The sequence below is a fragment of the Panthera onca genome, chromosome C2, assembly GCF_046562875.1.
Source record: "Panthera onca isolate mPanOnc1 chromosome C2, mPanOnc1 haplotype 2, whole genome shotgun sequence".
In the NCBI taxonomy this organism is placed as follows: domain Eukaryota; kingdom Metazoa; phylum Chordata; class Mammalia; order Carnivora; family Felidae; genus Panthera; species Panthera onca.
In genome coordinates, this window is record NC_138347.1 from 122,581,222 (window position 1) to 122,651,663 (window position 70,442).

General features: G+C 38.3%; 2 protein-coding genes across 2 annotated transcripts; one reads left to right on the top strand and one right to left on the bottom strand.

Moving 5' to 3' along the window:
• Positions 1 to 4,963: 4,963 nt before the first annotated feature.
• On the bottom strand, positions 4,964 to 44,665 carry SLC25A36 (solute carrier family 25 member 36). Its single transcript, XM_060638796.3, has 7 exons — positions 44,386 to 44,665; positions 30,238 to 30,402; positions 26,494 to 26,571; positions 22,892 to 22,992; positions 15,080 to 15,146; positions 11,908 to 12,197; positions 4,964 to 9,122 (listed from the first exon to the last, which is right to left on the bottom strand). The coding sequence occupies exons 1-7, from the start codon at positions 44,424 to 44,426 to the stop codon at positions 8,929 to 8,931; spliced, it is 936 nt and encodes a 311-aa protein (XP_060494779.1). The 5' UTR covers positions 44,427 to 44,665; the 3' UTR covers positions 4,964 to 8,928.
• Positions 44,439 to 48,067, top strand: LOC144612834 (uncharacterized). The gene is made up of 3 exons (XM_078432577.2): positions 44,439 to 44,449; positions 44,522 to 44,789; positions 47,666 to 48,067. The coding sequence occupies exons 1-3, from the start codon at positions 44,439 to 44,441 to the stop codon at positions 47,702 to 47,704; spliced, it is 318 nt and encodes a 105-aa protein (XP_078288703.1). The 3' UTR covers positions 47,705 to 48,067.
• Positions 48,068 to 70,442: the final 22,375 nt, after the last annotated feature.

A 70,442-nucleotide genomic window follows, 5' to 3' on the forward strand; every position in this document is an offset into this window, starting at 1 on the left:
GAATCTTTCTTTTTGGGAGTAGGCTGTTTTCGCTTTTAAGGGTTGTCACCTATGGTGTGGCTTCCTCGTGTGCTTATTATTGACTGGGTACTGCTCACAGTCCTTGAAATTATTGATATGCTTTCAACATGACCAGGAATGAGTGCTTTTTCCAGAAAAGAATGGTCTTTGCTTTTACCACGCACTTGGGATCCTGTGTGTCTGGAACCACCTTAGTGAGTGATCTTAGGGTCCCCTCCCCACTCTAGCAATGCAAAGTTGGACTTTAATTCTGCTCAGGGGTATTTGGTCTCAGGGATTGGCTTTTTTTTTTTTTTTACTTCTGTGTTCTGCTTAGCACCAAGGAAACTTTGTCTAGTCCCTTGTAGATGGAAGAACACAAATATACTACTGGGGCCCCAACTTAAATGGGGAGGGTTCTATCAGACTCCTCAACTTAAGTGGGGCCTGGCCACGTATGCCTGTCTTACTTCTAGGTCTTCAGTGGCTTGGAGTAGTGCTCTTAACTTTCCAGGTTCTTCGCATGTCCTGGATTTGGGCCTGCTCGTTCTTCATTATTATGTTCACTCTCAGATTTTTATATTTTTATATATATTTTATTTATATATTTTATAAATTTTTATATTATATTAATATTTATATATATATTATATATATTAATATATATTATATATTATAATATATATTAATAAATATTATATAATATTTATAAATATATTAAGATTTTTATATTTTTCCAGCCTTTTAATTGCACTCATTAGGTGCACTGGCCCTAAAACCTAGCCCACTGCAGGTAGCAGAAATAAAAATCTTCACTTTGCTTTGATGTTCTTCCTATCACTACATTTAGAGGCATGTTTTAATCCAAATTAGGATGCATTGGGATTCATGGAGCCATGGATTCATTTATCAACTCTGGGAAGGTTCCAATTATTTTTAAAGTATTGCCTCCTCTCTATTCTCATTTACTGAATATAATGATGTTATTTTAGACATTGTCATTCCATGCATTATCTCCTAACAGATCTTTCATAGCCCTTTTTATCTGTTTCTGGTCTTCTAGATAACTTAGATCTTCAAGTTTAAATCACTTCAGTTACATCTATTTTTTACTTACCCATTGAGTTCTTGATTTCAGGGCCTATAGTTTTCATTTTTACGGTTGACTATTAAAGTCTGTTTATTCCTTATTTCATATTGTATGTTTGTCTCTGTAATTACAGCTACTACCTACTCTGCACTTTGCCTCTAAGTCCTTGATGGTGTGAATCTGTTGCTTCTGTAATCACTCCCAGTGGCAAGTCTTATGTGTTTGGTAATAATTAAGCAATGCTCTGGGAATCTGTACGCCTAGCTTTCCAAGATTCTGCTTCTACTGGTACCCAGGGGACTACCCCCCCATCCTGGAAGCACCACAGCCTGCTGACTCCTTTGGGCCTGGACTCCAGATAGAATTGCTCCTGGAGATCAAAGCCCCAGCACCAGTATCCACCCTGATGAATCCAAATTTAGTTCTAATTGTTTGGCTTGGGGCTTGGGATGGGGAAGGAAAAGGGGAAAGTCCTTGAGGAACCCTTCTATTTTTTGTGAGCAATGCCTCAAAAAGCATGTTGAGATCTAAGTGTCATGGAGGTGCATAGCTCAGAGGTCCTGCTTACTTGATACCAAAATCAGATACTTTTAAAACCTCCATTTTACTTCTTAAAACATTAAGCACCCTTATTTTATGAACTGTATTTTGGTAATTCCATTACCTCAAGTCTTCATGGGTTTCATTCTGTAGCATTCAAATTAACTTTTCCTTAAGCATTTTTTTTACTTTAAATTCTTTAAAAGCATGTTTAAAGTGAACAAATCTTAAATTTACAGCTAACGTATCTTCACAGTACGTACAAACCTGCTTAACTCTACCCAGATGAACAAGTAGGATTTTTCCATTTCTCCAGTAAGTTCCACCAGGCACTTGTTAAGTCAACAGTTCTGTACTGCCATGTCTGCTAATTTGACTTCTATCATGCGGACTACTCTTGCCTGTTAACCTTCATATAAATGGAATACATTTATGTATGTATTCCATATACATATGTATGTCTGTGCCAGACTTCTTTCATCTAACATGTTTTTGATATGCATTCACGTTATTGCATGTAGCAGTAATTCCTACTTTGGTTTTTGTTTCACAATGATTCCACTGCACGAATTTACAATGGACTTTCCCTTGATGTCCACGTTGAGAAATAAAACAGCTATGAACTTGTAGAGATTTTCATTTCTCTTGGAAACTCCCTTCTCCCTTTCCCAACAGTAATAATTCTGCATTATAGAGTAGCAATAAAGTTTCTTAAAAACTGCATCTTTCCAGGGCTGCCTGGGTGGCTCAGTTAAGTGTCTGACTTTGGCTCAGGTCATGATTTCACGGTTTGAGCCTCACCGTCAGTACAGAGCCTACTTTGGATCCTCTGTCCCCCGTCACTTCCCTGCTCTCAAAAAAATAAACATTGAAAAAAAAAAACACTTTCATCTTTCCAAAGTAGCTATACCATTTTACATTCTTAACAGCAATGTAGCAGTTCATTTCTTCATTTTTGGTGTTGTTTCTACTTGTTCCTGTACTGGGTATATTGTAGTGTTATCTCCTTTGTGGTTCTAATTTGTTTTACTAACCATGTTAAACATCTTTACATAGGTTTTTTAAAAAAAATGTTTAGGTTATATGTGTTTATGAGTATATCCTGTCTATTGTAAATATTTTCTTGTAGTATGGGGCTGCATTTTTACCTTTGATGTTTTTTGTTTTTGTTTTAAACTTTGAGGGTTTAATGGTTAGTGCTTTTTGTGGACTCTAACCGCCCCCCCCCCCCACCCCGCCAAGGTTGCAAAGATACTGCATTTTTTTCAAGGTTTGCAATGTTAATTTTTGCCTTTAGACCCACAGCCACCTTTTATGCATGGTGAGGTAATGGCTCTTTTCATACTAATATCCAGTTGGTCTAGCACACTTATGGGGGGGGGTGAGAAACAACAAATATACGCATATAAAACAGGAAAATTTGGATCAAATAACCTAAGCCACTAAAACACCGCACAGTAAGTTCATACAATGGAGATCAATCTTACTGGATAACCTTGAAAGGGAAGATTCAGAAACAGCAACTGAAAGTGGGCCTTTATCCTTGACGGAAGACTCGAGGAATTGAGCTTTGGAAGTGTGGGGGACTGAGACACAGAAAACAGGTGTCTAGCACTAAATTTCACTGAGCTGGATGTGATAAGCTCCTCTGAATGAGACTAGGTTTAGAATCCTAGATCTACCACTAGTTTCAAAATCTCAAGACAGTTACTTTTTGTTATCAGTTCCCAAGAGGGAATCAGAGAAAGTGGGTTATTTCTCCTGATGGGCTACTAGAACACCTTGATCTTTGTTTCAACAAGAAATGCCCCTCCCAAAACCAGCCTGTCAAATTGCTATTGTTCCAAAGTTTGGTTTCAATACTGTTTTCTCCAGGCAACCTTTCCAGATCTTTCTAAAAGAATTAATTGCCATTAACACTTCCAGAGAACATAGGACATATCCTAACACCCAAGGAACCTAGTGTCTGACTTGCTGTTGTTACACAAATGCTTTGGGGAAAAAAAAAATCCAATGGTTCCAGTAGCCTCAGGATGTAATCTATGTAGATCAGCTTCAAGAACAGTAAACTGTAAATAGTAGCTCTTATTATCCCCCAGTAGGTTTCATTCTAAGCCAATCCCCGTAGGTCTTTCCTCTAAATGAAGGGTTGTTTTGCTAATCACCTCTGTGTCATCCCAAATACTACTGAAGACTCTAGTGTAGTAAATAAACATAGAACTAAGACTCAGAACAACACCGAGTAAAAAAAAAAAAAACCCATTGTGACTGATTTCCCCCTAATTACCACTTGTGTATTCACTCAATCTCCAGGCTGTTGGAAAACTTCACGAAATCACTGTATAAAGAGCACACTCTATGAACTTAAAATTACTGAATTGATTCCACATATTAAGGTAGTCAGCTGGTTTGTGCAATGCAAGAAAATCAGGAAAATAAAGGAAACCATTTAACTACATCTTGCTTTCTTGCCTGAGTTTATCGGTTGTATGAAGGTCATACCTGAACCTCAAGAAATCACACACTCACAAATTCCTTCCTCTACCACAACTCCTGCTATTCACTAATAAATGAATAAATAAAACTTGGGACACTATTAAAATATGGTCATACCAACCTCAACTAGTATTTTCCCAATGTCTTCACCTCATCCACTATTTCAGTCTTCAGTGGAAAGCAGTCAAAAGGTTTGAGTTTTATGTTTGAGAAAAGGAACAAAACAAATTTGTCCGGATTTCCTTCCTCACTTACAAAACTAGGTGATGTCTGATGGTTGCTATTAATTCGTGAAAACTTAAATAAAACAAATGGACACAATGTAAAACGGGTAGTTACTATTAACATTTATATCTGTGTCATGTGCTGCAACTTGTCATACATGGATTCATTTGGTTATTATAACAAGTTTCCAGCTTTTTAATTTTTTCTTAGCTTTCTGAAAGGCTGAAACCAAAACTAACAAAAATTCATGATGTTAAAAGAAATCATTATAACCCAAGGAGTTATCAATCAAATAACTTAGTCGGTCTCCAACTTCTCAGATATATTTTGCAAACTGGATGTTTTGATACATAAAAAAGTATGGTACCTAAAGATCAATAAACCTGTGGAAAATATGGCAGAACAGAAATACCTTACTGAATTACAAGGGAATTCGATTATTTGACCTTTTGTTTCCTCTAGAGACATCACTATATGTCTAGCAGATGGGGGCCTAACACCTTGAAAATGGCAATGCACTTTTGTTCTTCACATAGTCCTAAGAAAGTATGATAACATTCTCACCATAATATTAGAATACATTATAGGAAAAAACCCCCATATTTTCATAAGGATGTTTTAATTTTTTAATTTAACAATTCAAATAAAATTCAGCTAGTTAACATAAATAGAATAAATGCACATAATTTACAGCCATGTACACAAAATGCAAGAATAACAAACCTCACGTAAACGGTCAAAAGATACCAACTCCTTTGAAGCTGATTATTTAGCTATGACTAATAGATCATAATTGTTCACATATGAGGGGTACACATTCAAATGTTTTTTAATGTAAAAACTGAAACCAGAATTCTCAGTTTCTAAAAGGGATAGCCTAAAAAGCAGTGTTTAGATTAACAAGAAGTGTAAGGGGATGATGGAGAAGAGACTTGAATGGGCAGAATGCACATTGTATTAAACACCTTCATATAATTAAAACTCCTTCTAATTTAATTCATTTAGAAATACCTTTATTCTTAGGAATGTTAAAGTCATGATCAGTAGACAGAAAGGCTCATCTATTATATTTATTAAGCCAAAAGGGGTCCCTACAGTACTAAAGTCCCGGCAGAAGAGCATGTAAACAACAAAAGACAGGCATGAACAATGCTGAAGAGTAAGGGGATAGATTGATTTCTAGCACTTACATCCTTCAAGTTCAAATTGGTATTTTAGGGATTTCAAACAATCTAAAAACGCTGACATGTTTATACTCCAGTAAAAGAGTAAACACTCATCATTTTTAACAACCTGGTCCTAATACAATAATGCTAGTCCGCAACGGGCATTAGGTTTTAAGAGACAAAAGCTTGGATGAATTAATCTAACAATATTCTATCCTAGTTTCAAAGTTGTAAATAAATTACTTGTGGGCCCAATCTAGGAAGGTTGGTTCCACAAAGTTACATACGTAATGAAAATTAAGACAAAGCTTTGGTGATACAGTATTTGTTTCTTCCTCGATTTAAAAGCACTGTACTATACCCCAGTCACAGGGTTGGTAGTTCTCAGATTTGGACTTTGAGATTTAGCAAACTGTCTATGTGCTACAGGTACCAAAGTTCTATCTGCTGCTCTATGAGCATATCTTTCAGTATCTACTTCTTTAACGTGAATAAGTTCAATTCAATTTTCTGAGAAGACTGCATAATAAAAGTACAGACCAGTCTGAAGAGTGCTGCCTATCTCTATGCAAGAAATAAAAAGTCATCTGATAGAAAATAGATGAAAACAACAGTTAAAAAAAAACAAACAATCCTTTAAGTATGCATTTTTTTAAACATTTGCATCAATTAAAAAATCTCCAAAGAAATGTTTCAGAGACAAATTTTATACACAACTTTTATATATAGTCTTTTTTTAAAAATTATCTCTATCACACATAAAGTAAACTATAGCAGATTGTGCTTTGGGAAAAAAAAAAAAAGCTTCATTGCTCCTTTCCAGTTGTTGTACAAAGAAACAAAATCTAAGACTCTAAGATCTGGGGCGCCTGGGTGGCTCAGTCGGTTGAGCGTCCGACTTTGGCTCAGGTCATGATCTCACGGTTCGTGGGTTCAAGCCCCGTGTTGGGCTCTGTGTTGACAGCTGGGAGCCTGGAGCCTGCCTCAGATTCTGTGTCTTCCTCTCTCTCTGCTCCTCCCCTGCTCACAGTCTGTAAATCTCTCTCTCAAAAAATAAATAAAAACATTAAAAAAAAAAAAAAAAAAGAGTAAAAAAGACTCTTAACATCTTTTCTTCCAGTACATAGAGAATACTCTATAGCAGAATATAATGCACTAAAGGTCAACATAAGTTTTACTTGCTAAATACAAACCAGAATAGAATACATGTTCATCCTTGAAGGACACTTATTATGAATTTGCTACAGCTAAATAATAAGATGTTCCTTAGCTGCTGGTTTTCAGATCATTCTTATCTGTGGTGTACTGAGATCATTAAGATTAGGGAGAATGTCTGTCCTACATTCAGCACAACTAATGTTTATGCATCTTCACAAGGCAAATGGCACTGTATTAGGCAGTATAAGTGGCACCTGAAAAGGCAAACACTCTAGATTGAGACTTTCTCTACAGATTTAAGTTAGAACCCCCTATTATTGGGTTGCTTTTTTTTTTTTTTTTTTGGCATGTTTCTCACAATAAATGTCAAAGCTAAAAGTCACCATAAAAGGTATGAATAATCCCAAAGGTAATGAAACTGAAATTGCCTTTGGTCTCCAAAGAGATTGGAATATTTTTAAATTCCAATCAAAGCACCTCAAAAACATCCAGTTACTGTTGATTATAATGAGTTAAGAAGGTGAGGAATTTAAGAGGGCACTGTGTTTCATTGGTGACAACAGAGTAAGCTTGCAATGACGTGCTACAATTTTCTATATTAGGGGCACTAGAGCGTACATAGAATATGTAAAACATTTATGTTATTAAAGATCTCCAAAACACTGTATCTAAAACCCAGAAAAATGTTTTGTTGAACACTGTTTCTGCCTAATACATGACCAATGTTTAAAAAAAAATAATCCTAAAGTGGAATTCTCTGTTACTCTCACCCCACCACCACCCCCCAAAAAAAGGCCACAAAGTGCATTCACAAAGAGTCATTCTTAAGATAAAGCCATTGCACAAAATGTACAGTTCATCTATACTGAAATGAGTACCACACTGGAGTTTAATTGTAGATGTTTTATACACCAGTATAGCAACATCCATTAGCAAAGTCTCTTAACAGAATTATAGCAAACATCTTCATAAAGGCCATACATATAATACATTTAAGTATTAAGAGGTACAGGTGAACTCAACAGCAAAATGTAAAAGCTATATCCTGTTAGCACACTGAATCTGAATTAACTTGAATCTTTCTATGATTTACCATTCAAGAAATTAGGATAGCATACATTTCTTGTCAAAAGCAGTTTGTTCATTTACAAAATTGTAAGTCAATTAGGATCACCACCTGTTCGATCAGATGGCAAAGGGCCCCTCTTCGATGTTTATACTGCCCCAGATATTTATAATGCCACCTTAAAAAAAAAAACCTATTACAGCAAAGCTGAAAATTACCATTTTCTCTACAAAATAAATGCAATTTATATTGATCATCTGGAAATAATTCAAAGGTTCAAATTCCTAATGGAGAAAGATTCAGAAGTGGTAAATTTTTTCCACTTTAAGAAAATAATACCTAGGTATGATAGATGATAACTTAAGTCCATAACTAATAAACCACTGAAAAGACAACTGAAGTCATTCACGTATCATAAAGATAGAAAAGATCGGAGGACATGCTCAAGTTATTGAAATGGCCAAGAATCAACATTTTACTGGTTTCTTCTGTCCCAAACTATTACCACTGAGTTTGATATGTTAACGAACAATTTAAGTGTCCACATTATGCTAAACATCATGTTCCTGTTAGCAGTGGAAACCAAAACATTTTAAAGCTAAAAATACGCAAGATATTTAGATACTATTTCATTAGCTGTCAAAACTAGTGATGAATAATGCAAAATAATTAACTTTAAAATATTCCAGATCCTCTCAAGGAAATGTGAAAACAATACTAAGGATCTCACTTATTGTTATTTTACAATTTTACAGAAATTACACAGAAGCCAGAGGTAAGACATTTATGACTGTCAATACTATCTTTGGATAGTTACAATATTTATATAATTATGGATGGCTTTATTAGAAGACTGAAAAAGTGCTCATGGAATAAACACTATATTGTGCCATAAATCAACAAAATGCAACTATGTCCCATGGACATGGTAGAGAAAATGGCAATTTGGAGGAAGTAGTGCTTCTAAAGGCTTTTTCTTGGGCAGCCTAGGTTTTTTTCACATTACTGAAAAGACCAAGTAATGCGGTTATTATGATTACTTTAATTCCTACAACCAAACTTTCCTTTAGGCATAGTTACATGTTCCCAAACTATTTTCTTCTGTCCACCATGCTGGCTTCGATACTGCATGGTCCACTGTCATCTTTTGGTCTTCCCTCTTCATAGTATACAGCAGCCTGAAGTTGCTATCCATTGAGAAGGTAGACCACTAATTCATAGGTGGCCATCATAATGGCTGTGTTTGGAATCTGTCTCACCAGATGAGTTGTTAGACCACGGTAAAGAGACCCATAACCTTCTTCTTGAACAACCAAAGACAGTGTCTGAAAAAAAGATCTATATTTTGTTCCCTCTTCACGTAGTCTTGTTCTTACGACTTCTGTTTAGGGGGAAAAAAGTCATTTTAAAACATTAGTGATATCTTTATACCCTCCTAATGCTGAGCATATCCCATTTACCAGTCTTTTAAGTGTACACTTCGGATAAGGAGTGATTTTTAATGCGTAACTGATTGAAACTGGTTATATTACAGTAACACCAAACTTTTTTTATTTAAAAAAAAAAATTTTTTTTTAAATGTTTATTTATTTTTGAGAGAGACAGAGACAGAGCATAAGAGGCAGAGAGGCAGAGAGAGAAGGAGACACAGAGCCCGAAGCAGGCTCCAGGCTCTGAGCTGTCAGCACAGAGCCTGATGCAGGGCTTGAACTCACAGACCATGAGATCATGACCTGAGCCGACGTCGGATGCCCAACCAACTGAGCCACCCAGGAGCCCCACTAACACCAAACTTCTAAGTCAGCTGGCTAAAATCACTAGTGGTAAGTGGTAATTATAACATACGTTCCTGAATGGTAAAAGAATAAAACAAAAGTATCAGTTGTATACTAATATAGACAAAGGGGAGAATAGATTTTGTAAGAAAAAGGTAAAGAGACAGGAAAAGGAATGTAGGTGGTATCAAGGACGAATACACAAAGATATAGTGACAGAAAAGATTTTAAGTGGACCCTACAATGAAAAAATAGAACAACTAATCTATTCACCACAACTAATCTATTTGGTCCACAAATGCCAACAAGAAATCTCATGTTCATGAGGCTGGATATGTTCAAAATACTAGCCAATCAGCTGAAAGTTTCCATCTGGGAAGCAACTAAGCAAAAATTGTAAAGTTTTAGAGCTCTAAGAAATCTAAAAGATTACGTATAAGTTAGTCCGTATTTCTTAGTTTTGAAAGATGAGGAATCAGGACTGCTGAGAGGTTTTAGTCAGTTGAGAGGCTGGGACAAGAATTCAGAGCTCTCTACTGAAGAGTCTGTTTTTCCAGCACACTACTCCTGATGGGCCTGAGGGAAATGGCCTAGAGACATTTTCACTGCAAATGTTAATATCTGAAATCTCGTGTCCTCTCTTAAAAATTAATGCCATTTACATATTCCACTCCAAAATATTGTTTATAAGTTACCTCTTCTTGTAGTGACGTCATCTCACTGGAAGGAACAAGGTGCTTACAATTCTAAAATTCTGTCTCTCACCTTAGCAGGCCATGGTTCTAGGCATCCCATAGGAGCCAGAACCTAAACAATGCTGATACTGTCCTCTTTTGACTTCTCTTAAAGAAAGAAGTTAGGAACTTCCCTCAGGAAACTGAGAGAACTTCACAGTGCAAATTGGTTAGACTTGGTTTTACTCGTAAATTACATCTTACGAGTAAAATTCTCATTTTACTCATAGCCCTGTTTCATTTGTCTTGATATAGCTTTAATTACAGGGCTTTAGCTTCACAAGGGTGAAGCTAAATGCTCATCAGTGTAACAAGAGTGAAGCATTTAGATTAAAATCCCAAAGCGGGGGTGCCAGGCTGGGTCAGTCAGTGGAGCATGCAATTCTTGATCTTGGGGTTGTGAGTTCGAGCCCCATACTACATACAGAGATTACTTAAAAAATAACATCTTAAAAGGGCACCTGGGTGGCTCAGTCGGTTAAGCGTCCTACTTCAGCTCAGGTCATGATCTCATAGCTCATGCGTTCTGACAGCTCAGAGCCTAGAGCCTGCTTTGGATTCTGTGTCTCCCTCTCTCTCTCTGCCCCTCCCCTGCTCAAGCTTAAGCTCAATCTCTCTCTCTCTCAAAAATAAATGAACAAAAATAATACTGAAGCAAAACAAACCCCAAACAACAAAATCAAAGGCTACCTTTAAACAAAACAATAAAAGTTACAAAAAAACCCCCAAACCCTCAGCACATCGCAAGACGAATTCTTAAGTAATTTTGTCATCTATTAATAAAATACGCTAATACTGTAAAACTTCAGAGAGAAATAAATCATATATACTTATTTGCCAACATGAAATACTGTAAAATAGGCTGGCCTTTGGGATTACAGACCCGATTTCAAATTTGGGCTCCTCCACTAAAAAAGGTATGTGATCTGAGTAAGCTGTGTGACCTTGGACAACTCAATCTTAACATTTCTTGTTTCCCATTTGAAAATAAAGACAAATTCTGGGTATGTATTAGTATGCTTAGACTTCAACAGAGACGGTTAAGTACTTCACAGAAATTTTTTTGTAGATTTTCACTAATGTATATAAAGTATCTAGCATACCATAACCGTATCCATAGTTTTTTTTTTTAATTTAAAGAAAGTTTCCCAAAAGCCACCTGGCTATAATCTGACAGACTCTGGGCTGAAATGTGACTATCCAAAGCCCATGCTAAATCACCACCATGCTACTATAATATATACTGACCTATTAAAACCGTTACTTACAGATTTAATCCCATTATGATGAACTCCTAAGAAACCATATATTGTTTTACTGGAATTCAATAAAATTATAAATGTGCTAATAAGTGGGCCATTGGCTGACATGGGAAAATTTCTAAATTAATAGAATTTTACTCCTATAGGGGCGCCTGGGTGGCTCAGTCGGTTAAGCGGCCGACTTCAGCTCAGGTCATGATCTCACGGTCCGTGAGTTCAAGCCCCGCATCGGGCTCTGTGCTGACAGCTCAGAGCCTGGAGCCTGTTTCGGATTCTGTGTCTCCCTCTCTCTGACCCTCCCCCGTTCATGCTCTGTCTCAAAAATAAATAAACATTAAAAAAAAAAAAATGTTAAAAAAAAGAATTTTACTCCTATAAACTCAAACATCTCTTACCATGTGGATATGCTATAGTTGTGGCACAAGTTTTTGAGGTGGCAGCAGCTAGCATCATTCCCACAAAATCTGATGCTTCTTTTACAGACTCTTCATCATTTTCCATTGTAGAAGCAATCTTATATTCCAGTAGTTTTTGCTTAATACTTTCATAAATAACAAAATGGATAACAGTCTCTGATATGCCAGCATATGAAGCAGACATGCCCCTATAAAATCCTTTAAGTCCATCTGTCTGATACACTTTACGAATACATTCAAAAGCGCCCATTCGTTTTTCCCCACGGTTCCTGAAAAGCAAAAAGGAAAAATCTTATTAATAAAGTAGTATAGGTTTTTAAATAAGGTACATAAAGTATAGACGAAATCTGCCACTCCAGTACAGAATGATCCTCTGTAACTCATGAAGAAGTGAAACCAAAATTTTAAAACATTCATTTTAGATTTCCTATTCTTTTGCCTGAAGTTTGTCATATTAGATGGGTAACATGTAAATACTTTCTTTTACAAATGCAAAATACAGTATATTAAATCTTCAGTTTCATGTCCTCATTGAAGTTTGTATTGTAGGGATAAGCAATAAAATCCTTTAGTCCAAATACGCTGTGACTGCAGCTCAAGATAAAACAAACCGTCACATCACATTGAATCCAGTTCAAATGAGAAGATTTCTTCTGGACTTAATAACATAAAAGAGTGACTGAGACACCAGTGATGACAGTGTATCATAAAGCAAGTACAATTAATCTAGTATCTGTACGTCTGAGGGATTCTTCCAAACCCACTCAGTTCTTCCCTAAAAATGACTATGAGAATTAAAGTCAAATTTCCTATGATCCTTTTAAGGCAACAGCCAGTATCATGGTGAAAAGTGAATGAGGATCTCTATAGTTATCAAGTAGTTATTGAGTATTGTGTCCAATAAAACTTCCTTAGTGCTACTTAATGGCACAGCATTTACTCTTACACATATACAATTTTGAGTTTGTAAAAATATTACTTTATACTATGATTCTCCCAATAAAACCTTACCTATAAGAAATGGGTTTAAATGCTACCTACAGGGGAAAAAAATAGAAAATTTACCTATTTATAAATTAATACAGCCTGTTTCAGACATAAAATAAAAACACAATTAAGATACCCACCTGATAACCTACAGATTCCTCCAGTTTTATGAACTAATTATTGTTTAGAGCTAATGACTATCCTCAACTAATGACACTGTATGAATACTTTCTCAGTTGAGTGATCCATACAACCAATTGTAATCAGTTTCTGCCATCAGAGACTTCTTCACAAGAAGTTAAAATGCTACAAGTCCAAAGGGTAATATACAAACACAGCTCTGTTCTTGATCTCAGTTATAAATGAGCATCCTCAAACCAGCCTTTCACTATTACCCCAAACCCACCCCATTCCCCACCACTCCCAAGCCTAAGAACTTGTGCTGTTGTGCGTTAAAATTAGAAGTGAAAAAAATAATAAGAGTTTTAAGCCATACTTTTCTCAGGACCCCCTACAGATCCACCTTATAACATCCTGCAGTATACCCCTGGTAGCTTATAGTAGTATAATATGGACCGGCATCTCACATTTCTTTAACCTTTGGGTTGTTTTAGCTGCCACTACTTTTCAGATCTCTTAGCTTTAAGAAATAAACCTTGAGGGGCGCCTGGGTGGCTCAGTTGGTTAAGCGTCCGACTTCGGCTCAGGTCATGATCTCACAGTTTGTGGGTTCGAGCCCCGCATCGGGCTCTGTGCTGACAGCTCAGAGCCTGGAGCCTGTTTCGGATTCTGTGTCTCCCTCTCTCTCTGCCCCTCCCCCACTCGCACTCTGTCTCTGTCTCAAAAATAAATAAACATTAAAAAAAAAAAAAGAAATAAACTTTGAGTTTTGCTTCACCATTTAGGATTTCATTAAAAATTATTCAGATGAAACAAGAATTAGAGCTATTTCAAGTCTCCAAATAGCATACAGTTCAACATAAAATGTAAACAACAGATATTTAAGCAGGCATAATTATTAATGATTTCTCATATCAGTTTTATTTATAGTCTATGAGATATAACACTACTTTCCCATGCCATAAAATGTAAAAAAGGTGGAAATTTGTTATAGTCTACTTCAGAAAGGCTGAAAGTTTCAAAAGTCTCATTATTATTGTTATAATATGCCAACAGGATCATCTTTCCATAAAAGTATTATTTTTCCCATCGTCCATACTAAAGGCCAACAGGAATTGAGATGGGAAGACTCTAAACTGCACTGCTTCTGGCCTTTGCTCAGTTCCCAGAACACACCAGAGGCCCTAACCTCAAGACCTATGAGGTTTGCACAGACCACTGCCTCTGCTTAAAAATGGGCTCAAAACAACATTCCCTAACTATTCCACTTAATGTTGGTCCCCAATGTCTCTTGGTATATCCCTAGAACATAGCAGTATCTGCTCAACATAGATCTATCAAATGAATGAATTGTGCTACCATAAAGTGGTCAGTGGTAACAGATCAAGTCTATGAATATATGAGAGCTAAATCCCATGCCAGGCCTCTCTGTACACAAGGCTACTAAATTTGAGCAATGCTCCTCAAAGATTCAGTCTAGACCAGCTGATCCTGTCGGTTAACTGTTGGGTGGTTGATTGTAATCATTCATGTAGTGAAACTATCACTGCTTGGCCTAGATTAATATATATTCTTTTCCTTTTATTTAAAAACACAACACATAGGGGCACCTGGGTGGCTCAGTTAGTTGAGCTCCTGACTCTTGATTTCAGCTACGTCAGGATCTCAGGGTAGTGAGATCAAACCCTGCGTTAGGCGTGGAGCCTGCTTAAGATTCTCTCTCTCCCTCTGCCTCTCTCCTGCTCTCAGGTGCACTCTCAAGAAATAAAATAATAAGGAAATAAGCAAGCAAATAAATAAATACATAAATAGAAACACATAATCTACATTCTTCCTTAGCAAGTGTCATATTGCCAACTATTATATATATCACTTTTGCTTCTGATGGCAGACCCAAGTTTCAAAAACCAAACAAAAAAGCAAATTCAGCAGCCAAAAAAGGGAAAAACATAGTTAGATACATGGCACTGAAATCTCACATATAAATTTATAGGAAAAAATTAGTTGAAACCAACTTTAATTTTGTTTTAATGAATTAACATACCTTGCATCGAGCTGTAACCGAGTCTTTACAAGCCAAATGGGGTTGGTCGCTGTGATTGCAGTAAAACCTAAATAAACATGTTTAAAATGAACTCTGGTAAAAATGAAGAACTATTAAGTTAAAGGTTTTAAATAGTATATAAATCTATATTAAAGAAAATGCATAATAAATATTTAAACTATTAAGTGATGTATACTTTACACTTTTATTTTACAAACCCATATAATCATGAACGTTTGTAGTTTATTTCCAATCTACATTCTCAAATTCTGACCGTAACTAAACAATTCTTTTAAGAGCAAATTCTGATTATATATAAATTCCTCTCCCACCATATTCAGAATATTCTCTGGGGCACCCATCTACACTCTAAGCTAAATTTAAAACCCCATGTTTACAGACAAATCTAATAGAAATTTGGTATATTCTAGGGCTTTTTAGCATGCAAGCTCTATAACAGCTACTTGACATCCTTAAATCACAATTCTCTATCTTAAAAGTGGATTCTACCTAAAGGCCAGCATTTACTATAATATGATCTTAATGGGGCTGTATAACAGGACTGTTGTTTGCCCTTATGAATGCTTTATATAAACGTATGCTTACTAATACTGTTAAAATAATGGTATCACAGAAGTAAGGTTTCTGTTAGGGTTAATAGGAAAGATCTATTTTTCATCCACTTAAACACATACAAAAATTCAAAAGTTCGAAAAGTAACAAACTGAAACTTCCCTCTCACTTATAGACACTTAAGAGAGAAACTCAGAGTAGAAGGTAGTTCTAACTTACTTTAAAACTTAAGTACTATATATTATCAGTGCAGAGGGTGGTCACCTAAGATGGCTCATTCTAGTTAGTAAATTAACATTTCTGGAACAGGGTATCTAGACTATTGCATATCTTTTACTTGCTATCTTCCTACTGTTACTGAAAAATAGCCCATGAAATGTCATCTTGAAAACGGGAATTTATGAAGATTGCTTCATCTTTATAAAACAGGGCTTTGATATATTGCTTGTGAACACTGAAGATCACTACAGAAACCTCACAGAACTACTTCTATCAAGCCAGATTTATTCAACTGGCCTTTAAATTCAGTGAAACTTACATGCAGAAATGTCTAAGGATCTTAACTGTTTTAATACTTTCTATCAACTAGCTTTTAGAAAGGTGGAATATAACCAGCACATTTAATGTGAGTAAAGTGAATTCAGAAAGAAAAATGCTGGGGTGCACTTAAAAATAATTTTGGTTTCTAAGTTAACATATACTGCAGAACCAATCATTATCCTTCCTTGGCTTTTGAAGTTACTATGGGTATATCTAAAATGCAAAATAATTTTACTAAATTGTACAAAGTAGTATTTAGTCTCATAGGTTCTTTTCCCTACCATAATGTCAGACAGTTAGCTAACTCAAACGTTATTCCCTTAATCCACTGTTTTAACACCGTAGAAATAGCCAGATGTCTCACAAAAAGATGCTTAAAATTGAATCTATTTATAAAACATGATAAATGGAATAGAAATTTGGTTTGATAACTTGCCCAATTTTCTAATAGTTCTATAGTCTCCATTTCTCTTTAGTGCTTTTAATACTGCATACATATGTATAAAACTAGTATGGAAACAATTTTCTATGTGCCAGTATTAAAATAATAAAAATTTAAAGTGTTGGACCAGCTGTCAGGAGCATTTTTAATAAATAAGAGTTTCTTTTCATATATAAATTCTTAGAAAAGGAGAAGAGAAGAAAAATATGACCCTGTTAGATCAGTTTAAATATTCTGGAAAGATTTTTCTTGCATGTTCCAGCTTAAAGGAGAATAAAGTTAAAAGAATTTTTTTTCTTTTCTTGACTCTCATTTTCTTAAGTGAAAAACTCAAACTAAATACATTCAAATTATATTTTAAGGTAAATGTGCACCTGATAGTATTCTGGCCATACCCCTAAATTGATGATTCTTTGTTTTTTAACTTAAATAGTTATTATTAGCTAAATATCTGTATAGCAATATTAGGGGGTTTATTAGTAAAAGCCCACAAAGCTGCACAAGGCAACAAAATATTCTGCATTATTCACAATAGCCTTTATTAATTATCCTGTGGAAATTAAGAAAAAATATTTGCTTTTCATTAAATTTTGAAAGCCTAAAACTGGGAATCCTTATGCCGAACTTTTACCTGTCTAGGTAAAAATCTCATTCAATCTGTTATACTTTATTTGTAAATATGAGCAAAGTTTTTTTAATATTAGTTGTATTTTAAAAAATAAACTTAGTACCCAAACTTGATACTCTCCCAAGTCACAAAATTCCTCAATTAAAAGCTGAAAAAAATACCATATGTAAACTTTAAAATGTTGCATTTAATTATTACTAGAAATTAATTTTTAAATATCAGTGAATAAAATTTTAAATTATTCTGTACACACTAATGAACAATGATAGGGCGCAAACAACAGGTATTTCTCACTTAACTAAAATTCATTTCCAGATACAAACTGATCTATAGAACAGGACACATTAAAATTCAGGTAAGAGAGTGCTGCCATCTTATCCCTCTATAACTGCTACTATCAGTAACTTGTGCTTTAACTAGAGTTGTTCTGGCTCAAATCCCCCAATAAAAAGCCAGATCTTAATGAAGACACTAGCCTAAATGCTGGCGAACCATTAGACAGAATCTAGGCATAATGCACAGCTTTTTAGCTATTGGCCTTACCATAGTTAAAATTCTAGTCCTGGAATTTGATGCTATTACATTCTCTTAACCACACTTTATTAAACTAACTAGATATTAGGCTAATTCAATCTATAAAAACATAGTCTATTAATTCAAGAAATGAAAGAAGTGGGAAGAAACAAAAATCTGTCACCAACTTAGAATTATACATGGTAGGGCAATTTGACGTTCGCCAACAGCCAAAGCTAAACAGATCTTCCTACTTCTAAGACAAAGATACTGGGAATAATCCCTGAAGTTTAGATATTCACTGTAGCTTTTTATTTTGGCATTTAAATTTTGTGAAATTTTGGTAATATGCTAGTTCATATTAATATTCTGAGTACCTGTTAAACATTAAGAGGTATCTGAAGGATCTACTTGTAAGATAATAAGAATATTGCTCTAGTCAGTTAAAGCAAAGTGGCAATGGCCATACTGTTATAGTTAGTATGTATAGTAGTACAGTTAGAATGTTATTAGAAAAATGTTTAAAATTTTCAAAATGCAACTTTTAGAGTTCTGCTTCATCTAAGACTCCATTTGATAATGTAAACCAGATTAAGAGAAATCCTGCTTATAGGAAACTTGCTGAAAATGTCTATTTCATTAAGTGAGTGATACCTGTAGTATTGCATTTTCTGTACTTTTTATTTCATCAAGTTCTGTAAGAACAAAGCCCACCTAACCTTCTAAGAAAAATACATTAAAATTATAAGAAAAAAAAACCCAATTAAAACTAAAACAGCTTAGATCCCACATATTCTTAACCTGCATTTATTGGAAAGTAATGTAGGTAGATTATTTTTGCAAGGAAGTAGAAAGCTAGTATCAACAGACAAGAGAATAGAGAGCACTGTATTAGACTTTTAAAATATGTTATGCTAAGCAAAGAGAACTATTATTTTTCCTGAAAGCTGTAGGATGGTATACCTTTACAACTATGTTTATCTTAAATACTGTCATCAAATTCTTTGGAGGTCAAGGCTATTATGGCCAAGCTGAAGACCCCAGGCTTTTATTACACGATGACTGAAAAATTACCCCATTCTTCCTTCTAGAAGGAATAGTATAAAGGGATCAGAATTAAAGTTTTATAAAATACTCAGAACGCACACACAAATTCAGGAAATAAAAGTTCTTCCCGCCTTCTATTAATTCCATAGCTATCATAAATTCCCAGGGTGTGTTTCTTAAAACTAGAGGCTGCAAGAGATGCTCAGATCAGTACTCACGAGGTTTAAGTTAGTCCATATTTCTACAGGAAGTGACCTGCGGATGGGGAGCATGAGATGACACGATCTCACTCTTTTCTCGGGAGAAATGTACAGTAAATGCCTAAAATAGACACAGGCTTTTCTGTATCATAACAACAAGCAGTGACCTCATCAGAAACATGTGTACAAAATGAATCCCATTGGAAGGATTTCAGAAATATTTACTGTGAGATCTAACTTTTTTGAAAATTTTAAGTTAAAAAACAAAAAGGAATATCAGAATGGGCCATAAATTTTTTTAAAAAAATGCACCGAGTACTGAAAATTCTGCCATCTGCAGCAGTTTCAGAGTCCAAATACTTACCTAAAAGATGAATTTTGCCTTAAAGAAAAAAAATGCTAACCTTGTCAATGGGGAATCTAAGAAAATATTTAGAAGGGATTATCATATCCCATTTTCTAATCATAGTTATCTACCATCAGAGGTGAAATCACCATTTTCTATACTTTAACCATCAGCTTACTTAGTAAATCCTTTTTGCTTAGTAAATCTTAAAAAAAAACCCAGAATATTCAAGTAACATTTTGTAATAATTTATAATTTTTTAAAATAAAATAAAGTATATGTTGCTAGAATAATACCTTTCACCTTTGCACTATGGCCAATAATATTGCACATCCATTTTTATGGAATATTTTGGATTATTTTATATTTAATTTCTTGTGTTCTACAAAACAAAAAACAGGAAGAATGTTTACATACAAACACACAAAACATCTGTCTAAATATCCATTTGGCTGAATAAACTGCCATGGAAAAATATTAAAAAATATATTTTATATAGGCAAGACAAAATTTCTTTGTAATGAGTAAAACTTAATCTTTAATAATAAACTAAGTCAGATAGAAAGATTTATTTTGAAAAATAACAGTGAATGCTAAATAAAAGCAAATAAGACCCATAAGGTAGGCTATAAATGACAAATGATTACATTACTGGTATTTTAAAAATATAGTTATAATGTTTGAATATCTAATCCAATAAAAATCAGAATTCTTTTCATTTAAATCTGTAATGTTGTATAGAAAAGCATATACATTCCAGATAAAAACTTTTGAAAATTAGGAATCACTATAAAGAAACAATACTATTTTTTGTATGCATACTTGTGTCTAGGGATATTCATAGAGATAAGCAAGTTCATTTAAACAAAAACATACAAATAACCTCAACGAAATAAATACTCTCAGTCTGATAAAGGTTACATGTAGGGAAGGGGAAAAAAAAAACAGGTAAAACATAAAGACTCAACAATACTTAATTTGATTAAATAGCCTTCCAATTGGAAATAATTTTTTAATTTATACCTCCAGATTTAGGTTTATAAATTCCTATAGTCTTCTCTTGAAACACTAAAACCAGAATAAGATCCACCTTAAATTAACTGTCATTTTGAGAAAAAAGTTTTACTATCTGAACACTTGAGTTCAAGAGGATAAAATACAAAATCAACAGGCTATCTGGAATAAAAATTACATACAAGGTCTACTAGTAAATCCTTAATGTTTTGTTTGATGTGGCAAAATCTTGCAGGCAATATCATTACAGTCTATTTTAGTGCACTTTTTGATACTAACATGACAAGGTTAGCATTTTTTTTAATAGCCAGTTAAAAAACAATTTTTCACATGACTGCCTCTAAGCACTTTGTACCCCCAATTCATATTTAGAAGACTTCTAAAAGTAATGCTGAGGAAAAACCAGAGCAATCTGGTCTAGATTATTTCAAGAACGAAGGGGGCAAAAGGCTCCCTTAATGAGTCTGCACAGGGACCATTCAGTTTCACCAACCATGTAGTTATGTATAAAAACTGCGAAGCTAAGTGTTAATGCTCATGAATAGTGCGAGGAAGCTCTGAAAGCACAATTCTCAGAAAAATGTAACTGCAAACAAATGGAAGAAGTATTTGCAAATTACACAATAAGTATATAGTGTAATAATCTCTGAACAATAGGACCATCAATTTACAAAAACTCAAGGAATTCAAGTTGGAAAATCATATCAACGTATAGATATAAAACTATGAGTTGACATTTGTACACATTTGAGAAAAAAGTACAAAATGACAATTCCACTGAAATTCTTTGCAACATGATACAAAAATAGTAGTAAATTCTGATGAGCTATCCTAATGAAAAAAAGATGTTCCATTGGGAATCAAGATATTCTGAAACCCTAAATTTGCACCACTGAATATGTAACAACTATCCTCAAATAAAAATGACCACTCATCTACTTTCTTGACTTCAGGTCTTCCAAAACAAAACAAAAAAAAGAAAGATTAACATTTCTTTAATAATTTTCTGGGTTTAAAAAACAAAAACATGAACACTGGTAATCCAGAAATACATTCTTAAAGATCCTAATACAGTGGTTATATAATTTGAAATTAGCCACTAACTTTTACCTTATACCACTCAAATTTGTAGAGGGAAAATCATTTCTATTCATATTCAACATCTATAAAAAAGTACATTAAAAAAAATTCTGGTTGTAACTAGATGATCTCTATGGTATTAAAGAACTAATTCTCAAAATCCAAATCTTTGTAGCGCAATCTACATCCCTAGGATAAGGTAAGAGAGGTTCATACAAACTGTGTAACTTGCCCAAGATCTCTCCTCATGGGTAAATAAGAGTAGTTTACTCCTTGACCTCTAAGGTTTTTCCTTCCAGCTTTAAAACTTCAACAAGTCAGTCAACAATTACAGAGTATAAAAAGACTTGAGAATAATTGTAAAGTATATGGTAGATTATTACGGCTATTGACCTTTCAGAAATTAGTTATTTCCAACTTACACTTAGTTTGTTAAAGTATGTGGTTCAAATTGATCCAATTTATTTCTAAACAGAAAATGGTTAACAGTTTAAAGCACTCATTAAACACGTAATTGACACTCCATTTACTGCTCAACAGTTGATGAAAGTAGTCATAATCTGCTTAATAAAGTCATAGCATAATTTGGAAACATGAGGTATGGTTAAATACGCAATGAATCTCAGAAAACTGCAGAGAATGAACCAAACAAAGGTCGTGGCTTTGTCTAACACGCATTGCAACAAATGATTCCAAAACCAGACTAGTCAAATCAATCTCCTAGTTTATCTTTAAGGCAGTGCAGAGGCCCAGAACTAGCTGCTTTGATTCAGAATCATATATACCCAATAATGATGATAGAAGAGTCCCTGGAAAACATTTCTACAGCAAGCATGTACACATAGCCGTTGCCTAAATTTCAAGTGCTATCTAGTGTGATTTATATGGAATGCTAAACATATATTTCAAAATACATAAATTAGTGACTCTTAGTTATCAATAATACATCACAAAAACTTCAGCATTTGAGCACAGGACAAAATGAATACTTTACCAAGAACTGCCGGCACATTTCAGACAGAAGCCAAAACATGCAGCAAAAAGGGAAAAGGCACTAACAGAAATTGAGGAGAGAAGAGTAAATTACAGCTCCATAACTTATTTATATGTAATTATGGTTGGATTCTTTAAACTGTTAAAAATGATCACTAAATATACAGTGGACTACACAAGACAATGTAAATATTATATTACCTGTATGCTATCACAAACCTAATTACAAAAATGCCAACTGGTATCAGATTTTACGTATACCTCCTGATGAAATTTACTATATACTAATAAATTTAAGAATTATGCTTGTAGATGCTAATCAATGAAGAGAACATTGTCTTAAAAGTACAAATGTACAATGTAAATTCATCGTAATTCAGTATTAAGTCTCTAGCTTTTGGAAACTTTTTTGCCTTTTAATATTAGATATTCATACCTGCCATTGCAGCAGAAATCATGTGTACCTGGGTAGAATCCGGATCAAATATATCATTCAACTTTTCCTTGCAGTTTGAATAAGCAGCAAAGTATATTGCTCTAAAATAAAGATTTAAATTTTATCAACAAGCATGTTGCTTAAATTCATAAGATTTAAATGACAAGTAAATTAATCTTTATAATTTTAGAGAAATCTAAAAACAAAGTCTTAGCCAAGTCTCACATAACCTCAGGTTAATTTCTATATTATTTCTATAATTTCTGTATTTTTTCCGTGAAGATCCTGAAGTACTTCTTACAATGACTCATTAAGAAAAAGACAAACTTCTGGGGCGCCTGGTGGCTCAGTTGGTTAAGTGTCCAACTCTTGGTTTCGGCTCAGGTCATGATCTCAGTCCATGGGTTCGAGACCCACATCAGGCTCCATACCAGTGGAACAGAGCCTGCTTGGGATTCTCTCTGTCCCTCCCCCACTTGCATGCTCTCTCTCTCTCAAAATAACATTAAAAAAAAAAAAGAAAGAAAAAGACAAACTTTGATGTAAAGTTAATCAAATGCAAAGCATCCTCTAACAAAAAGACACTCACTACCCCAGCCCCAATACTTTCACAGCAACTGAAATAAAAAGTATTTGTAGAAGATTTTGATATTGGGAAAACACGTAAGGCTGGAAGCCTTATGTAATGGTAAAGCTTAATTAAACACACTTGAGTTAAGTAAATATGGCATGAGCACTTAAAAAAATATTAAGTATGTAATTAATATAATTAGTTTATATTAATATAAACTATTAAGATACAATATATCATATATATATATAACATTTTTTTAAGTGAGGAGAGGGTTGTAGAACTGACCCAATTAATCAAAATATATTAAACAAATTTGAGATACTGTGGTATATTCTAATCTACATTATACACAGAGTAGTTCACAGTATCCTTAAATAGACACAATTCCAAAGAAATCAGCCCTATCATGTCACATTTTTTAATGTTTGTAAACATTTCATTAAATCTGTAAATATTTCCCATTAACTTATTGACTGTGACTCTATGCATCTCAACTACTTCCTCATTGTTTTGTTTTCCAGGCTCTAAATTACCTGCTTGCTGCATCAAATATCCTATTACTTCCCAACAATCCTGATTATCTGTCTAATAAGGAACATAATATGCAAACAAGTACAAGAGCCAGAGTCTTTTTTAATGTGCTGAAGAAAAATGGAAATTAATATAATTTAAAATGAAACATGCTGAGGTGCCTGGGTGGCTCCATCAGTTGAGCGTCTGACTCATGATTTTAGCTCAGGTCATGATTCCAGGGTCATGGGATCAAGCCAGTCTAAGATGCCCTCTCTCCCTGTCTCCCCCACTCGTGTTCTCTCTCTCAAAAACAAAACAAAAACATTCTACTTTATGAGTAAGAAAAAAAATACATTTAATGATGATGAATTATGAAGAGGTATATACAATGCATTCCTAGAAATGAATAAGACAAAAGAAAAAAGACCTCTTAATGAGAAGACAGGCAAAGAATATATACAGGTAATTCATGGAAGTGATATACAAATGGCAAATAATTATAAGAATGATGGTGTGACTATACCAAAAATTGAACAAATGTATATCAAAACAGTGAAAATCACGTTTGGTCTCTTTAGCAAGTATTAAAAGACATGAATAGTTGCCAACATGAGTAGTATATGGATAATGAGCAACTAATTCACTACTTGAGAATAAAAATATGAGATACCTTTTTAGAAGGCAGTTGAACAATATTAATTTACAATAGGCCTATGTTCTTTTATATAGAAATTTTAACTTTTAAGTAAATATCATAAAGAAATACACTTGCTTAGATAATCAAAGATAAAAGTACAACTATGTTGACAAAACCACTGTTTAACAGAAAAAAATGTGGAAATCTGATAAATCTAAAAGTTTTATCAGTAAGGGAATACTTATTAATGACAGAATAGCCATACTATGCAATTTAAAAAAAAAACCTACATGATTTCCAATGGAAAAAGCTTCAAGGCAAATTTCATGAACTACTTTTAATATGATTAAATTAATATAGATGAACACAGAGGAAGGGAAAGAAAAATAAGACAAAAACAGAGAGGGAGGCAAACCATAAGAGACTTTTTAAAAAAAAAAATTTTTTTTTTTAACTTTATTTATTTTTGAGACAGAGCATGAATGGGGGAGGGTCAGAGAGAGGGAGACACAGAATCTGAAACAGGCTCCAGGCTCTGAGCTGTCAGCACAGAGCCCGACGCGGGGCTCGAACTCACAGACCGCGAGATGAGGACCTGAGCCGAAGTGGGCCGCTTAACCGACTGAACCACCCAGGCGCCCCCATAAGAGACTCTTAAATGCAGAACAAACTGAGGGTTGCCGGAGGGGAGGTGGGTGGGGGAGATGGGCTAGACTCGTGATGAGCATTAAGGAGGGCACTTGGGGCACCGGGGTGGCTCAACTGGTTCAGCGTCCGACTCTGGCTCAGGTCATGATCTCACAGCTCGTGAGTTGTAGCCCCATGTCGGGCTCTGTGCTGACAGCTCGGAGCCTAGAGCCTGCTTTGGATTCTGTGTCTCCCTCTCTCTCTGCCCCTAACCCACTCACATTCTGTCTCTGTCTCTCTCAAAAATAAATAAACATTAAAAAAAAAAAAAAAAAAAATTAAAAAAAAAAAAAAAAAGGAGGGCACTTGTTGGGATGAGTACCGGGTATTGTACCTAAGTGATGAATCACTGGGTTCTACTCCTGAAACCAATACTATACTGTATGTTAACCAACTTGAATTTAAATAAGTAAATTTATAAAAGAAAAAAATTAATGTAAATGGTGATAAGTATACATACTATATATTTTACATACACGATAAGCCAGAAAAATGAACAGAAGACTATACACCAAACTGTTTTAACGATAGTTATTGTAAAGAGAAGAGTAAGTATCTGCAGGAAGGCATACAGCACAAGAGGTGATATGTTTAAGATGGAATGTCAAGCTTTATGCTATACATTTTTTTAAATTTCTACAGTAAGGGTAATATTTTTAGTATAGTTTTTTAAGAGAGAAAAGAGCCCATAAAAACCTGAAACCCAATAAATAATAAGACATGGACTTAGTACATGGGATACAGAGAGCTAGATTTGCATTTTCATTCTGAATGTGAACTCTACAGTATTCTATCATGGAAGAAGAAAGTCTAAGACAAAAGGACCGCAGAGAAAAATGACTAATGTATTATGGCCTTTTTGGTTTCTTTAATAGGCAATGAAACAATTCTACCTGTTTAGCTTGTCCTAGAATCCAAAAAATACGGTTAGTTCTAGAGTTCTAGGTATTCTTCTCACTGCTGGTTCCTTTAGTTTGGTTTTTGCCTTTTGAAACTTGGTACAAAAGCTGCTTCCCAATGACCTCCACATGGTGCAAACTGCCCATCTTTTTGGATGGTTACAGATGTCTGTTCTTTACACCCTAGTGCTTTATCCTTACCACCTTGACTTCTCTTCAGCATCTTCTGTCATTAAGCTTGAAACAAGAAAGACTGCCACAATTTTGCTTAACTTAAAAAAATTATTTTTACCTGGAAGGGGCCACCCCCACTAAATTGGGGCCTAATCCTCTGAACAAGGAACGAGGCCCCTCTTTTTCCAAGATCACCCTGAAAGAGAAAAATGTTATTTAGAAAGGAAATGTCTTTCAAAGTCTAGTACTTTATCTGTATAGCAAACTTAGACTTTTAAACCCATATGTTTCTACTATGATGTTGTGCTTTTCTGGTCAGTTTTTCTTACTTGTGAACATCTGTTTTTCCTGACACAGCACAGACTGATAAATGATAGTAAAAAGAACTCCAATCAGATTCTTTCCTAAAACTTTTAAAGACTACAGTATAATTTCTACATTTATTTTCATATGATCATGCTACTATGATCTTCGATATCCTCCATTTTACCATCTTTACCAGCAAATTCAATTCCCAATGAGAAATGCAGCTCCCCATCTAGTATTTGGGGTCCTTTCTTGGTATCAGACAATTCTCTCAGTACTGCAACATTATCTCATACAACCATTCCTGTGAAATGCTGTCAAAATTTGTCACCCTAACCTCCTTTAGGGTACTAAAATGGTTAGCCTGTTACCACTTCTCTCTCTATTCATTTAACATTTACTATATTGAATACTTACTGTATAAAAACTGAGCAGAGTAAGTAGATAGAAAGAAGGTAAGGCACCTGCCACTGAGAAATTTGATAACCAGTTGTGGAAAAAAGAATTATACTGAAACCATTCAACAGACTATATTAATAAGCAAATGCTATACAAGCTAGATTAATATGCCCAGCAGGGAAAGGAAGAGGAAGGCTTTCTGAGGGTGAGGTATTAAGTTTTGAAAGTGAGAAGAAACAAAGAGAATAGCTATTTTAACTTATTTTAACTTAGAGTTAATAGGCTAGGGCAGTGGTTCTCAACCACCTATACACAGAAGAATAATTGCTTAAAAGGCAGTTGAGCATAATGGTTCAATAAGGGCCTGAATTATGGGGCCAGACTTCTTAATATGAAGCCCAGTTTTGGTAAATGACCAGTTATAAGAACATAAAGTAATGTCTTTTATCTTTATTTACAGCAGCAGTAAACAGAGAAAAACAGTACTCTTTTTTTTGGGTTACTGTGAGGAATAAGTAAATTAATATATAAAGTGCTTAAAAGAGCACCTGGCTCCCAGTAAGCACTTGATAAATCTTAATATTGATTACTGATGGAGTGTTTTTTAAAATGCCAATTTCGGGGCGCCTGGGTGGCTTGGTCGGTTGAGTGTCCGACTTCGGCTCAGGTCATGATCTCATGGTCCGTGGGTTCGAGCCCCGCATCGGGCTCTGTGCTGACAGCTCAGAGCCTGGAGCCTGTTTCAGATTCTGTGTCTCCCTTTTTCTCTGCTCCTCCCCTGTTCATGCTCTGTCTCTCTCTGTCTCAAAAATAAATAAACGTTAAAAAAAAAATTTTTGAAAAAAAAATAAAATGCCAATTTCAGCATGGGAGTTATACATAAGTGCTGAATCACTAAACTTTATTCCTGAAATCATTATTACACAATATGTTAACTAACTTGAAATTAAAAAAAAAAACCAAACTAAAAAAACCACCCACAAAACCCCCCAAAACACACAAATTGCTCTGATCTCACCCTCCAAGTATTCTGATTCAATAGGTATAGGACAATGCTCAGTAATTTGCATTTTACCATGCCTTCAGACGACTGACACAGGTGATACGGAACCCCTTTTGATAAAACTAGATTAGACAGAAGCAGAGTTAAAAATAACAAATTATAGAGCACATTTTAAAGATTAAATGCTTGTTAGCCCTTTCTGTATCATAAATCCCCTTGAGAAATTAAGGAAGGTAGTAAATGTTCTTTTAAAAAAATACACATTTGCTAACACTCACAATTTTGCAAACAATTTCATGTAATTTACTGAGCTCTTGAAGTTCATCCATGAGCTACCTAGGAAACTAAGGGAGCCCAGCAGGGGATCCCTAAAGTTGCTGGTTAAGAAGCAATGAAACACTTCACTCATTAGGATGGTTTTAATAAAAAAAGACAGTAAAACAATGCAGAAATTGAAAATCTCACTCACTGGTGGTGGGAATGTAAAATGATACAGCCACTCTGGAAAACTGTGTGACAGTTCCTCAAAATGTGAAACATAAAGTCATCATATGACCCACCAATTCCACTCCTAGTATATCCCCCCAAAATAAAAATGTGTATGTCTATAATAGCTCTATTCATAATACCCCCAAAGTGGATACAACCTAATGTCTATCAACTAATGAGTAGATAAAGTAAATGTATAGTGACAGAAAGTAGGTTAGGAGTTGCCTAGGGATAGAGGATAAGGGGAGAGAAGAGAGGGAAAATGAGAAGTGACTGCTAACAAGATAAGGCTTTCTTTTGGTGATGAATGATGAAAACGTTCCAAATTTAGAAGGTGATGATAGTTGCACAACTCTGTCAATATATTAAAAATGAATTTTACACTTTACATGGGTGAATTTTATGGTATGTGAATTATTCCTCAAATAAAGATGTTAGGGAAAAAAAAGCAGCCATGAATCAGACTGACTGGGACAGAGCCTGAACAGGGAAACAATGGGAATGAGAGTGAAGAGATGTTAAGGCAGAGAATGCAGACTTGGAAGTCACCTCAACACTGAGGATAGGTGAAACATGTTAAATTAGCTCTTATAAGAGGGCCTGAAAAACAGAAATTAAAATGAAGCAGAGAGGGATTCCTAATGCTGAGGAAAATCAGAGAAAGCAAAACCACTGAAAAAGACAAAAAATACAGTACTGTTACGAAAGTCAAAGGAAGAAGTTTAGGAGAGATAACCAATGGTAATAAAGGCAAAATCATGATATTTAAATAACCTATTATTAGTAGATAAAATATTCTATTTTTAATCAAGATATTACTAATCAGGATTGATAATACTATTACTCATCAGATATTTGTAACTTTCATTAATTGGTAGCAATTTTATTCTACCTATCCACGTACTTAGAGAAGTTTAAAAAGAAAAGACTGATGAAATCTTTTGGTAACCACGGTAAACACACAGTATGAGTTTATTTGCTACCACAAAATAAACACTACTGAACTAAGCTCAAACAGATCATGTCCCAAGTGACCTGATAAGGCAGATACGAGTTACATACCTAAGTCTGAACACGTAAAACCTAATTTCAGTAGTTTTGAAATTTCAAATCTAATTTGCAACATAATGAAGTATGGTAAAATGTAAAAACAAATCTTTTTCAAACCACCAAAAAATTTCAAGCAAACAGTGAATGGTCTGTTAAAATCAGTAGAATTCTGCTTTAAATCTCAGTTATGTTTAGGTTATATAAAAATCACAGACTGCCATTAATTGGATGTACTTACTTGTGTCAGTATGTCAGTACTTGGAAAATTAAAAGCACATACACAAAGAGTTAGCATTTAACACTATCACATTTCAAAGATAAATAAATAATCCAAAATAGAATACCTATAATAGCTTTAGAAAATAAATCCAGGATAAATGTAGAAAAATATTCCAAATACACATGATTTGGAAATAATATTACATCTTATATTATCCAACTAACTATTCTTCTCCATTAGGGATGATCATTTCTGATGAATATAATTGAGTAACTCTGTTATTAAGTTTGTAAAAAACCTTTTTAAATGTGGCAGAATATAAATGAACAAAACACACAGGCATCACTAAGGTAAACAGACTAAAAAAAACAGATTCACGAATACTGTGCTCTCACTTTAGGCAATGGAGAGGTCCAGGAGACACTACTCGGTTGACACTGGCTCCAGCCATGGTGTTCAACTGAACTTCAGAGATGTAAAGCGTCACAGAAGATGATTGCAGCCGTGTTTTTACAACTTCCAGTGGACATGTCAGAATAGCTCCTACTGTACCACCACATCTGGGAAAAAATGAAAAGAACAAATCTACTTAGTATACACATTTAGACTGTAAAATGAGTGGGCAACTGGGGGCTTCATCAAGGCACTAAAATGTACAATTTTTTATTTTAGAAGATTAAACTATTTTAATGCTTCATTTATTTGACTGCATATAAACACCATTAGTAGCTAAAAAGAACTGAGTTAGGGGCACTTGGGTGGCTCAGTCAGGTAAGTGTCCGACTCCTGATTTTGGCTCAGGTCATGACCTTATGGTTCCTAAGTTCAAGCCTCTCATGGATAGAACCCCACATGGGGCTCTGCACTGACAGTGCGTAGCCTGCTTGGGATTCTTTCTCCATCCCTCTGCCCTTGTCCTACTCATGCGCATGTGCGTGCTCTCTCTCAAAAATAAACTTAAAAAAAAAAGAAAAAAAAGAAAAAGAACTGAACTTAATATTTACCTAGCAAAAATAATTAAAGAAGACTCCCAATGGTGGATATTGTTACTAAAATTTACTGGTAAGTCACATCATAGTTTGAAATACTTTTCTAAGGGTTTCTTTGGTGCTCCTTGCCCAAATATTACTCGTGGCTCTGTTGAAACCTAGATCACTATTTGAGTATTATCTTCTCTCTCAAACTCCTATCCTATCTTTCAAAACTTCGGAGAAATTGTCTTCAGAGCAATAAAAATTAACCATTGATGGTTAATCATACATTTCCTATTTTAAATATTCAAATATTCAGAAGTGTCTTATCTACAAAAAAAATTACATGTGAATCTCAAAATCAGTAATATCAGGCCCACATGTAGAAATCTGTACCAGGTAGGCAGGCTTACCTATAAGAATCTAATTTAAACATAGAAACTGGATAAATAATAAAGCTCTTAACAAATGACATCATTTAAACTTTTTAAAGGAATTTGAGATAGGCTGAATAATTATTCTTTTTAAATGGAAGAGTGGGACATAATTAAAGCATTAATAAGTACTTAGTGAAACCCTGAGAATTCCTTTTAACCAGATGAAAATCACTCAGGAGAGCTCTTACCACAGTCAAAGAGAAAAGCAGACCAAATCAGAGGTAACCTGGACCTCCAAAATGGGCATTAAAGGAAGAAAAAGAAAAGCAGCCCACCACAGAAATACACTAAACAATTCTACCTCTAGAATTAAATATATATATGTATCTCTATATATATTTATTTTCATATATATTTTTTTTTCATGGTGATTTTAATTCACATTTCCCTGATAAATGACTCTGAAAAGCCTTTGTATGTTTATTTACATCTATATATATATATATATATATATATACACACACACTCACACATACATATATATAACACATAATAAAAAACAGAGGCATGGCAATAATATCACTACAAATAAAATTTAAGAAAATATGGTATTTTATATTGATGTAATAGTACATGCCATCAAGGAAATAAAACCAGAACAAATTTTATGAGCTAAAAGTGAAAAATATAACAACTTAAAAATTTGAGAACATCCATATGTAAAATAAAACTGGACTCTTATCTCATACTATATTTAAAAAATTAACTCAGAATGAATCATAGACCTAGATGTAAAACATCGAACTGTAAAGCTTCCAGAAGAAAACATTTGGAGAAAAATTCTTTTCACTTTGGGCTAGGCACAGGTTTCTTTAGATAACAAAAAAGCATAAATCATAAAAGAAAAAAATTGATAGGGGCGCCTGGGTGGCTCAGTTGGTTAAGTGGCTGACTTCGGCTCAGGTCATGATCTTATAGTTTGTGGGTTCAAGCCCTGCATCTGGCTCTGTGCTGTGCTGACAGCTCAGAGCCTAGAGCATGCTTTGGATTCTGTATCTCCCCCTCTCTCTGCCCCTCCCCCACTCCTGCTCTGTGTCTCTCTCTCTCAAAATAAACATTAAAAAAAAATTTTTTAGAAGAAAAAAATTGATAAACTGGACTTTACCAAAATTAAAAATTCCCACTCTTTTAAAGAAACTGTTAAGAAAATGAACAGACAAGGGATGACTGGGTGGCTCAGTCAGTTAATAAGCATCTGCCTCTTGATTTTGACTCAGGTCATGATCTCACGGTTCGTGAACTTGCGGTTTGTGAGTTTAAGCCCTATGTCAGGCTCTGCTGGCAGGGCAGAGCCTGCTTGGGATTCTGTTTCCCTCTCTTTCTTTGTCCCTCCCCCACTTGCTCTTGCTCTCTCTCAAAAATTAAGTACATAAACATTGAAAAAATGAAAAGATAAGCAACAGTCTTTTGCAAATATTTTGCAAAAGTATTTGCAAAACACGTATCTGATAAAGTGCTTATATCCAGAAACATAACTCAATGATAAAAACAACTCAAAAGACTGGAAAAGACGCTTCACCAGATCGATGCAAATAAACATACAAAGGTTTTTCAAAATCATTTATCAGGGAAATGCAAATTAGAATCACAATGAGATACAATAGACATATAACAGATGTAGATCTATTTATTAATGGCTAAATTACTAAAGGCTGGCCCTGCACTGTCAGTGTGCAGCCCAACGTAGGGCTCAATCTCACGAACCATGGGATCATGACCTGAGCGGAAATCAAGAGTCAGATGCTTACCCAACTGACCAGCCAGAAGCCCCACAGTAGCTGTACTCTTAATAACCCCAAACTGGAAAAAACCAGTATGTCTATCAACTGAAGACGGATAAACAAGTTATGGCGTATCAGTATAATGAATTATTACTATCTTGCAATAAAAAGCACCAACATGGATCAATCTCAAAAGCATTATGCTAACTTTAAAAAGTCAGGGACAAAAGGCTTTTATTTTTTGACATTTCTTTTTTATAACTTTTTGGAAAAAGCAAAACTAGAAGAATAGAAACGAGATCAGTGATTACCAAGAGGTAGTGGAGGAGAGAAGAACCGACTGCAAAGGGCACAGAGGAATTCTTAGGATAAAAAAAGGTTCTATAGCTTGATTATAGTAGTTACAGTACCTTATACATTTGCTAAAACTCATTGAATTATGCAATTAACAAAGGGTGAGTTTTATTATATATACCTTGATAAATCTGATGAAAAAACTGAATATGTGAAAACTAGTAAAAAAAAAATGTTAAGTATATGAACTACCTGCAATTGAATACAATTACATTATGTCAAAATCTTAATCATAATAAACTTAATGTCTCCTAAAAATTCCACTTATAGCTTTAAATAGGAAATTAAAAAAATTAAACCCCCAAAAAGAAAAGATCAAAACCATAATTATAGTGTCAGAAATTAACACATCAACTAGATAAATAGTAGGGCTGTAAGAGATTTGAAACAAAATTAACTAGCTCAAGGGAGACTCTATTCTCAATAAACAAGGAACAGATATTATTTTTAAACAGCTATGAAACAGGCTTAAAACCTCATTACAGTTGACTCGTAAAATACCATGGGGGTTAGGGGCACCAACCCCTCCCCCCCACCCCATGCAGTCAAAAATCCACACATAACTTTTGACTCCCTCAAAACTTAACTACTAATAGCCTACTGTTGACTGGAAGACTTACCACTAGCATAAACAGTTGATTAATACATACTTTGTGTATGTGTTATATACTGTATTCTTACAATAAAACTAAAGAAAATGTTATTAAGAAAATCATAAGAAAAATACATTTGCAGTACTGTACTGTAGTTATCCCAAAAAAATCTGCCTGTAAGTGGACCCTGTGCAGTTCACATCAATGTTGGTCAAAGGTCAACTTAAAAATTTTTTTTAATGTTTATTTATTTTTCAGAGTGACAGAGAGAGAGACAGACAGACAAAGCATGACTGGGGGAGGGGCAGAGAGAGAGGGACACACAGAATCCGAAGAAGGCTCCAGGCTCTGAGCCGGCCGCACAGAGCCCAACGAGGGGCTCGAACTCACAAACTGTGAGGTCATGACCTGAGCTGAAGTTGAACACTCAACCAACTGAGCCACCCAGGCGCCCCAAAGGTCACCTTTATGTAAAAGACCAGAAGCAAAATCTTAAACAGAAGCCACAAGTTTGTTTCTGTTCATTGGTGAGGGCTAAGTGGCAAGAAATGTGAATCATCACAGTACATGCTGAAGTATATGCTGCAGAACTGAAGACAACCTGTGCAGTAAAACACCGTATTCACACTACAATAGTGGTTTACTTAGAGTAGATCATAGCTGTTTTTAACGTGAAGTTACCTGGATTTTTTCTTTTTAACTACTTAGTATATTTACTTTGTAAATTTATTGAACATAAAAATGAAATAGGCCCCAAATTTTAATAATCATGCATATTTGGTTTTATATTCTGTAAAACATAAAATGTATTCTTGGGTTTCAGAATGAACATGAATTACTTCTATAATTAAAATAAATAAATATAGGGGTGCCTGGCTGGCTCAGTCGGTGGAGTGTGCGACTCTTGATCTCGAGGTTATGGGTTCAAGCCCCACATTGAGTGTAAAGATTACTTAAAAATAAAGTATTTTTTAAAAATTAAAATAAATAAAAACAAAAAGCCAAGGTAGCACATAGGCCATGATTCTTACCCTACTCCTGATTCCAAGAAAATAAACCTATTATACACACAAAAAACAATCTACTGGGGGAAAACAGTCTTCTTGTAAAAATGATATATGATATAACCCATGTACAGTATTTCATGACATGGCACATAGAAAATACTAAAAAAATATTACCTACTGAAGTTATCAGCATCTATTACTGATAGTAATACCTAAAATTCTGTAACAGAAACTATTACAAATACTTTAAGGTCAGACCACAGACAAGATATATATATACTGTAATTCCTAAAAACATAATTCAACAAGTAATGAGGATCTAAATTGTACAGAGCTAGGGAGTGATGTAAGTAGGTGTTCACACAAGCACTCAGGTTGTCCTGAAGCAGTTTTACGTTACAAAATGCAACAGGTATGCAAGCACAGGGGTGACACTCCAGTATCTCTCATGCTGTTTTTATCTTAAAGTCATTTAAAATTATTATCCAAGCTGAAATCATTAAAATCGATGCAGAAAAAAACTCTTGGAGTCAATATACACTTAAAATCTCTACTTACGAGGGGCGCCTGGGTGGCTCATTAGGTTTGGCGTTTGGCTTTAGCTCAGGTCATGATCTCGCCGTTCACGAGTTCAAGCCCAGCATTGGGCTCTGTGATCACTCGGAGCTTCTGATTCTGTGTCTCCCCCCCCCCCCCACCGCCCCACCCCCACTCACACTCTGTCTCTCTCTCTCTTTCAAAAATAAATAAACATTAAAAAAAACTAAAAAAAACAAAATCTCTACTTATGACAACAGGGATTAACTAGAGACTATTTCTTCTCCACGTCAAAAACCTCAACTGTCTAAAGAAATATGCCACAAAGACAGAGAACCAGGGGAGAAATGAACAAGACCTAAGATTTCAAGCAATGAAGCAAGTAAGAAGGGGTAACTGACTTAACAAAGAGGAAGAAAGGCTTAAAGAAGGAAATACCAAAGGAAAGCAGCAGTTTTACCCTGCAGAATCTCAGAGGCCTAAAGATTAAGGGCATGAAGTATTCAAGATGGAAGTAAGGCAAAGAACTGAAAATAGAAGGGCTGGCTGATAGGCTATATAGTGAAGTTGGGATACCGTAGTGGGATCTACCCCTCCCACTCACCACCATGTTACCAGTAAAACTATGCTCCCAGGCAGAAGCTTAAATCTCTAAAGAACATGAATTTAGGAATCTCTGAGGTCAGGGTGCCTGGGTGGCTCAGTCAGTTAAGCAACCAACTCTTGGTTTTGGCTCCGGTCATGATTGCTAGGTTCACGGGCTGGAGCCCCAGGTTGAACTCACGATGACAGTGTGGATCCTGTTTGAGATTCTCTCTTTCCCTCTCTCATTGCCCCTTCCCTGCTCATAGTCTCTCTCTCTCAAAATAAATAAATAAACTTAAAAAAAAAAAGCTTAAAAGAATCTCTGGTCAGGTTTCACAGGTAGAATCAATAGATATTTAAAAACCTCACACCAAGTTGCACTACTACAATCTTTTAAAATATTGGGAACAAAGGGGTGCCTGGGTGGCTCAGTTGGTTAAGCGTCAGACTTCAGCTCAGGTCAAGACCTCACGATCTGAGTTCAAGGTCTGCGTTGGGCTCCGTGCTGACAGCTTGGACCCTGCTTGAGATGCTCTCTCTCTCTGCCCCTCCCCTGCTTGCTAAGTCTCTCAAAATAAGATAAATAAATAAACTTTAAAAAATAAAATAAAATGCTGGGAACAAAGATATTATCAACTTCCACGAAGAATAAAAGGTAACATTAAAAAAAAAAAAAAAAAGAATAGAATTCCAAACAACTGCAGATTACTTATTCTAGAATTCTGTACCAAACCTGTCAAGCAGAAAGAATAAATACACTCGCATACAAAGAAATATTTAAGAATTTTCCTACCTTGTACCTTTTCTTACATAGCTACTGAAGAATGTGTTCTGCGAGTTAAGGGCTTAATCTAAAAAAGAGGAGGGAATATACCTAAAAACAATACAAGGTTCTACGTCAAATTATATCTCAATAAAATGGGGGCTGGGGAACTGAATTTAGGAACAGAATGAATAACACAGGAGAGGGAGAAAGGAATCCCAAGAAATGTCAGGATTAGAAAATAACCTGTCCAGAAAGGATTTGGGAAACAAAGTTCAGAGGGATGAAGAACTTCAGGAAAAAAAGACTGACAGATGAATATATTTGATGATATAAAACTAAATATTCAAGTACCCATATTACTAAGCATTTTAATTTTTTTGTTAAAAAAATTTTTTACCATTTATTCATTTTTGAGAGAGAGAGTCAGAACACAAGCGGGGATGAGGCGGAGAGGGAGGGAGACACAGAACACAACGCAGGCTCCAGGCTCTGAACTATCAGCACACAGCCCGATGCAAAGTTCAAACCCACAAACCATAAGATCATGACCTGAGCCGAAATAGGACATTTAACCCCACCCAGGTGCCCCACTAAGCATTTTTAAATGTGCAGCGATTATTAACTCCAAGGGAGGAAAAATGAAGTTATTCAAGAAAGAAAAGGTCAATAACTGAGCCCTACTATCACCAATATTTATAGTGTCACAATAAGGTAAACACTGCCCATTGATTTAACCAAAAAACTGTGATGTAACTATCTACTGAGAATAGAAAGATAGGGGAATTAGAGAATGGTATAACTAAATCCTCATCTACCAGAACAGAAAGTATGAAGAAAATTCCACATAGCTAAGACATATACTAGGTTCCCACTAGGAAGGAAATGTGGAGAGAGGGGAGATGGGGAATGCTGATTAATAAAAATCTTAAAGGAGCTTAAAAAAACACGATATGCATACATTTATTTTTAAAATAATTTTAATCAAAACTCTAGCAGTATTTGTTTTTTTGGAACAGCAGGGGTTTTTAACTGGAGCATATGGTTGAAGTGTCTGGGACCCACTCACTGGACCCCATGAAAAAATGATGTGTATGGTATGCAAGTGTCTTGGACTCAGTACCCTAAAATAAATCTGGAATCTTGGGGCAGCTGGGTGGCTCAGTTAGGTGGCCGACTTCGGCTCAGGTCACATCTCACAGCTGGTGGTTGAGTTCAAGCCCCACATCAGGCTCTGTGCTGACAGCTCAGAGCCTGGAGCTGCTTCAGATTCTGTGTCTCCCCTTTCTCTGTGCCCCTCCCCTGCTCATGCTCTCTCTCACGCTCTCAAAAATAAATAATAAAAACATTAAAACATTTTTTTTTAATAAATAAATAAATCAGGAATCTTGACCACTTCTCGTCATGTCCATCCTGGTCCAAGCCACTGGCTTCTGCTCTAACTCTAATTAGAGTTTACTACATGAACCATGCTCTTGCCTCAGGATCTCTGTTCTTGCTGTTTCATCTTCACATTTTTGCCTCAAATATGAGAATGGGTTACTACCTCACCTCATCTTTGCTTGGTTGTCACTTCTCAGTGATGTCCTGTCTGATCACCATATAAAAAATCCCCTACAATGGGGGTGCCTGGGTGGCTCAGCCGGTTGAGCATCAAACTTCAGCTCAGGTCATAATCTCACGGTTCGGTTCATGAGTTTGGGCCCTACACTGGGCTCTCTGTGGCCAGTGCAGAACCTGCCTGGGATTCTTTCTCCCTCTCTCTCTCTCTGCTCCTCCCCTGCTTGCACTCTCGCTCTCTCAAACCCCTACACTGACTCTTTATCCACCTTCCCTGCACTACTCTTTTCTACAGCCCATATTGTCACTTAACATATTTTATTTACTTTATCTTCTGCTGTGCTCCCTGATGCTACAATGTAAGCATCAGGAAATCAGCAATTTATATCCAATACTAATAACCCCAACATCTCTGTTAAGGCCTGTGACATAGCAAGCACTCATGCTGAATGAGTGAATGAACATTGTAGCATTTGATAACTCAGGATTTAACAGGTAGGAGACAGTGTATTTGGCCCAACTTCCTTATTCTGCAGATGAGGAAACAAAAATCCTCCAAGGGAAAATTAGTTGCTCTACGTTCACAGTCAATTAAAGAACAAACCAAATCTCCTGATTCTTAGTTCAGCTCTTTTCCTTTCAAATCTCTAACTTAAATCCAGAAGGAGTATTTTACATCAAGATGCAGTATATCCCCATGCACATTTTGCAGAATTTTTATCTTTTTTTAAAAATGTTGGTTATAAACCAAATTGATTTCATAATCCACTAATGGGTTGCTATAAATTTGAAGCATGCTGTTCTATATTAAGTTAGATGCAATTTAACCAGGAAGGATATAAGGAGAAGAATCTGTTCTTCGGTATTGTTATTATTACACATCTTAAGTGCTTGGGGGTAGAGGTATTTTTTATGCACTGGTCAATTTACTGCAAGATTAAAGCAGCATGCTAACTTAATAGCTGGAAGGCAGGGACAATACATGCATATTCAGCTTCACAACTTAAATGTGTGAGTACAACTAAAATATATTAAATATATACTGTCTCATTTATCAATTTGTAAGATTTGGATAGCACATTTTATTATGTCAACCAAGTTATAAAACAATTAATGGAAAAGACTAGAAATTATTTTTAAAATATTTAAAATATTCTATATAAAAATATTAAAAATAAAATATTCTATATTAAAATTGGTTTATTCTAGGGGCGCCTGGGTGGCTCAGTCGGTTAAGCGTCCGACTTCGGCTCAGGTCACTATCTCAGTCTGTGAGTTTGAGCCCCGTGTCGGGCTCTGGGCTGATTGGCTCAGAGCCTGGAGCCTGCTTCCGATTCTGTGTCTCCCTCTCTCTCTGCCCCTCCCCCATTCATGCTCTGTCTCTCTCTGTCTCAAAAATAAATAAAAACGTTAAAAAAAAAAAATTGGTGTATTCTAGTCTCCCAAAAAGAAAGTTTCTTAGCAATGAATACTGATTTACGTATTTTTTACCATTTATAATGAGCAAACTCCTCATGAACATTAATTTGTACAGCCAATATAATGCTTTAAAATTTTAGCAAGATAGGGTCTCCTGGGTGTCTCAGTAAGCATCCGACTCTCGATTTTGACTCAGGTCCTGATCTCACAGTTCCTGAGTTCAAGCCCTGCAGCCCCACATGGGGCTCTGCAGGGACAGTGCAAAGCCTCTTTAGGATTATCTCTTCTCTGTCCCTCTCTCCTGCTCATGTGTGTGCACTCTCTCTCAAAATAAACATTTAAAAACTAAATAAAGAAAAAAACTTGCAAAATAGAAATGTATAATGTAGTGAGGCTGCGATGACTCCAAGATCAAGAAGGCCATGCATAAGATCTTGCCGTTTGCAACATGGATGAACGTGGAAGGCATTATACTAGGGAAATAAGCCAGCACAGAAAGAAAAAAACTGCATGATCTCATTTATATGTAAAATCTAAAAAAAGTCAAACAACATAGAAGTCAAAAACCATAGAAGGGTAGTTAACAAAGGCAAGAGGTGTGAGAAATAGGAAGGTATTAGTCAAACAGTACAAAATTGCAGTTATGTAGGATGAGTAAGTCTAAAGTTCTAATGTACAACATAATGATTAAAATACTACTGTACTGAATATTGGAAATTTGCTAAGAGATTTCAGATGGTCTCACATACAAAAAATGGCAACTGCATCAGATGTGATGTTATCATTTCACTACGTATACTTACATCAAATCATCATGTTGTGGTGTATACCTTAAATATACACAATTAAAAAAAAAAGACCATGTGAAGAAGCTCCTCTGTATGAGATATTAAAGGCTAACAATCATCAGTTGGAAGAGTGTGTAAGGCATACAGAGGCTTTCTGACATCCAGCTATCTTCAAGTCTCTCTGGTTCTGCATTCCAAACTTCCTCTCACACTTCCCCTGACCATTCCCACTTCAAGTGCCTTAAAGCAGGCTTTCACTTTCTTTTTGCCTTCTAACTGGTCCTGAGTCCCTCTGATCCAGTGATGTGACCTATGAGTTAAGATCAGTTGCAAGGTATCACCAATGTGATTTGCTACTACTAGTAATAAAGTACTAAATTGGATGCTTTACTGTTAAAAGACAAAGTTACAATTCAAAGCCGCTTGCTCACTGGCTTTAAGTGCTTTGATTAGCAAGCAAAGAACAGCCAAGTTTGACAGCTGAACAGCATACAAGTTCATTATTCTATAACATCAAAAAAATCTAGAAAGGACAGTTTCCAAGATTTATTCCTTCTATTTGAGACAATCTCTCTCAAAGAACAAAATAAAAAAGCAAAGTGCCTCTTGGTGCACACGCGTAGCTGACATAATAACAGACAATAAATAGTTTTATTAAAGAATTTAAAAATATATATCATACTGCTTGTATCTTCACATACATATAGTGTTATTAAAAGTACAGCTCAGGGGCTCCTGGGTGGCTCAGTCAGTTAAGCATCCAACTTGGGCTCAGGTCATGATCTCACCGTTCATGAGTTTGAGCCCCACATCTGGCTCTGTGCTGACAGCTCAGAGCCTGGAGCCGGCTTCAGGCTGTGTCTTCCTCTCTCTCTGACCCTCCCCTGCTCATGTCTATCTATCTGTCTCTCAAAAATAAATATACATTAAAAAAAATTAAGAAGTACAGCTTAAATAAATCTTATCTACATCCTTTTTTAAGGTTAACACGAGTTGCTTCTGTAACTTCCCTGACCTAACCAATGACCTTATAAATTCTGAAGATTAACTCTGGCAAATACAAAATAGGACCAAAGGGTGTCCTAAAGATAAACCAGGTCCAGCACCGGTCCAGACCCAAGGTTCAGCACTGGTCTGTTGCAAATGTTTCTGATTTAATAACATAGCTACTAGGCTATTTGAAATCTCTCTGAAATCCTAATAAACACATACTTGAACATAATTATAATTATCAGGGAAATGATGCAAAGGCCATATACTCAATTTTTGCCTAAGATTAAATGCCACTATGAAAGGTTATTTAGTTGTTAAAATATGTTGAGTTTTTAGAACTTAACCTAAATGATCCCTGTGTGTAAAGCTCATAAAAAGATCTCTCTCCTTTTCTTCAGCTTATTACTATTAAAGTAAAAAAACCCAAAAAACAAAAAACAAAAACTTTCCTAATTCCTAATTAATGTAATTCTATCAGGATAAAAATAATGAAATCTAGTTTTCTATGAAGAATGTCCTGAAAACAATTGCCTAAGTAAGCAACTTTCATATATAAAAAAATTCAACATCTCCAATTGAGAACGTTACTGGCACAACCCAATGTGTACTTCCACAATGCTTAACATACAGACTTCCAGAATATTCTATAAAATTGACTTCATATAACAGAGAGATAGAAGGATCTGTTAGACATTATTTAGCTCTCATTTTACATGAATGGAAAGCTGTTTGACCTTGGGTAAATCAATACACCTCAGTATTTTTCCACATTTTTAAGGGGATGAGCCAGATGATCTTTACCATCCTTCCTAGTTCTAATGTTTCTCTGAAAACGATACACCAAGGGGAAAAAAAAAAGATAAACCAGATTTTATGGCAGCAAATTATGCAACCACATATAAATGTAAAGTCAAGAGATACAAAGGAAGGGAATTTACAAGGCTGATCACCTATGTTGTATCAGGCCCTACATCCCAGTACCTTTTAATGCTCCAAATAACCTGCAAATGCTAGGTTCTTTGTGGAGGAGAGGCTCCTAAATCTATTGTTTAGATGCTGCAAACACTCTCCATTTCTGCTTTTAGGGAAAAATCTAACAAGGAGGGCCTTTACATGTATTCATAACAAAAAAATGACCGATGATCTTAATCCAAATAGGGAAGTCAGTGCAATCAAGCTAACACTTCAAGTTACCGTGCCCCACTTTTAACAAAACTTAATACAGGAATCTTGAACGTAGAGTAGTAGAAATGTTAGGACCTAGGAAGGGCCTTAGAGATCATATAGTACACCTCTCTCACCTTACAAATGAAGCAATTAAAATAATGGACATTATTAAAATAACATAATGGGAAAAAGGTTTTGTCCATTTTTCACTCAAAATAGCAGCGCAGTCTCCTAACTTTCAGGTATTACCTGTGATAGAATTATGCAAGGAAGCCCAATTGTTTGCATAACAAGATACCTTTACAAGAACACCTACCTACATGATTAATGGTTTTTTAAAAAAATGATTTAATTTGCTAAGATTTAGTTAACGTATCAGAAAGATGGATCATTGGTAAAAGTCTCAGAAATGTGGAAAATACATCGCCTAAGCTTGGCCTCACAGATCACAAGAAAAACACTTTTTTATGCCACAACAGTGACTGGCCCATGGCTGGTGCACAGTGAGTTTGTTGAGTGAATACGCCCACCAAAGAAAAGTACTGCCATCATTGGCAATAAAGTCTTAAAGTGGTCGATTTTAAAACAAACTGTACGCTTTAAGGGGATGAGACTTTATACAGTCATATAGACAGAAAAGAGCCTCAGCATAATTCACCAAAGCCGTTTTTGGAGTAACATGATCCCACAGACAAGTAACTCTTAAACTTAAAAAATTCTAGCATTCCCCAAATAACTTGGAAGGAATAAACCTAAAAAAGAGACTAAACTGGCTCAACAAAGTATCTGTAGCATGTAGGCTGGCAATCAGGGAACTGAGACTTTAGGCTGAGTCCTAATCTTGTACACACAGTAACTATGGCCAAAGCATCTGACCTCTCCCTACCCCCGACTTTCTCCTTTCAGCAGACGAAAAGCAGCGGGTGCGCAAGAGGGTTGGTTTTCACAAAAAGAATCTGACCCCAAAGGCACTGACGCTTTGCACCGCATCTCGCAACCTGGAGAAACCCGGGCAGAAAATTTTCCGAGAGCGAGAAACCTACAGCTCCAGCGGGCGAGCGAACACCAAAGCCTCCCCGCGGGTGCCGGAAGCCCCCCAAAGACCCACCCCCGCGGAGTGGGCCGGGAAAACAGCTACCCGAGGTCCGAGGTGCTGCGTGAGCGACGTGAGGAGGCCTCGCGGCACGCGCGGCACGGGGGGAGGGAGGAGGCGGCCCCGGCGCCCATTTTGTCCTCGGCCTCGGCACCTCCGCCCAGTACCCCCAGGCCTAGGAACGTCCGTGAGGCCTGCAGCCACGTTCCTCTCCGCGGCCCCGCATCTCGGACACTGGATAGGCCGCGACGCGTGGCCCTGGCCCGCGTAGTCCCCCAGCCCCGCCCGCCGCTCCTCGGGCTCGCGCTCCAGCCTCGCCCCGGCTCCGCGGGCCTAAGGCCTCACGCCCCGCCCCGGCTTCAGCCCCCAACCCTCCCCGTCCGACCTCGGCCTCCTTAGCACCCCCGGCTCAAGCCCCCTCACCCCTCCCCGCCCGGGTCTCACCCTCTCGGCCCCGCGGGTTGGAGCCCCCTCACCCGTGTCGCCCGCGTGTCAGGCCACGGCCTTCAGCCCAGCACCCTCAGCCCCAGCCCGCACGCCCAGTGTGGACCGTACCCCCCGGCAAACAGATGCACCAGCGTGTCCCTCTGGCTCATTCTCTCTTCCGCATGTCCTCCGGGCGCTGAGGCGGGACGCGGATCCAGGCACCCGCGAAGGCCGGCAGCTTCAGTCCCGGACTAAAGCTGCACAGTGCCCCAGGGACGGCGCAGGGCCAGCTAGCGGAGACGCGGCTGCAGAAGGCAACCGGCGCGGCCTTCCCCGCGGCGCTGCAGCCGCGCCGCCTCCCGCTCCAGCTGGGCGCTCTCGACCAGAGCCGGAGAGCGGCGCGGCAGCGGCGGGGTGAGGCTGCGCGCGGGGGCTCTGATATTCTGATGACCCCCGACATAAACAGAAGCTCCCATTGGTCCGCGCTTCGTGACGTCATGAGGCCGGCATGCCGGTTTCACGTGATCGCCAAGGTTTCTTTCTTTTTTTTTTTTTTTTTCAATGAAGGGCCTCGAGGCGGGGCGGAGAGCGTGTCCCTAGGGTAGTAGGTCACCGTGCTTTTGCACCTAATCCGGGGGCTAGGAGGCTCCACCAGGTGCCTCCTGGGCCCGCCAGCGGGCGGGCTGATGGGACCCCACGCTCCGGCCCGGAGCAGGTGAGAAACTGCCTGGATTCCCGGTTCGCCAGCGTGCCCGTCTCTGACTTTTTTCTTTTAAGACTATTTCTTTCTTAAATAGCAGTTTTAGGTTTACAACACAATTGACAGGGAAGTACAGAGATTTTCCATTCACCCCTTGATTCACTTTTTGAATATGGGATTTATGGCATTTCCGCTTCCTGATATCTACCTCAGACAGTGCATGGGAAAGGCTTTTACGGTTGGTACAGTGTTTACAAATAATGCTTGTAACAGAAACTTGGGATCTGTGAGGAAGGGAAAAATAAGTTATGGAACATTCTTAGTGTGGAATATGCAGTTGTAATAAGGAGTAAGAGAGATCCATATGAAAAAAAAATTCCAAGGCATAGTAGTTTAACAGGCAAATAGAATTTAAAAACCAAGGTTTATTTTAGAAAGAATAAAGAAAACTATCATTTACTTATATATATGTAAATGTAAATATATAGGTAAATATATATACGTATATCAAAGACTTAGAGAAAGAAAATGTGTTCTTTCTTCAGAACACAGTAATTAAATATTTTAATTTTTGTTAATTATTTCTAAGGTGCACAAAGGTACAGAAAATAATATAACACAAAATCTGTACTCATCACCACATCGTACAAATGTTATTTTCCACCCCTTTGTTTGGAAACTTCCATTCTACATGCAAGGCCCTCACTACCCTTTCCCAGCCATGTAGGATTAACCAGGGCCCATCTTTCCTTCCATGGCCACTTGCTTCATGAAGTCCCCCCTGATTGCCTCAGCTTTCTATGTTCTTTATGTGTTCCTAAATTACTACAAAATGTGCAGACTGCATGTCACTGGTAAATGTCACACTTAATACTCATCTATAAAATGGGCATAAGAGTGTCCTACCTTACGAGGGAGTTGTGAGGACTAAATACATTAAAATACGTAAAACATCTACAGTAGTGCTATATAAGCACTATCTGTAAAACTTAGTATTATTTTATTGTCTTTTATTCTTAATAATGGAAATGGCAGGCAGAGCCTGGCTGGCTGAGTTGGTAGAGCATGTAACTTTTTTTTTTTTAGAAGATATTCAAGACACTAAACTTTATTTTATTTTTTTGTAAAGTTTATTTATTTATTTTTACTAATCTTTGCACCCAACATGGGGCTCCAGCTCACAACCCTGAGATCAAGAATCACATGCTCTTCTGACTGAGCCACCAGGTTCTGTGTGTATGTAACTCTTGATCTCTGGGTGGTAAATTCAAGCCCCACATTGGGCATAGAGATGACTTGAAAAAATAAAAAAGCTTAAAAAAAAAAGGCAGCTGATATTTCTTACGCACTTACTAATATGCCATGCTCTGATTTAAGCACTTTACAGCATTCTCTTATTAAATTCACCCAACTCCCCTGTGGTAAGCAATATATCACCCCAATTTCTCATGAAGAGCCGGAAGTGTAGAATAATTAAGTAGTTTACCCAAGATTATCCAGTTAATTCAGAAGGAACTTGGATTTGAATCCAGCAAGATCTGTCCGATTCCATATCTTCACTTGGTAAAGTAATCACTACCCATTAGAGGGGGGGACATTTTGGAAAAAACAACCTAGAAAAGTAGAAATAAAAATTGCCACCCAGCTATACTTATCCAAAACTGTTTCAGTAACATTTGGGGACCATTTCTTTCTTTATAGCAGTTTTTTTTTTTTTAAGTTTGTTTGTTTGTTTGTTTGTTTATTTAGAGAGTGCACTCACTGCCAGAGCACTGTGGGGCTGTGTTTTCAGCACAGACCCTGTTGTGAGACTTGAGCTTACGAACCTCAAACCTCGAGATGGTGACCTGAGCCAAAATCAAGAGTAGGATGATGCTTAACTGACTGAGCCACTGAGGCACCCCTACAGCAGTTTTACTGGGGTATAATTTACAATGCCATAAACTTCACCTATGTAAAGTATATAATTTAGTGGTTTTTAGTATATTTTCCTAGTCATACAACCGTCACCGCTATCTAATTCTAGAACATTTTCCTCACCCAAAAGGAAACCCTACACTTGTTAGCAGTCACTTTCATTCTCCTCTCCCTTATCCTGCAGCAACCACTAATCTACTTTCCATCTTTCTGGATTTACCTAATGCGCACTTTTCATATAAATAGAATCATACAATATGTGGCCTTTTGTGTCTGGTTTCTTTCACTGAGCATAATGTTTTCAAGGTTCATTCGTGTTGTAGCACGTATCAGTATTTAATTCCTTTTTACAACTGAACAATATTCCTTTGTATGGATATAACGCATTTTGTTTATCCATTCTCAACTGATCAGCTCTTTGGACTATTTCCCCTTTTTGGCTATCACGAATAATGCTGCCATGAACATTTGTGTACAAGGTTTAGCACGGACATACATTTTTAATTCTCTCAGTAATACACTTGGGAGTGGAATTGCTGGATCTTAGGATAACCCTATGTTTAAACCCTTGAATACCTTCCGCTATTTTCCAAAGTGACTGCACCATTTTAGATGTATTTCTTTTAAGACAATAGCTCTAGCTGCCTGTTTTTGACATAGTGAATGTCAATTACATTTAATGAATCTTGTATAACTGGTGAGGAGGGAGCCAGAACTCTTATGTGTAACAGTTATTTCCTTTATGGGCAATAACAGTTCATATGTGATCCTTTGCTTTTGAACTTCCTTCAGATGCCATCGTGGAAGGAGACTCTGACCCCTGCGCCTTAAGGCTGGTACGACATTGGCACCGCCCACTTGCGTGTGGTTGCAGAGGTCCTCATTCTTGTGGGGATCCGGAGTTGAGTTGCCTGTCATGCTTGAAGTTTCACAGCACTGCCATCTGCCTGCTCCTGTTGACAAGAGCACGCCTTCAAGCGATTCCTTCAAGACCAGCACAGAGAGGTTTCTTGAGCTTCCAGGTGCTTTTCCAGGAGAATGTTAAGGCAGGGTGAGTGGGGCTAAGATCACGTTTCATCTCCCCCAACCTCCCTATTCCTTCCCAGGGGACTTCTGGGAGTTGTAGTTTTTAATTGAATCTAGAAAGAGAAACTGATGGGGAAGGGGTGGCCTCAACAGGATACTTATCTCAAAACGAACAAATAAATTTACTGTAGAGAGCACTGCTACTCTATTTCCTGATTGGTACTGACCTCGAATTTTAATTACTAATGGGCTAAAGAGAAGTTCTCAGTAGCAATTTGTGGGAGAGTGGAGGAGCATGGATGAAACACCGATGCCAGCCTCCCCTGCCCCCCACACACTTAGATTTTATTGGTCTTGTAGGTACAGCCAATTTGTATGAGTTTCAAACCTTGGATTGACAACGTTAGTTTTATTTTATTTTTTTTAAGTTTTGTTTATTTAAGTAATCTCTACACCCCACCTGGGTCTCAAACTCAGGACCCCAAGATCAAGAGTCATATGTTCCTCCAACTGAGCCAGCCAAGGGTCTGGGCAACATTAGTTTTAGTTGTTTGGATAGTATTTTTTTTTTTTTTTTAAGTAAACTCTACCCCCAAGGTGGGGCTTGAACTCACACCCCACAAGGCACATGCTCTACTGACTGAGCCAGCCAGGTGCCCCAGGATTTTTTTTAATGTTTATTTATTTATTTTTGAGAGAGAGAGAGACAGAGGAAGAGAGAATCCCAAGCAGGCTCCACACTGTCAGTCCAGAGCCCGACAGGGCTCAGTCTCATGAACTATGATATCATGACCTGAGTGGAAATCAAGAGTTGGACACTTAACCGACTGAGCCACCCAGGCACTTCCAGGATTTTTTTCTTTTAATCTCTGTACCTTCTTAACTATTTTAGTGGGAAGTTGGGAGAGATATTTTTACATTCTCTTAGCCAGATGGCATTTAATTTATTTTCCTATTTTGCTTTTAATAAAAAGTAATAAGTTCAAACAATACAGAGGTGCATGAAATAGAAATGAAAATCCTCTCCACAACCTCCATTCCTAAATCCCATTCCTCAGAAGAAATCATTGGTAGGAGCTGAGCGAGTGCCCTTCTAGGTACTCAATGCCATGATGGCAATCATCTCAGAAGAGCCGAACTCTGCAGCACTCGTCCTGTGCTGGGCATTGTTGCAAGCTCTTCACGTGTACTTAAATTAATTCTCTCTAGAAGCTAATGAGGGACAGGTCTGTAGATGAGGAAACTGAGATACAGAAAGGTTAGAGGATTTGTCAAGGTGACTCAACAGCAAGTAGCTGAGCTGGGATGAAGATCTAGGTAGTCTGACTTCAGAGGCTGTAAGCTCATCCTCTGTTCTACACCATCTCAATTGTGTTTTTGGTTGATTGAGAATGTTAGCTATAGTTACTCCAAAAGGGCAAGGAGTGGGGAACTTTTAGAGGAACTTACGAAGAGGTGGTGCCCACAGGACAAATGTGCTCTTACATCTGAGCCCCAGATAGACAGTCATGAGAGCAGTTGCCCCCCTCATGCAGGTTTGATCTCCCACCGAGCACCACTTCCATTATACACTCTGCGTAACACTTACATTCAGAGATAAAAGGTCCTTCTCATGAAAGCAGAGCTTGTGTTGGAGACAGATAAGGAGGTTAGAGAAATGGGTTTTACCCAGAATAGATCAAGAGTTTGCTTGTAGGAAACACTATCCCTCAGGGTGCAGTTCAGGAATGTGTCCCAGGAGGCTTGGAAAAAACAAACAAACCAAAATCCAATTTTTCCTGCCCTCCAAGACAAGGGTATTAGAAAGGTGAGGAGAACTTGCAAAGAATTGCACAGACTTTGTTGAGATAAGGGTACACACTTTTTGAATTTTGTCTGGATAATGCCTGGGACTTCAACAATCTGTGGTAATGTGGGAGAAGTACCCCACTTCCCATTTAAGAATCCATCTAAGGGCCTTACCAGGGGTCCCTGCTTCGAAATCCAACTTTCCTATTGGCATTTGGATCTTGCTTTTTTTGGGGAGGGAAGGGATCTTGCTTTTAACATTAATTCTTTGTTTTGATTACAACGTAATAAAGGCAAACAGCTCAATTCAAAACATAGGTAAAGGACTTGAATAGACATTTCTCCAAAGAAGATATACAAATGGCCAGTAAGCACTTGAAAAGATGCTCAGCATCACTAATCATTTGGGAAATGCAAATCAAAATCACAGTGAGATACTACCTCACACCCATTAGGATGGCTACCGTAAAAACAAAACAAACACAAACGGAAAATACCTGGTGTTGGCCAAGATGGAGAAACTGGAATCCTTGTGTGCTGCTGGTAGGAGTGTAATATGGCGCAGCTGCCGTGAAAAACCCTATGGCAGTTCCTCAAAAACTTAAACATACAATTACTATATGTTCTGGCAATGTCACCTTTAGGTACATACCGGAAAGAATTGAAAGCAGAGAACAAAGAGGGAAGTTGACACCAGTGTTTATAGCAACATTATTCACAACAGCCAGATGGTAGAAGCAACCCAAGTGTCCATTATCAGATGAATGGTGTTTAACAAAAATTCAACTGACTACACTCTAAGGGCCGGATTGGCTTTATTAAATGATTCATGAATTGTGCAGCATCCCATCGTGCCAATACAGGGACCTTCATGGGAAATGTACATAATGGAAGGTTTTTATAGAAGGAGGGTGGGGGTGAGAAAGTTATTAGCATAAGAAGAGGATTGTTTCAGACAAGGTGGCTTTCCCCTAGGGGGAAAGGCAAAGGGTCTTATGCTGATGACCTCATCTTTCTTTGGGGAAATGCAGAGGGCCCAAGTGGCAGACTGGTTGGCCCTGACTGAAAAATTCCTGACTGACTGGTTAAGACTCCATTTCTCGGGGAGGTTGAAACTGTAGTTAGATAGTGTGTCAAGCCTTGGTTTGGGAACTGGGTCTAAGTGGCACCATTTTGGGTCTGTGGCTTTCTTTTTAACAATGGAAAAACAAAATATGATATACACATACAATGGAATATTTATTCAGTCTTTATTTAAAAGGAGGGAAATTTTCTTTTCCTTTTTAAGATTTATTGTTAAGTAGTCTCTACACCCAACATGGGGCTCAAACTCACAACCCCAAGATCAAGAGTCACACACTCCACCAACGGAGCCAGCCAGGCATCCCTAAAAGAAGGGAAATTCTGGCACATGCTACACCATGGATAAATCTTGATGGCATTATGGTAAATGAAAAAAAATCATAAAGAGACAATTATTGTATGGTTCCACTTACATGAAAGATCTAGAATAGTCAAATTCCTAGGGAAAGAAAGTGAAAGAGTGGTTACCAGAAGCTAAGGGAAGAGGGGATTGGAGAGTCAGTGTTTAGTGGGTATGAAGTTTCAGTTTGGAAAAGTTCTGAAAATGGATGGTGGTGATGGGTGCATAATAATGCGAATGTACTTAATGCCACTGAATTGTACACTAAAAAATGGTTAAAATGGTAAATTTTATGTTACAAATATTTTTCAAAATCAAGTAATGTAAGCAATGCACATGGCTGTTATAAAGTAAATACATAGTGTTAGAAAAGTTATAATGACAAACACCAGGTTCCTGACCCATTTAATTTTGTCTCATTTTTGCTCCTACAGCTAACCACTTTCAACTCTTTTTCTTCAGTTCCATATTTCTCAGTGATAGCAGTTCATGTTGTTTTTCTTGGTTAATTAATTTTGAACCCTCTTGTTATAACAGATGCAGAGTTAGCTCCTCTCCACTTCTGCCTCCCCCCTCTCCAACCCCGCCCTGTTGTCCCTGTTGCAGCTTCCCAGTCGAATCATGGTCTTTCGGTTAACTCTGCAATTATCTTATTATGACTATGTCAATTTTGTCCCCTGCAAAGCCAAATGACGTACATGTTTTTCTTGTACAACTTTTTAGTCTTCTTGGAATTAACAATTGTATGTTTCTCCCACTGGTTTAATTTTCTATACCTATCCTTAATGTTTTTCACATACTACATCACATCTATTGATGGCCTAGAAATCTTATTTTCTAAATGTTTATATAGCAGTCTTTCAACCCCATTTTTTTGCTCCCTCTGAAGACCTCTCTCCCTCCTAGATTCTTCCATTTTCCTGCCTCAACAGGAACTAGTAGCTCTCTTGGCTGCCAATTGTCATTCTGGGATTTATACAGCCCCTACCTGTTTGCTAGAGCTCATGTGGTTTTTGGTTTTTTTTTTTCTTTATCTGCCACTTCACTTTGCTGAAGTACATCCTTCAGCAGCTGCCAAAGAAAAAGGTATATAGGAAGTATTATTATGATAATACATGCTTTTATTTTATCTTCCCATTTGATAATTTGGCTAAGTATGGGATTCTGGGTTGAACATCATTTCCCTCTGGCTTTTTTTTCTTTTTCAAGATTTTATTTTTAAGTAATCACTACACCCAATGTGGGGCTTGAATCCACAGCCCCAAGATCAAGAGTTACATGCTCTACGCACCCAGACAGCCAGGTGCCCCCCTCTGACTTCTGAAGCCACTGCCCCATCGTTTTCTAGCTTCCAGGACTAATATTGAGAAGTTTGACTCCATTTATACGTCTGGTCTTTTATGTATAACATGATTTTTGCTCCTTTAACCTTTAGGGTTTTTCCTTTCTCATGAAATTCCATGACAAAGTGCCAGGATGGTGGTGGCATTCCTACATTCATTATGTTGGGTACCCAGTGGGCCCTTTCAGTCTGGAAATGAAAATCTAAGATGTACGCTTAGAGAGCTCTTTAATGGTTTCACATATGCTAGTTTGGTCTCTCGGTCCTCAGAGCCAAAATAGTACTTGATATTATCTCTCCCTTATAGTACCTGGGAAGAAGTTAGCACTAAGTCAGTACCTAGGGTCAGGGGCCAGAAGTTAAAAGGATAAATTTCTGGTTTGGCAGTAATGCTCTGAGAAGAGGCTCTTGACAAATGTTTGGTGAAGAGTGATAACAGCTTTATTTCACAAGTGGCCAATTCCCTTGAGCCTGGTGTGGGAAGAACAGGTTCAGCAGCTTTTCACTTCTCCAGCCTCTACTCCAGGCCATACACTCTTAGGTTGTTTAATAGTTGAGTGAACAGAAGGGAAATGGAGAACAGGACTGGGGAGTCCCATTGTACTTGGGTTTAGGATCAATGATCAGTGCTGGTAGGAAAGCCCCACACACCATAGTCAGAATTACCTTGGAAAAGCCCTTAAATCTCCCGGAAATGCAGGATACTAAGAACTTTTTAGACTTAAAATGTTTCTCTCTGTCCTCAGTTAATCCTTTAATGTCTTGTTCCAGAATGTTGGTGAGACTGTCACCATCCAGTTTCTTGGCCACAGCTAAACAATGTGTTTTTCATCTTGTCATTGGTTGGAAAATACTTGAAGTTGTTTTCACAGCTTTTCCATAATTTTGGCTCTGTAAGACTTCCTTCCAAACAAGAGGGAGTACCAAGAATCAGAAATATCATTAAAAACCAGGTGAAATATATAAGCCAGTGATTTTTAAGATACTTGACATCAGGCAATGGGAGACAATGATTCCTGAGAGATGGGAAACAAAGCAGGCCATGTCATTGCCTCAGCTTATTGCCTGGAGAGAGTTTGTAGCTATACCACAGGAAGAGGAAAACCAGGCACAGCTGGCAGACTCCCTGGATCGAGGACACAGAGCTGAGAATTCAGGGAGACCAAGGCAGCCAGAGTGTGGAGCACAGAGTACCAAAAACTCCAGAGGGTCCTCCTTAAATTTCCATCTGAGTATTAATCCCATGAGGAGACTGCCTGAAGGAGGCAAAACATCTCATAGAATTAGAGGGAACATCATGTTGTCATTCTTGCAGGGCCAGGAATAGTGCCTATTCCCATCAGCACGGTGGAACACCTCATGGATCATGGGGTGATGGGTCGAGTACTCGGAAGAGTCTTGACTCACAAGTGGGGAAGAATAGTGGGGAGGAAGTAGCCCTAGACTAAACACTGACCTGGTCCTGCATAATACATCTTAAAAGTGAGGAATGGAAGGACTAAACTATGGGCAATTAAATGCATCCCAGAACAAAGGTCAAAAATATCTATAGGAGTTCGGAAACAACCAACACCCAACAAGATAAAAGTTACAATGTTGGCATCAATCGAAGATTACCAGGCATGCAAAGAAGCAGGAAAATATGCCCCCAAATATGCTATTATAGGTTTCTTACATACATGTGGAAGAGTATAGCATCATTTGAAAGTAAACTGTGATAAGTTAAAAATGTCCACTGTAAGCCCTAAAGCACCCACTAATATAACATACACAAATATCTTAAAAGCAAAAAGATGAAAAAAAAGATAAACCATGCTAACACTAGTAAAAGAAAGCAGAAGAGCTGTATTATTCGACAAAGTAGGTCTCTGCACAAAGAATATTATCAGGGATAAAGAAGGTCATTTCATGATGATTAACAGTCAATTCATCAAGAGGATATAACTGTCCTAAATTCTTATTTAGCTAAAATAAAGCTACAAAATACATGTGGCAAAAAACTGTTAGAACTGCAAAGGAGGAATAGGCAAATACAAAATTACAATCAGAGAGATTTCAGTACTCCTCTTTAAATAATTGATAGAGCAAGTAGACAGACAGGGTATACTCAGCAAGGGTATGCAGCTTTGAACTATCAACAAACTTGCCCTAATTGCATAGAATACTTGTATAGAACACTTCTCTCAATAACAGCTGAATGTACATTCTTTTCAAGTGCACAGGGAACATTTACCAGAAAAACCAGATTCTAGGCTAACAGAATATATCTGGAAGAATTTAAGGGGACTCAAGGTATGTGAATTATGTTCTCCAACCACAATGGAATTGAGTTGAAATTATGAAAATGATTTTAGCTGAACTATGTGATTGTTTCAAGCTCGAGTGCATCCACTGCTCCTATAATTTGATTCCTATAAATTAAGTGCATGCATGATTCTACTCTTACATTGGCAAAGACAGGATATACAAACACAGTGTAGTGGTGAACTGCTAGATGTGTGTGGTAGTAGGTAGGTCATCGAAGAAGTGATAAACTGGTGGAATTGGGAGTGTGGATTAGAAATGGTACACCATCCTTTCTGGTCCAAGTAATGAAATGTTTATTACAGTTATGCAACTAACTTAGAGTCAAGTAATTTTTATCAGTTAGGGACCCAACACACGGGTGGATGTTTCACATATATTACCTCATTCTGTTCTCACAACACATCCATTTGGTTGGGTTTATTTTCTTCCCTCCTTATCAGGGAGATGGAGGGATGGAAGGGGAGAGAGAGAGAGAAAGAGGAAGAGGAGTGGGGAGAGGAAGCCTCAGCTCCCTTAGCCTGGCACATCTACCTCTCCCTCCCACTCTCCCACCTCTTCCTGCAGGCACAGGCCCTTCTAGGCCAGCTAAACTGCTGGCATTGCCCACACTCGAACAGCTGTACTGGCCTCTGAAGATCATGCCCTGTCCATTCCTCAAGCCCATGCACTCCCTGAGCGGCAGGATTCCTGGCACACCATAGAGACCACCTTCTCCAGGTTGGGAACCATTTCATATTTGTCTTTGTAGCCTCTTTGGCACTTGGCATATCGTGGACATTCACTAAATATTTTCCATGTGCCTCCTCTGTGCCAGGTACTGTCCCAGCAGTGCAACAAGACACTGAATGGACCAGCTCTGACTGGACTTCTATTCTAGACAATATGCTGTTAACAAATAAAATAATTTTGACTATGAAATTTTTCAGTGAAGAAAAACAAACGATGGGAAAACGTAGTTTAGACTGAGTGGCTATGGACATAACTCTCTGGGGACATGGCATTTGTTGAGAACTGAGGGTGATAAGGAACCAGTCATGTAAAGATGGGGGTTTGTATTAGTTTCCTAGGACTACCATAACAAAAATAGTACAGCCCGGGTTGCTTAACCAACAGAAATTTATTTTATCACAGTTCTGGAAGCCTGAAGTCTAAGATTAAGGTGTTGGCAGGTTTAGTTTCTTCTGAGGCCTCTCTCCTTGGCTTGCAGATGGCTGACTTCTCATATGATTGTCCCTTAGTCTGTGTGTGTCTGTGTCCTAATCTCTTATAAGGATACCAGTCATATTGGGTTAGGGTCCACCTGTATGACTGAATTTTGCCTTTTTTTTTTTTCTTGAATTTTGCTTTAATGTCCTCTTTAAAGACCTTATCTTTCAAATACAATCTCATTCTGAGGTACTGGGAGTTAGGACTTTAACGTGTGAATTTTGGGAGGACACAATCAACCCATAGCAGAGGTGAAGTGCCCTTTCAGGAACAGCACGTGCAAAGGCCCTGAGTGAGTTTAAGGGGAAAGGGGGGCAGTGGGGCAGGAGCAGAATGAGCACGGAAAGACTGTTTGGACATGAATTTGGCTAGGTGGCCAGGGGCCAGCTCAGTAGGTGCTTGTAAGTCACAGCAAGGATTTTAGCCTAATTGAGGTGAAAGCCCCCTGGAGGGTTTTAAGCACAGTAGTGCAAGGACTCAGTGTTCAGTTTCAAAATATCACTGTTCTCATGTGGAAACTGGATGCAAGGAAGGCAAAAAAAGAAATAGGAAACGTATTAGAAGGCTATTGAGGTGGTGGCTTGGACAGAGGGTTGTCAGAGGAGTAATAAGTAGGCTGGGGGGAGGGGAGGAGTAAGTGAATGGGGAGGAGGAAGAAAGTACATGATATCTTTTATAAAAATGTGATTTTCAACCGAGAGTCATCATAGTGAGTAGAAGGTGCTGTTAAGCACCTTCCATGAGTATAAAACAAGGTGTTTGGATAATGAGTCTTGGATAATTTGATTGGAATACTAACTTCCATTTATTGAACCTCTACTGTGTGGCAGATAATTGCTTTATATGCAGTATCATTTCATCCTCAAGATAATCCCGTGAGATGGAATTGCTACCATCCTTGCAGAGATGGAGAAATGCAGGCTTTAGTGAAACCACAGGTGAGCATCAAAGCTGGTAATACACTTTCCGCTCTCCCAGTCCCCTCCTGATACCCTGCAGTACCCTGCTCTTTCCCCTGGGCCTTCCCAAGGCCATACCCACTGCTCACTGTTGGGCTCAGGCAGAGGTGTTGGCTTCTTCATATCCTCTGAACAGCTGAGCCCACCAGATCTGCCAGTGGAGTGAGCCCCATGGTGGAGTCCTGAGGCTACAGGCCTTTAGTAAGATAGGCTTGCTAAAAGGGAACAATTAATTGCATGTCTTATTAATTTGTTCTCAATGAAATACTAATCGTGAACTCTTGCTAATACAATGCTAGGGAGTGGTGAGTAACTTTGACTTGTGGCAGTCTTGAAAGTACTGAACCCCAGCCCCCCTCCGATTCTGGTTTGCAGCGGAGTTCTATCTCACTATCCTCTGCTCTGTCCCACCAGAGATAATCACTCTACCCAGAGTATTCTCTGCTCAGCTCCATTCTTCAGCCCTCCTGAGGAAAGCTGCAAGCTTATTTTTATGAAAAGGAAAAAAAAAAAAAAAAAAAACGGTCAAAGGGAAAGAAAAGGAGAGAGAAGCCTAGGAAGGGAAGGACTGTAGCCAGCAATATTGGGAAAGCAGAGGCAGTCCTGGAGGAAGTGGGTTATGGGACGTAGAGACGTCTAGCTGAAGACCTCCTCATCCTGTGGGGGCCACTGAGCAGGGTAACGTGTGCCTAACCAGAGCTGCCTGGCTGTGGGTGAGGAGAGGCCATTCTCCACCCCCAAGTGGTTTTTTGCTGGCCAGGAGGAATGTCAGCAATGGACACCAAACAGAAATGGTCTTTATTTTTACTTGGCCACAGCACACACTGCCACCTTCTCTTCAGGGAGTCCCAGGGCCAGGAATAGTTTTAAGAAATAGTCAACAAGGAGGAAGGAGTGGCTGGTGTCTTGGGCAGGTATCCAGTGATTTTCAGAAGGTGGTACAGCCTCTGCCCCAGGGCATTCTCACCAAATAGGATCAAAAAGGCCCTTTCTCCTGATGGAGGAGGAAACTTCTTACTGTGTTACCTAGCCTGCTGGAAGAGGAGGTTACTGTATTGCTGCATGTAGAGAATGACCAGTTTGAGAGAGTAGACAAGTTCAAGGAGCTCCCAAGCTAATGGTGTCTGTTCTCAGGGAGCCCCACTGAGTGGTTATACAACCGCTGTTTGCAGTAAACTCTAGGATATGGTGAACACATGCGTATACCTTATCATATTTGGAGAAGCGTTAGGAAGTGTATAAACACCTCTTATTTTAAGTAATCACCAGGTACAGACTTTTAAAAGCATTCTGTTTTTTAGATCCGAATACATATAAGAATTTAGTGTAAAAGTGGCATTTCAAAACAATTTCACGTTGGGCTTACCAGATTATTCCATCTGCTAAAAACAAACAAAACTTGGACTCCCAATGTCATTCCTTAGATCAAAATTAATTCCAGTTGGATCAAAGATTTAAATACAAAGAGATAAGCCAAATCAAGATAATGAAGGGGCGCCTGGGTGGCGCAGTCGGTTAAGCGGCCGACTTCAGCCAGGTCACGATCTCGCGGTCCGTGGGTTCGAGCCCCGCGTCAGGCTCTGGGCTGATGGCTCGGAGCCTGGAGCCTGTTTCCGATTCTGTGTCTCCCTCTCTCTCTGCCCCTCCCCCGTTCATGCTCTGTCTCTCTCTGTCCCAAAAATAAAAAAAAAAAGGTTAAAAAAAAAAAAAGATAATGAAGAGACAAGCCACGGACTGGAAGAAGATATTTGCAAAACGTATACCTTGTAAAGAACTCTTATTCAAAATATACAAAGAACTCTTAAAACTCAGCAATAAGAAAAGAACAATCTGATGAAAACATGGACAAAAGATCTGAACAGACACTTCACCAAAGAAGATATCAAAATGGCAAGTAAGCATATGAAAAATGTTCAATGTCATATGTCATCAGAAAAATACATATTAAAACGAGATACCTTTAAACACCTGTTAGAATGGCCCAAATCCAAAACAATGACAACTCCAAATGCTAATGAGGATGTGGTTCAACAGGAACTCTCATTACATTCCTGTTGGGACTACAGAATGGTACAGTTATTTGAAATACGTTTTGGCTGCTTCTTATAAAACTAAACACACTCTTATCCCATGATTCAGCAATCATGCTTGGTTCAGTTCAGAAGAACTGAACACATGTCCTCACAAAAGCCCGCACACAGATATTTATAGCAGCTTTAGTTAATTGCCAAAACCTGGAAGCAACCAAGATGCCCTTCAGTGGGTGATGGATAAATAAACTGTGGTACATCCATGTGTGGAATATTACTCAGCACTAAAGAGAAATGGCCTATCAATCCATGAAAAGACATGGAGGAATCCTAAATGCATATTACTAAGAGAAAGAAAACAATCCGAAAAGGCTACATACTTTGTGATTCCATTCATATGACATTCTGGAAAAGCCAAAGCTGTGCAGACCTTAAAAAGATCAGTGGTTGCCATGGGTTGAAGGAGGGAGGGATGAATAGGCAGAGCACAGAGGATTTCTAGGGCAGTGAAACTATAATGGTGGATACAGGTCATTATACATTTGTCAAAACCCATAGAATGCACAACCGTGAGTGAAACCTAACATAAACTATGCACTTTGGGTGACAAAGATGATGTAGGTTCATCAATGATAACAAATGTACCACTCAGACAGAGGATGTTGACAATGGGGAGGTTGTACATGTGTGGAGTCAGGGGTATATGGGAATTCTCTACTTTCTGCTCAGTTTTGCTGTGAACCTGAAACTACTCTAAAAAATAAAGTTTATTTAAAAATTGAAATTACTAGGGGCACCTGAGTGGCTCAGTCGGTGAAGCGTCTGACTTCAGCTTGGGTCATGATCTCACGGTTTGTGGGTTGGAGCCCCGTGTTGGGCTCTGGGCTGACAGCTCAGACCCTGGAGCCTGCTTCAGGTTCTGTCTCCCTCTGTCTGCACCTCTGCTGTTTGCACTCTGTCTCTTGCATTGTCTCAAAAATAAATAAACTTTAAAAACATTTTAAAAATTGAAATTATCAGAAAAAAAATAACACTAAGCCAAGTAACTTTATTCATAATATCTCCAAACTGGAAAATACACAGGTGAAAGGATAAATGAATTGTGGTTTATCCATACAATGAGATACTACTTAACAATAGAGAAGAAAGAAAATGCATGCAATAACATGGATAAATCTCACAGACACGAAGCTCAGTGAAAGAAGCCAGAATCAAAGGACATGCTGTACAATTCTAATATGACATTGTAGCATAGGCAACACTAATCTAAAGGGAGAGAAAGCAGATGGATGATTGCCTGGGGTGGGGGTTGGAGGTGCTGATTAACTGTAAAGGGGACAAAGACTCAGTGGAGGAAACTTAATGGATGTAAATGAATCAGGTGATGGAAATAGTCCTACTCATATGGCTGGTTACTTGGCTGTATATATTTGTCAAAATTCATTGAACTGTATGGCTGAGCCGGGTGCATTTTATTGTATGTAATTATATCTCAATAAAATTGACTGTAAAAATGAAACCATAAACATTTTAGAAGAAATCATGGGAGACTCCAAAAAAGATGTAATTTGGGTATGAGGAGGCTCTTCTAAACATGGCACAAAACCTGGATGGCATAAAAGAAAGGGCTGATAAATTTGATTCTAAAAATGCTGATTTTCTATAGTGCAAAGAAATATCATGTACAAAGGAAGAAAACAAATGACAAACTAGGGTAAATATTTACAACCTGGTTTCTCTTGTTCTTAAAGTACTCTGAGTGTGTTAATACAGACCTAGGTGGTCTCAAAACTGAACCTGATGTGGGATATAAGGGCATGTGTGTTCTGAGGACTGGGGCTAGGAACTGGATTTGGGCTAGGTTCATCACAGAGGGCGTGGCTTGCTGGAGGAAGTGATTTATATTAACAGAGCATATCCCATCTGTGCTATGTGCAGTGCCCCACCTGGGCGTCAGACTACCAGTGGGCTACTACTGTTGCCACTGTTATTAGTGATCATGACCTCACATGCTTGGGTGTATGGTGTTTGTGCCAATCCAGGTTAACTAGGGTGGCACTAGGATTGAGGAAGATTTCCATCCCCAGGATATCCTCCTTCCCTACTCCTGCGTCTTGATCATGATGTAGGAAAAAATCGCCTTCTTGTAAGTTTGAACTGTTTTCTCCAATTAAATTTTAAAAAGGAAACAACTGCAAAACTCCTGTGCACTGCTCTCCTCCCCCACTGCCTTACTTCTAGAAACCTAGTTTCTTTTTTTTTTTAAGTTTACTTATTTTGAGAGGGAGAGAGAGAGACAGAGAGACAGGGAGAGAATCCTAAGCAGGCTCTGTGCTCTTAATGCAGAGCCCAATGTGGGGCTCACCAACCGTGAGATCATGACCTGAGCTGAAATCTAGAGTCAGATATTTAATTGACTGAGCCACCCAGGCGCCCCTAGAAACCTTGTTTCTGATTAACCAAAGCCTAGTCCCAGATTAGACTGGCTGACCCTGCTGATCTCACACCTGGGCCCTGGCTCCTTTCCCTCGTGCTGCTTTGTCTGGGTCCTAAATAAAGAATGTCTGGCTTCTAGGCCAAGGTCAATGGGGCTGGCCTGATGTCCAGTTCTGGTTGGATGCTGTGTCCTGTCCTAAGCTGGCTTCCCAGTCTCAGGCCTTGGGCCCCAAGTCACTCTCCTCAGCTCACTCTGATATTTCCACTCTGAGGCAGGCAGCCTAGTTGCCTTGATCCCTGCACTGCCCCCTGGCTTCTCTGGGAGGAAGTCCGTTTCCTGTGTGTCCCAAAGATTCTCTCCTTGCTCTTCAGACCAGTCACCATTTGCTTTGCAGTTGGGTGTTTCTCTTCTCCAGGAGCTTTCTATAGATCTAAGCTTCCAGAAGCCCCTTGAAATCTTCCTGGGTACCTATTAGGTGCCAAGTACTTAGCTAGATGCTGGGATCAGCTCTGCCTTCAAGTTGCTCACAGTTTAGTGGAGTGGATAGACACATTAAATGGGCATAAAAACTATGGCTGTGATAAAGGTAAGCACAGGGTGGGGAGGAAGAATGGGGTCCTAGAAGATAGAACAGCTTGGCAAGCTGAGATCAGGGGAGATTCCTGTAGGAGGTGATGTTGGAACCCAGTTCTTAAGGGCAGACAGGACAACATGTAGGGAAAGATGCCCTGGGCAGAGAAAATAGCCTGTGTGGAAACAAAGAACAAGGGGGTGAGCTTTGGGACCCGGAGGCAGGAGAATCAAACAGCTCATTTCCTCTGTTGGGCTGTATTGATCAGGAGAATCTTGTTTGCCTGATTGTTAAAGCCTGTCCTCTTCTGTATTAGCTGTCTAAGATCTAATATAGAATTTAGCAGCCTACCATAGGAAATATTTATTATCTCATGCAGTTTCTGAGGTCAGGAATTGGAAGCAGCTTAGCTTCTGACTCAGGATCTTTCATGCAGTTGCAGTGAAGCCATCTCCAAGGCCAGTGTCATCTTAAGGTTTGACTCAGGTTGGAGAATATGCTTCTTGGCTCACTTGCATGGTTGTTGTCAAGCTTTTCACCATGTAACCTTTCCATACGGATGTTTGTAACATGGTAGCCTACTTCAGGGAAAGAGAGGGAGAGAAAAGAATGAGGAGGAGAAGGAGGAGGAAGAGGAGGAGGAGGAAGAGGAGAAGGAGGAGGAGAAAGAAGAAGAGAGCTCATAGAAGCCAGTATTGTATAATCTAATCTCAGAAGTGACATCCCATCACTTCCATCAATGCTATTGTGACACAGACCAACATTGGTGCACTATGGGAGGAGACTACACAAGAGTGTAAATCAAGGAGATGGGGGTGTGGCACCTGGGTGGCTCAGTCGGTTGAGCGTCTGACTTCAGCTCAGGTCATGATCTCGCAGTTCATGAGTTTGAGCCCTACTTCGGGCTCTGTGCTGGCAGCTCAGAGCCTGGAGCCTGTTTCAGATTCTGTATCTCCCTCTCTCTCTGCCCCTCCCCTGCTCATGCTCTGTCTCTCTCTGTCTCAAAAATAAATAAATGTTAAAATTAAAAAATTAAAAAAAATCAAGGAGATGGGATCATTGGGGCTATTTGGGAGGCTCGGTACCACATAACCTATGCTTAAACTGGATTGACATCTGTGATCCGAGATGTAATACCATGCAGTTTTGGTCTCCCAGGCATCCAATGGTTTCATTTGGGCCCCTCATCTTTACCCAGAATTCCATAGCATTGGGTCAGTCACCTTTCTTAGAAAGCTAGACATTTCCTTGCCTCTTCCTACCTGGGGAGTAGGGGTTTTCCTTTTGGCCTCCTACCTCTTGTTTTTAGTTTGTAGAAGTTCCCTCCTTCTGACCCCACTCCTTAGGGAATTTGGGACACCCTCTGAGCCAGATGAATGACCGGGTCTTCTCTGACTCAGTTAACAAACCATGTCTACCTTTTGAGAGTCTAGGAGCAGCTGGAGTATGGCTCTTCTTGAAGCTTATTACTCAAGATTTACAATTCCAAAATATTAAAAGAATTGTCATTAGGAGAAGAGGAAGAGTGCTGTGTCCGCATCTTGGGGAGTTGGTACATGTGGTGTGGTGGAAAGAAAATGGGCTTAAGTTGCAGAGAAACCTGATTCCATCATTGGCCAAGGTCTTTAACCTCTCTGAGCCCCAGTTTTCTCATCTGTGAAATGGGTCATTCTGACAATTAAATGAGATAATTCATACAAAGAAAGTATTTGCTGGAAATAGGTTGTGAAAATTGGTACTTTATTTATTTACTTAATTTTTTCCCCCTCTTAAGGGCACCTGTTTTAATATTAATATTATCACTACCATCTTCTTTCAAGGTCCAACTTGATCTTTACCTCTATTTCAAATCTATCACAATAATCAAACCAACATTGCCGTCTCTGTTCTCTAAACTCAGATAGCACTTTGAGTCAGAACTTAATTTAATACTTAATTACCTATCATCTTATATTCCTTTCTACTTATTTTGTGTCAGTCTTGCCTTCACAGTTAGATCTTAGTCTTTTCCTAAGTGCCTCTAGTAAATCCCAACCCAGTAGTCAATAATTGCTTAAAAGCTGTTCAAGATATCAAGTATCCTTGGGGGGTTGGCTGCAAAGTGAATCCCCTGCTATGAGCTCAAAAACTTTCAGGAGGGGAAAAAAGGGAAGGAGGAGGGAGCAAAGTAGCTAAGTACAGATGCTATCAGGAATCTTTGCATATAAAATTTTGTGTTATTCACTTGCTATGATTTTGTTGAGCTTCCAAATGAACTGCTAAAACCCTCAGTACTGCTAGCAACCAGCAGGGAAGCCATCAGATCAGATTGGATTCATTTCCTTAAAACAGTGTGAATTAATCTTACTTCTGCAGAGGCAAGCAGGCTCTCACCCTTTAAAACTGCTTAAAATACACCCAACTAATATTAATCTGAAAATATAATGTAAATAGTTCTTCCTGAGAGACAGCAGTGCTACTATTTAAAAAACCCTAAACCCATGTTTCTTTGCCACAGATGACAACATGTTTATCAATGTGGAGACTGTTTTGTAATAAGGGAAGAATGGTTCCATTAAGGCATCAGCTTTATGGAATCTAGTGGCTGGCTTCAAGTGCTATTTTAGGGCCTTTATGACATGTATAAACGTCGGTGTTGACAGCTCCAGCTTCCTGTTACCGAATGTGAATAAAATTAGTCCTCATTTAAAAAAGTAAGTTATATAGAGAAACTTATAACTGCAGGGTTGGTTAATTCATGCCCTCATTCCCTTTATAGAACCTGCTGCAGCAAATGGGAGGGATTTGCAGCACAGTATGTATTATTGGAAGTTTCTGTGGAAGAATAACATTGCAGCAGTGCGTTGGTAATGACCTAAGCAGTGGGTTCTTTCATGGGTGTCTGGTGAAGCCAAGGAAGGGACTATTCCCCGCAAAAAGTCATACTCATAAAGAAAAATATGAAAGTTCCATTGATTTCTTCCAGGAGCCAATGAATCCTAGGCTAAGAAACTCTAGGGTCAAGTTGACAAGGGAGTTTGGGATTTTAGAAGAGGCTAGAAAATCAGTTATGGCCTGAAAGGCAGATCTGTGTCTACTTGGCTCCCTAGAATCCAGCATGGAGTCCTCAGGGAATGTTTGAATGAACCATAGTTAGAACTGATGTCTCTTTAAGATCATGATGGAGTCAGAAAAGTCAGCGGCTTTAGGGAAGAGCACCAGTGTAAGTGACAACCTCATATGGAATCTCTTTTGTCCTTCCTTGTGTTTGTCCCTCTGCTGAGCACACTTAGCTGTAGGATTTCAGGTAGGTGAATGCAGCTAGAGGGATGATGCCTGCCCTTGACCTCTGACCCTGTTGTGGAGGGAGAGAATCTAGACACAGCCAGAAGGCAAATCAATGTCCTGTTGCTGGTTCTGGTTCTACTCTAGAAATTCCCACGTCCTAAGGTGCTCATTCCCCCATGAGGGCCCACTTTGCAGGTATCCCCTTTTCCACACAGCATTTGGCAGCCTGCTAGTATTTTCCTTTTCTTCCTGGCAAGATGCCTACATCCTTGGTCCTATAATCTCAGGAGGCAATCTGATAATGAATTCACCCCAGCCAATGTATAACAATTCAGCTGTTACTCAAAGGGATGTCTCTGTTGGTGTGTTGATTTGATTGCTGGGACAGGCCAGTGGGGGAGGCATCTTGTGAGTAGCCCTGCCCGGGGTATTGACATCCTTCCCTGCCAATGAGCATCGTATGAGATCTTGGAGCATAGGTCTGGGTGTGGATCTTGGCTCCCCCACTTTGCCAGCTGTGGGATGGTAGCCAAGTTATGTTAATTTCGTTTTGTCTAAAGTGGGGAAATCACTCTTCCAGCCCTCACAGGGTGTTGGGAAAGAAAAGGTGAGTGTGTAAATGTAAAAAAGACTGCTGGGCATTTGGTAAACATTTTAATGAATATCATGTGTGGACTAGTCTTGTCAGGGTTGGGGAATAAAGGTTGCGATGTTGTGGAAATAAATCCAAATAAATTACTGAAATTCTGGTATATGGGGTGAGGTTTGGAGATAAATTTCAGAAATGCTTGAACTCTGTGGGGCTTCCGTATCCCCCAAACCCTGCCTCCACCACCCCACGTGGGGCTCAGGGCCTGCCAGCTGTATGTGGGAGGCCACTCAGAGAACCTCTTTAGGCATTCTTGAATGCCTCCTTTAGGCCTGAGCACCAAAAAAGCAGGAGTCCATGTGGGAAAAAAGGGAAGAAGGAGACTTCTTGGAATGAGACTCTCACTCTGTTCCCTTTTTTGTCTGGGTGTCTGGGAAGTACCTGGGGAGAGCATAGGCTCCATGGGTCTTGGGCTTTTGTGAAGGAGATACGTGAACAGACAACTTGATGTCAATGCAGGTCACATTCAGTCAGCCCCAGAGTATGTCCAGCACAGGGGCTTGTCTCTGAAAGGCCCTCAAGTAGGGGCAGCTTGAGGGAGGCTCTTTCTGACTGTCATAATGACTAAGGAAGCAGCCCATGCATTCTGGAGAGCTTTCTTAGCTGGCTGGAACAGACGTGCATCTTGTTGAGATCAGAAGCCCGGAGGGGAGAGGCAAGGTGGAGTTCATTTCAGACATAGTGGGATGTAAGTGAAAGTGTGTGCTGGCAGGGGAGAGAGATATTTGGAAGCCACCAGCCAGGAGGTGGTAGGTGAAGCTGTGGACTGGTAAGCCCATCAGGGAAATGTACTGAGTGAGAGGAGGGACTCCTACATGAGCCAAAGCCAGGGCGGTGGGATCCAGTGGCCTGGGTGCAAGAATGAAGCACTGCGTGTAGATAATTTCAAAGCAGTACCAAAACCTGACTCAGTCAGGCAGCTGTTTATCATCATGAGTGCAGGCAATTCTAAACAATATCAATGATAAAATTCCTTCTTTTGTTGGGACAGATGACTCCCGTCACCCCATCCGTGGTATGTCACCACCTGTGTCTCCTTGCACCTGTTCACTCCTGGCTTGGGGAATGACTTTCCAGATGGCATACCACTCTCTGGGTGTGTCCTGACCAAGTAAGTGCTGGGCTTGTATTTGCCTGAGAGGCTTGAACAGAATTACAACATGGCAATCTCAGGAAGGAAGAAGACAAGACCTTCTAGAGACAGAGACAGGTTTCTACATCCAGATCCAGTCATGGCTGAGGATTTCCCTGACATGTTCATTTAAGACACCATCAAGTTTCCCCTTGTGCCTAGTTTGATTTGGGTTTTTGTCACCTGCAACAGAAAGAATTCCATTTATATGAATAGCATATTAGTAACTAGAGGCATAGGAAACTCCAAAAGCATCTGGTTGTATGCAAGGTGTTCTGATTTTCACCTAGTGATGGGGTTAGACGCTGTGGTTTCTAGGTTTTTCCTGGCTTTGGTGACCTCTGTCCTCACTAAGCAAACAAATGCACTGACATGTCACAGAGACACCTTTTTGTACACACCAGAGCTCAATAAAAAGCTTCTTGGACCCCATCCAAGGCAATTATTTACAGAAGGTCCCAAAGCACATAATTATAGGGCCACAGTGCTGGGACCTGCACCCTGAGGGCAGCTTCTGAGTGTAACTCTAGAGTGTAATATAAAAAAAAAAAAAAATCACTGGACTAGTTGAACCTGAATTTAAGGTTTAAAAAAAGTCCATTGCAGGGGCGCCTGGGTGGCTCAGTCGGTTAAATGTCAATTCAGCTCAGGTCATGATCTCACCGTTTGTAAATTCCAGCCCTGCATTGGGCTTTCCCCTCTCAGCACAGAGCCCATTTCTGATCCTCTGTCTCTCCCTTTCTCTGCATACCCCCTATCTCTCAAAAACAAATAAACATTAAAAAAAAGTCCATTGCATAAACTTAAAGTGAGGAGATCTGAATTAACAGTATTTCACATGAGAAAGCTTTGAAGATACAACTTTTAAAAGAAGCAGAAGAAGCTGTCTTAGGGTTTTTAATTTATCCCATGTCCAACACTAACCAGTAGCTGATAATAGTGACTAAAAAACCAAGCCTTTTCTCCTTAAGTAGGAAGATGATTCCAATACCTTCAGGCTCACAGAGTCCTTATAGCTAAAGATCTCTTAAAGAAAGAGATCCTTTTTATGCCCAGCAGTTCCCTCACATGGCTGTGACTAGGCCTGCTCTGATCACTCTTCAAGGGTTCCTTGCTGGCCTTGTGGAGTAGGAGGCAACATGCTCCCTGAATGCCAGCCCCACATAATCCCATGGATTAGTAGTACTGGGAAGTTCCATGAAAACTGGAGGTGGGTTGGGGCACCTGGGTGGCTCAGTCGGTTGAGCGTCTGACTTCGGCTAGGGTCATGATCTCGCAGTTCCTGGGTTCAAGCCCCACGTCGGGCTCTGTGCTGACAGCTCGGAGCCTGGAGCCTGCTTCGGACTCTGTCTCCCTCTCTCTGCCCCTTCCCCGCTCATGCTCTGTCTCTCTCTGTCTCTCTAAGATAAATAAATGTTAAAAAATAAAAATAAAAAAAAATAAAAAACTGGAGGTGGGTTGCTAGAAGGTAACACATGTCCATAAGAATCCTGTGAAATTCAAAACTTCATTTTCTTTCACATTGCTGCTACCTTCTTTCTGATCACCTTATTTATTTATTTATTTATTTATTTATTTATTTATTTATTCACTCATTCATTCATTCATTCACTTATATTTTTAAGAAATATTACTTTATTAAAGTGGCAAACATCCGAAAGTCCTTCACTGTCAAGTATTAGTAGGGACATGGGGCTCTTGCAGCCCTCATGCATAGTTGGTAGGTTGCAGGCTGTCGTTGCAGACAGGCAGAGCTTAGTCACATTAAATGTACAATACCCCACGATCCAGCAACTGTGGTACTGCGCATATTCTGATCACTATATTTAAAGACTTAGGAGTTGGATGGAATCTGCCATCCAATCAGGTTCCCCCTCTCTGCTCTCCCTAGTCTGGAACCCTGCAAACTACATTTCCCAGAATCCTTGCTCAGCTGGCTTCTGTTAGGATCTTCCAATAGGAAGCACTGGCCAGAGACAAAGGTGGGAGAGAAGGAGAAGCCTTTTCCCCATCTCTGTTTCTGGAAGTGACCCTGGGCATAGTGGTGGCAGAAGCTGTGGCCTGCCAGTGCAGTCTCCTGGGTTTGGCATCCTCAGAGATGCATGCTCCTGGGCTCTGGGTGACAACACCATTTTCTCTTTTACTTCTTCAGCTCCAGGGTTAGTAGCTGCTTTCCACAATTGTTAATCTTTTGGTGATTTCCCTCTTTTGCTCCTTCTAACACCTTATAACCAATTCTTGGTATTAACTTCTTTTTGTTTAAAATATCTGTGATAAAACAGAAATATTCTGTTTTCCTATTTGTACTAATACAGCTTTCATTTTATTTTGTTATTGGAAATTCTTTATTTTTTTATTAAAAAACTTTAACATTAAACATTACATTTATAAGATTACAATTTTTTAAAGTGTACAGTTTAGTGACATTAAGTTTATTGACATTGTTGTGCAACCATCGACACCATCCTTCTCCAGAATTTTTCCACCATTCGGAACTGAAACTGTACCCATTAGTTAGTACCTCCCCATTGTTAAGACCCTCATCCCTAGCAGCCACCATTTTACTTCTTGTCTCTATGAGTTGGACTACTCCTAGGTACTTCATATAAGTGGAATTGTGTGATATTTATCCTTTTGAGACTGTCTTACTTCACTTAGCAGGATGTCTTCAAGGTTCATCCATGTTGCAGTATGTGTCAGAATTTCCTTCTTAAAAAATTAAAAAAAATTTTTTTTTTGAGAGATAGAGAGAGACAGAGCTCAGGCAGGGGAGGGACAGAGAGAGAGGGAGACACAGAATCAGGAGCAGGCTCCAGGCTCTGAGTTGTCAGCACAGAGCCCGACGCAGGGCTCCAACCCACGAACTGTGAGACCTAAGCTGACGTCTGGTGCTCAATCGACTGAGCCACACAGGTGCCCCAGAATTTTCTTCTTTTTAAAGTTTTTGTTTTTTGTTTTTGAGACAGACAGAGAGACCGAGAGCAGGGGAAGGGCAGAGAGAGGGAGAATCCCAAGTAGGTTCTGTGTGGTCAGTATGCCTAGCCTGACGTGGGGCTCAAACTCACAAAACTGTGAGATCATGACCTGAACCGAAATCAAGAGTCCTTCACTTAACTGAATGAGCCACCCAGGCACCCCAGAATTTCCTTCCTTTTAAAACTACATAATATTCCATTGTGTATATATATATATATATATATATATATATATATATATATATATATCACATGTGGATTATTCCCTCATCTGTTGGTATACACTTGGTTGTATGATAGCTTGCCAGGGTTGCCATAACAAAGTACCACAGACTGGGTGGCTTAAGGAAGAAAAATTTATTTTTTCACAGTTCTGGAGCTAGAAGTCCAAAGTTAAGGTGTCAGCAGGGTTGATTTTTTCTGAGTCCTCTCTCTTTGGCTTGTAGACGTTATTTTC

Excerpts from the sequence above, each read along its gene's own strand:
- SLC25A36 (XM_060638796.3), bottom strand. The coding sequence starts at position 44,426 with ATGAGCCAGAGGGACACGCTGGTGCATCTGTTTGCCGGGGG. Across the intron at positions 30,403-44,385 it reads GTGCATCTGTTTGCCGGGGG|ATGTGGTGGTACAGTAGGAG; the intron begins GTACGGTCCACA and ends ATTTTTTCCCAG. Across the intron at positions 22,993-26,493 it reads GTGGGGGTGGCCCCTTCCAG|AGCAATATACTTTGCTGCTT; the intron begins GTAAAAATAATT and ends TCTTTATTTTAG.
- LOC144612834 (XM_078432577.2), top strand. Across the intron at positions 44,790-47,665 it reads GGTTTCACGTGATCGCCAAG|ATGCCATCGTGGAAGGAGAC; the intron begins GTTTCTTTCTTT and ends AACTTCCTTCAG.